The following is a 72,089-nucleotide window of genomic DNA, read 5'->3' as shown; positions in this document are numbered from 1 at the left end:
GTCTTAATCTTAAAGAAGGTCAATGACAAGGAATGTTCAATTAATCAAACAATTGCTCTCACTTCACATGTCAGCAAAGTCTTGCTTAAGATTCTGCAAGATGGGCTTCAACATCATGTGAACTGAGAATTAAGGCAAGACCAGGTTGGTTTTCAAATAGACAGGTGAACCAGAGGCCAAATTGACAACATTTGCTGGATTATGGAGGAAGCAAGGGAGTTACAGGAAAAAAAAATCTACTTCTCCTTCATTGACTACACTAAAGCTTATAATTGTGTGGATCACAACAAAATGTGGGAAGTCCTCAAAGAGATGGGAGTACCAGATCATTTTACTTGTTTCCTGAGGCATTTGTATGTGGGCAAAAAAGCAATAGTTAAAACCGAACATGAAACTGATTGATTTAAGATTGAAAAAGAAGTATGGTACCCTATTTATTTAACTTATATGTGGAGTACATTATGTAAAATGCCAGGATGGATAAATCAAAAGCTAGGATTAAGGTTGCCAGGAGAAATATAAACAATCTCAAATACGGAGATGATACCACTCTGATGGCATAAAGTGTAGAGGAATTAAGAAGCCTCTTGATGAGGGTGAAAGAAGAGAGTGTAAAAGATGGCTCGAATCCCCAATTGATAAATGGTCAAAGGCAGTTTTCAGAGGAAGAAATTAAAGATATCTATAGTCATATAAAATGCTCTAAATCACTATTGATTAGAGAAATGCAAATCAAAACAACTCTTAGGTTCTACATCTCTCCTGTCAGATTGCCTAACATGACAAAACAGGAAAATGATAAATGCTGGAGAAGATGTGGGAAAATAGAAACACTGTTATATTGTTGGTGGAGTTGTGAACTGATCCATCCATTATGGAGAGCAATTTGGAACTATTACCAGAGGGCTATAAAAATGTGCATACCCTTTGACCCAGCAATATCACTTCTAGGGTTGTATCCCAAAGAGATCACACAAGTGGGAAATGGACCAGTATATACAAAAATATTTATAGCAGCTTTTTTTGTGGTGGCAAAGAATTGGAAATCAAGAGAATGCCCATCAATTGGGGAATGGCTAAACAAGTTATGGTATATGAATGTAATGGAATACTATTGTGTTATAAGAAATGAGGAGCAGATGGACTTCACAATAACCTGGAAAGACTTACATGATCTGATGCGGAGTGAGGGGAGCAAAACCAGGAGAACATTATATAAGAATACAGACACATGGTATCTGTGATGACTAACTTTGATAGACTTGGCTCTTCTCAGAGATCCAAGTTTCTAAGGCAGCTCCAAAGATTCATGATGCAAAAAGCTATCTACATGCAGAGAAAGAATTATAGAGTCTGAATGCAGACTGAGGCGAACTCTTTGCTGTCTCTTTTTTTCCCTTTTTTTTTGTTTTGCTTGTTCTTTCTCATGGCTCATTCCATTGCTTGTAATTCTTCTTTACAGCTTGACTACTGGCAAAATAAATTTAATGTGAAAGTATATGTAAAAACCTATATTGGATTACATGCTGCCTTGGGGGGAGGGGGGAGGAGGGAGCTGGGGAGGAGGGGAAGTAAGAGAAGAAAATTAGAGCTCAAAAACTTGTGGAATGGAGTGTTGTAAACTAAAAATAAAAAGGCTGGCTTGAAGCTTAACATAAAAAAATATAAGAGCTTGGCAATGAGTCCGATCACTTCCTGGCAAATAGAGGGAGAAGAAATGGAAGCAGTGTCAGATTCTATATTCTTGGGCTCTAGAATCATTGCAGATAACAACTGCAGCCATGAAAATAAAATACACTTGCTCTTTGGAAGGAAAGCTATAGCAAGTATGAACAAACAGCATGCTAAAAAGCAGAGACATCATCTTGCTGACAAAGATCCACATAGTTAAAGCTATAGGGTTTTTTTTTTTTCCAGTAGCAATGTATGGATGTGAGAGTTGGACTATAAGGAAAGGTAAGCCCTACAGAATAAAGATTTTTAAATTGTGATGCTGGAGACAACCTTTGAGAGTCCACCAGAGAGCAAGGGGCTCACATCAGTCAATACCTGAAGAAATTAATTCAGGCTATTCACTGGAAGGTCAAATACTAAAATTGAAGTGCAAATACTTCAGCCACATAATGAGAAGACAGGACTCATTGGAAAGAACCCTGATGTTGGAAAAGATTGAAGGCAAAAGGAAAATGGAATGGCAGAGGATAAGATTGATAGACAGTATCATGGAAATTACAAACATGAACTTGGACAGGCTGAGAGAGACAGTGGAGGATAAAAGGGCCTATCATATTATGGTCCATGAGGTCATGCAGAGTCAAGAATGACTGAACAACAACAAAAACAAATGCACTGAATTCTTAATTGCTAAATCAGTTAGTCTTTTCTAAATTTCTTTTTTCATTCTCCTTGCCCTTGCTACAACCTTTGAAAATTATGATTGCTCACTTCTCCTATAGACTTTTCATTTTCTTGATTCTTCTTCAACATATCTGACTGCTCCTTCTGAGTCTCCTTGGTTAACACTTCATGCTGGTCATTTGCACTAATTATATACATTTCTCCAGGATTCCATCCTGAGCCCTCTTCATCACAGAGTTGGGAAATACTGAAAACAAGCCTGGATGGTCTCAGGGTAAGGTCTATTGCACTGAATTGGGAGTGGAGCTGAGCAGAGCCCAGCTTGAGCCTCACCTGGACCAACCAGACTGGGAGCCAGGCAGAACAGGCCCTAGCACTCTAAATCAGTGAACTGTGGCAGTCAACAGACTTCTCATCCCTCAAACACCAAAGACAACAGAGAAAGTTAGTGGGAAAAGCTGCTGGGACAGAGTGAAAGGAGTTCCTGATTCAGCCACTGCCCCAGGGGCAGTGGAAGTGATACAGCTATGAGGCTGCTTACAGAGCTACAGCTACAGTTACTTCTGGCCCCAGGCCCACCTGGTGGGAGGAATTAAGTGGCAGATCTGAGAGGGAGTGCAGAGCCAGCTTAGATCTGAGTCACGGTGCAGGTTGGCAGTTTTGAGGGAGGAGTAACACTGGTGTGGCAGAGCTTGCTGTGTAGAAATAGCTCTGAAAACAACAGAACAGCCCCTTAAGCTTGGGACAAAGTACTGTATACTCTAAAAGCAGTCAAACCTGATGCAAAACTCAAGGGCCAAGTAATTGGCTGGGAACACGGCCAGGCAGCAAAAATGTACTCACATTCAGACTCAGACTTTGGAATCTTTCTTTGGTGACGAAGAAGAACAAAACTTACAGCCAGAAGAAATCAACAAAGTCAAAGAGCCTATATCAAAAATCTCCAGGAAAAACATGAACTGGTCTCAGGCCATGGAAGAGCTCAAAAAGGATTTGGAAAAGCAAGTTAGAGAAGTAGAGGAAAAATTTGGAAGAGAAATGAGAATGATTCGAGAAAACCATGAAAAACAAGTCAATGACTTGCTAAAGGAGACCCAAAAAATACTGAAGAAAATAACACTTTAAAAAATAGACTAATTCAAATGGCAAAAGAGCTCCAAAAAGCCAATGAGGAGAAGAAGGCCTTGAAAGGCAGAATTGGCCAAATGGAAAAGGAGGTCCAAAAGACCACTGAAGAAAATACCACCTTAAAAATTAGATTGGAGCACGTGGAAGCTAGTGACTTTATGAGAAATCAAGATATTATAAAACAGAATCAAAGGAATGAAAACATGGAAGATAATGTGAAATATCTCATTGGAAAAAACCACTGACAAGGAAAAGAGTTCCAGGAGAGTTAATTTAAAAATTATTGAACTACCCAAAAGCCATGATAAAAAAGAGCCTAGATATCATCTTTCAAGAATTATCAAGGAAAACTGCCCTAATATTCTAGAGCCAGAGGGTAAAATAGAAATTGAAAGCATCTACCCATTGCCTTCTGAAAAAGATCCCAAAAAAGAAAACTCCTAGGAATATTGTCCCCAAATTCCATTGCTCCCAGATCAAGGAGAAAATACTGCAAGCAGCCAGAAAGAAACAATTTGAGTATTGTGGAAACACAATCAGAATAATACAAGATCTAACAGCTTCTACATTAAGGGATCTAAGGATGTGGAATATGATATCCCAGAGGTCAATAGAGCTAGGATTAAAACCAAGAATCACCTACCCAGAAAAACTGAGTTTCATGCTCCAAGGCAAAATTGGATTTTCAATAAAATAGAGGACTTTCAACTTTCTCAGTGAAAGGACCAGAGCTGAATAGAAAATTTGACTTTCAAACACAAGAAGCAAGAGAAGTATGAAAAGGTAAACAAGAAAGAGAAATCATAAGGGAGTTACTAAAGTTGAACTGTTTTGTTTACATTCCTACATGGAAAGATGATGTGTATAATTCATGAGACCTCAGTATTAGGGTAGTTGGAGGGAATATACATATATAAACAGATGGCACAGGGTAAGCTGAATATGAAGGGATGAAATCTAAAATAAATCAAATTAAGGGATGAGAGAGCAATATATTGAGAGAGGGAGAAAGGGAGAAATTGAATGGGGTAAATTATCTCACATAAAAATGGCAAGAAAAAGCAGTTCTGTAGGAAGGGAAGGGGGGGCAGGTGAGGGGGAATGAGTGAATCTTGCTCTCATCGGATTTGACCTGAGGATGGAATAACATACACACTCAATTGGGTATCTTACCCCACAGGAAAGAAGGAGGAAGGATATAAAAAAGGAGGGATGATAGAAGGGAGGGCAGATAGGGGGAGGAGGTAATCAAAAGCAAATACTTTCAAAAAGGGACAGTGTCAAGGGAGAAAATTGGATAAAGGGGGATAGGATAGCAAAATATAATTAGTCTTTCACAGCATTAGTATTGTGGAAGGGTTTTACATAATGATATGTATGTGGCCTAAGTTGAATTGCTTGCCTTCTTAGGGAGGGTGGGTGGGGAGGGAAGAGGGGAGAGAATTTGGAACTCAAAGTTTTAAAAACAGATGTTCAAAAAAATTTTGCATACAACTAAGAAATAAGATATACAGGCTATAGGGCATAGAAACTTATCTTGCCCTACAAGAAAGTAAGGGAAAAGGGGATGGGAGGGGAGTGAGGTGACAGAAGGGAGGGCTGACTGGGGAATGGGGCAACCAGAATATATGCCATCTTGGAGTGGGGGAAGGGTATAAATCGGGATAAAATTTGTAATTCAAACTCTTGTGAAAATCAATGCTGAAAACTAAAAATATTAAATAAATTAAATAAATAATTTTTTAAAAAGTTATGGAGAAAATATTAATAATGCAGATTAAACCCAAAAGTCTCTGATGCCTTTTTGGGAGAGCTAGTTGTTAAACATTTACCAGTGAACTCCTGATATGGGGTCATTGTGAGCTGACTGTTTTTTCCAGTGATAGAGGACTCAACTAAAACTGTTCTACACAAATATTATCTTAATCCTATTCTAAGTTCACCCAAGAAAATCCACCCAACATGCTGGACACCCTTCCTTTCTTTCTCCTTACATTCCTGGAAGAGATGGGCTGCCCATTACTCACTCTTCCCATGAGATAAATCATTTCATTTTTTAAGTCTTTTTGATGTCATCCTCTACACTGCTTCTCCTTTGAAATAATTTATTTATTAAACCATGTGTCTTCTCATTGCTTTTTGGGTGAGCCCCCACTCCAATTTTTTTAAAGAATATGTTATTCTCAGAATCATGACCATATTCCATCACTGAGTAAACATTAATATTAAATAAGGTCTTTGTTTAAAGGAGAAGGCAATGATTATTAAATGATCATTACAATTTCCCAAAGATGACACCTCACTTTCCTCCTCTTGTTCAGTCTTGGACACAACCTGCTGTTATTTTGCAGTGTCTGCTCAATATGTGTATGTATATGTGTTCATGTGTAGACAAATACTCATGCATATACATTCATATTTGCATATATGCATACATATGGGTAAATAAATACCTGCATATACACATATAGATGCAACATGCATGGAATAAACACACAAACATATATATGCATATGTGTATACATGCAAAAATACATAAAGTCTCGACTTGGAGTCTAGATCTGAGTTCAATTTCTGCCTCAAATATTTACTAGCTATTTGATCATGGGCAAGTCATTTATTCATTTTAAGTCTTAGTTTTATCATCAGTAAATGGCAATGATTGTGAGAGTCAAGTGAGATAGTATTTTAAGGTACTTTGCAAACCTTAAAATAATATCTAAATACTTTTGTTGTTGTTATAATTTAGAGAATGTCTCCAGCACTAAGCCCTTTCCATGTAGCACTTGCCGCTTCACCTAGATTTGATGGGTGGAATTTCTGGGTCTGAGAAAATTCCAAGAAATAATAAGGAGGTTGAGGTATATAATAGAGGGGGGACTAGTCTTATTCAAGCTCCTATGATTGGTTTTCATCTCTGATATTACTGTCATGAAAGTGCTTCAACTAGTGAAGCATCATGGAATATGGAAGCTTCTAGCTCAGCAACACCAACAAGCACATTAAAGCCATAGCTAGGACTAAGGTTTAAGCCACCACAAATTTATGAATTACTCTGAATTTTTAAAAGGTAGCATATTGTTTTTTTTAAATTGTATTTTAGTATCAATTAAATATTTTAAAGTTTAAAAATAAAAATTATTTAAATTTTAAAAATTGTTATATTTTACTTCACCAAACTTGCCTGAACCCCTCAAATGTCACTACTCTTGCCACCATGTCTAAGATTTTGGAGAGGTAAAAGAACAACATTGAGAACAAGAGAAAGTCTATGTGACATAGAAAGGAAAATGAGGGTGCTTCCTTGTGGTTCATTTCACTCAAAAGTTCTGGGGCAACAGAATTAAAGCAGTCAAAATGAACAACAGGAGCACTGGTCCCTCTCCATTTTCCTAACCCACATACTGCTGAAAAAGGAACCCAACATAAAAGCTAGTGACTTGTTGGATTGGTCATTGTGTGCTGTGAACCACAGCCTTTTTATGTGTGTGGTGGGGAATTTTTCAAAATGTTTTGGCTAACACCTCCTACAATAAAGACTCCAAAATAATGAAAATCAAGTTTCCCAAATGTTGTCAGGACTTTAAAAATAGTAACCAGAGCTTTGGATATGTGTGCAAGATGAAGAAATGGACACATCTTAAATGGGACATGTTGGGTTCGTTTTGATACTAGTTTAATCAAATTTGAAATGTTATATAATTGGATGTAATAGTAAATGGTTGCATTATTCTTCTGCACATTATGTGAACCCACACTTTGGCACTGTTTGCTTTTTACAGTCAGTTCTGACTCCTCTCCATCTGACCATAAAATTAATCATATTTTTAGCTTCAGACTGGGGGCAGTAAAATGACAGAATTTTAAGTCATTAAAAATCCACCATGACATCTGAGAACACAGGATAAGCTTCAAGCTCTACCATTCAACAAGGTTCTATAAATGTATTTACTTTCACTAAATGAGGAACGTCTTACTCTGTGAGGCTGAAGACTCCTGAAAATTCCAGGTTTGACTGAGATGAAATAAATACTGGATTGCCTTCTCAAACCCTGGAACACCAAGCAAAATCAAAACACTAATTTCAGTCTCCATGCATATCTAATAATATTAAATTAATTAAAATCAATAAAGAATAGAATGGGAGAAGAATATAAAAGAAAAAAAGACAATAGATGGAAGGAGGGAGACACTTACACTTAAATTTATTCATCTGGCACTCTCCTTAGGAAGTTCAAAATAGAGATGAACCAAATGAGGATCATAAAACCAGAGCTCGGAAGGGAATATGACAATATTATATCCAAAACCCATATTTTACAGATGAGAAAACTGAAATACAAGGAAGTTAAGTGATTTGAACAAAGAAATACAGGTTGTATGAACAAGAGGTGGATTTGAAACTAGATCCTTATTCTCTAGATAAGTATGCCTTATACTCTAATATGGAGTGAAAGGAATCAGGGGCCCGGCTTTATCATCTGGACCTTTAACAACATATCCCAAATCTCTGGAGGTTATTGTTTTCATTTGTAAAATAAAAGGATAGGAATAGAATTAATGATCTCAGAAATCCTTTTCAATTCTAAAAAGACTCTATGATCATATGAATAATTTTTCTACTCTCCTAAAATGAATGGATTTTAGGTAAAGCAACTGAATTCTTCATAAACTGTACCAGCACTGTTTATTGTCTTATCATTTTTCAATTGTTTTCAACTCCTTGGGACCCCTTTGGGGTCTTCTTGGCAAAGATATTGGAGTTGTTTGCCATTTCCTTCTCCAGCTCATTTTGTAGATGAGAAGACTGAGGCAAACAGGGTTAAATGATTTGCCCAAGGTTACTCAGCTAATAAGTGTCTGAAGCTGGATTTAAACTCAGAAAGAGAACTCTTCCTGACTTCAGGCCCAGCTCTCTATGCACTGCACCACCTAGCTCCCCAGCATGACTTAACTGAAATTCTCACCATTGTAGTAACAATGAAAGAACAAAAAATGGAGGGGGTTCACTTTACAGGGAAAATGTTTTATTTTTAATATGGCATTATTCCCTATATATCTTCTACCCTCATTAAGTGCTCCTTTGTATCAAAGAAAAAATAAATTACAAAATTTGTGCATTGGAGGAGACTTTTGCATCCACCTAGTCTGATCAAGAGAAGGAGGAAACCACAATATAATGTATCTATCAAGTGTTCATCCAGCCTCTCCAGGAAGACCTACAAGGAAGAGGAAACCCCCACCTTTAAGAGTAACCCATTCTGCTTTGTTTCCTGACATCCAGCCTAAGTTTGCCTCTTTGCAGGTTCCACTGATGGCTTCTGATTCTAAACACTGAGGTTAAGCAGAACAATTCTAATCCCTTCTCCACATGAGGGTCCATGCAAATACTTGGACCAATGCCCTAATCCCTCCCTTATTTTCTTTTCTCCAGTCTTAATGTAAGCAGCCTCTGAAACTGATTCTCATGTCATCAATTTAAAGCCCTTTACCCTCTTGGCCACCTTTCTCTGGAAGGTCTCTATCTTATTACTATCTTTCCTAAACTGTGGTAAGGATTCTAATTTTCCAGATGATATTTTACAATGGCAGAGTGCAGTGGGATCATTATCTCCATGTCCCTTGAAACTATGCCCTTCCTAATGTAGCCAAAGGTCACATTGGATTTATTGGACACCACAACGTATTTCTGACTTATGTTGAGCTTTCCCTCCACTAAAGCCGCAGTTCCTTTTTAGGATAACTGTTGTCCCTCCATGCCTTCCCTCCCATATCTGCAAAACTAATTTATATTATACCCCATGCAAGACTTCCATTTATCCCTGTTAAATTTCATTTCATTAGATTCAGCTCTGTGCTTTAGCCTGTCGAGAACCTTTTAGATCTTTACTTTATCATCTGGTATCTTAGCTAGTCTTCCCAGCTCTGCGTCACATGTAAATTTGATGACTATATCATATACATCTTTATCCAAGTCAGTGATAGAAAATTTCAACAGCATATGGCCAATGATAGATCCCTTAAGTACTTCACCGGAGACTTCTTGCCATATTTTAAGTTGAACTATTAACAACTACCATTTGGGCTCAAACCATCCAACTAATTCAGAATCTATCTGAACAGTTACAGAATACCAAATGGCACAGCAACTATTGCTGATAGTGCACACAACATTCGGTCCCCATAGTTTTCCACCTTTATACTGAGGGCAGGAGGAATATTCTAACAGCTGTCCCATGACTGTTTAATAATTCTCATTAATCATAGCTTCATTTTTAATTGTTGTTAGCATGAACTAGGTTCACCCACAGAGACAAATAAAATTGTTATTATATATTTAGCAGGCAAATAGAAGATTGAGAAAAGCACTTGTGCTGGTAATTAGAAGTCAATTAAAGTGTCTTCCCATTAATTACTTAAGCCTTTGGAGTCAGGAAAAGTGCTCAGGATAACTTTGACCTGTGGGTATCTGTCAAATCAACTCTATATAAAACAGAGAGAATGAAGGTAAGGATAAAGTTACTTCTAGTAAAAACTACCCTGACTGTTGTACTATAAAGACATATAAAAGTAATTCTATGAAGAGTTGGTAAGATATTGGCAGTTGCACTATTTTCTGGGAAGACTGTTTCTGAAATTTCTCAGCAAAGAAGAAGAAAAATCAAACTAATCTAGCATTTCCTGAGACCTAATTTAACTCTGAACTTTGGTAAATGTATTAAACAGACTCCAGACAGACTAATCGTCATTTGGAGTGAAATGAATAGTGAAATTGTGTTTGTAGAACCATATCACTTACTTTGACTGGTAAACCTTTTTACATAGATCTTATTCCATGGAGTAAGACTACATTTCGATAATCAGCACCACACTTGTGCCAGAGGAGAGGGATGCCTTGAATAGTCTTGAGTTGCCACATAGTCACGTTGTCAACATTTATCTACTACAGTCACAAACTATCCCAGATGGAAGGGATTCCTTGAGATTCTTCTAGTATAGGCCTTCAATTTTACAACTGGGAAAACTGATTTCCAGAGAAGGGCGGTGACTTGTCCATGGTCATACAGAAAGTTAGTGGTGTGGCAGGGACTTGAGCCAATTACTATCATTTTGACCAACACTCATGTGTGGATATCATATGTTTGTAGAGTCCATGAATGCAAAGAACACATTTTAGGGTTCAATATGGCCTCATTTCTTCTGGATTGTATTTCTCCCAGTCTGTGATTTTATTCTTACACTTTATTTTCTTTCATAATATCTGCATTCTGAATAGGAACAATAAGCACTTATGGTTATAGTTGAGGGGAATGGTAGAAACCAGGGTAAGGTTGAAAGGTTGAAAAAAGTGTTGAAAAGAAGGAAGTTGCTATGCTTATAATCATATTTATAATTCTAATTTCTCATTTTTTACTCAAAAGTAAACCAAAATTATCCAACTTCCGTTTTTTCATCTTTGAAAATATACTGGGATTTACCCTGGAACTAATCAATTTCAATGAATCTTTTTAGAGGAAATGGATGCTAAATACTGTCTGTAGCCTTGAAATGACTGTATCGTATCCTAGACCAGGTGGCAGGTGTAAGGCATGAAGAGGTTCACCTACAATCTCCATGTCAGCAAATTAGATAATGATGTTGGCAGCAACTCCTTGGCAACTGATCTTTGAATTTTATAAGTTAAAATTTTAATACATGTATTTGTAGAGGTGCCTTATATGACATTTGACTTTTGTTTTGAAAGCAAAATGCCATGGTATTTTGTAAAGTCCACAGATTTAAAATGAATGCAAAACAAGTGACTTTCTGTTTAAAAAAAAGTCAATTTGACTCCATGAATCTTGAGATTGCTGTAGTGAGATTCTAAAGAATCCTTTCCAGTCCCCTATGGTACCGGGCCTTCAAGAGACAGTGTTTCTCAATGGATAGAGTGTTGGACTTAAAAGGAGGAAACCTGGGATCAAACCTCAATTCTATTTTATTCAAGAAACATTTAGGAGGTGTTTCTTATATGCAAGGTGTTAGGCTAGAGAACTGGTTACAAAGACAAAAATGGAAGAAACCTTTACCTTAAAAAAAATGCACATTCTAGTAGGAGTTGCAAAAATCTATTGGAAATGCATCATCCTCTAGTAGAGAGGTTCCCGAACTTATTTGGCCTACTACCTCCTTTCCAAAAAAATTACTCAGTGTCCCCCTGGAAATCTTTAACCCTTTAACTTTTTTGTTAAAATTTATGTCATATATATATATATATATATATATATATATATATATATACACATATACATATACATATACATATACATATACATATACATATATATATGTAAATGATGCATCTTAAACTTAATAATTTTTTGTAAATTGTAGTTTTTTCCTGCATTGAAATTTTGATGATTCAATAATACATCATGTAACCATATAGTGTCATATTGTAAACAAGTCATTACATGCACATATTCCTGCCGATGCATGTTGGACTTCCTGGCAATGCACAACTTGCTGGCCTGCCAACACTTACTTGCTCAGATCTGTCCATGGACTTGACCACTGATAGGTTATAACTTGCATTTTGTGTATTTCTTTGGAAAATAATGTTATCACTTCGACTTTAACTGTTTTACAACAGATGAAACATGGATGAAGAGTTTTTTCAGAAAAATTCTTATTTTTTCTTCTTTTCTTATGCCTCCACTACCCCTTTGTTATTATTCAATGGTCCCCTCCAATTGCACTTGAGGCTACCACCCCCACCCCAACCCTGATCATTTCAGTACTGAGCAGTGTCACCCAATTTGGGAATTTCTCATCTAGTAGATAGATACAGCACGTAAATGGCTTGTTGACATTGGTACAGTGGAAACAGCCTTGCATTTGGAATTGCCAAAAGGATATAAATCCCAGCTTTGCCATTTATTGTCTGTGTGACTCTGGACATATCACCAAACCCCTATATGAAGATAATATTGATAAAATTTTGAATCTCATTGGATATAGAAGTAGAGAAGGAAGGAAAAAACAAACATATCTAACTTTTAAAAATGTGGTAAGTGGAATGATGGTGCTACCACCAAAAGAAAAGGGGAAGTTTGGAACAAGGATTGATTTTGGAAGAAATAAAATGAATTCTCTTTTGAACATTTGTCAATCTTGCGATGTCTGTGAGGCACACAGGTAGATAAGTCCAGAAGGCAGCTAGTAACCTAGAATTAAAGTTTGACACAAAGTCTCAGATTGGATTTAGAGATGTAGGAGTCATCTGATGGTCATAATGGAACATTTGGATGACAATAAAATGAGAGAAAGAAAGAAAGAGAGAGAGAGAGAGAGAGAGAGAGAGAGAGAGACAGAGAGAGAGAGACAGAGAGAGAGAGAGACAGAGAGAGAGAGAGAGAGAGAGAGAGAGACAGAGAGAGAGAGAGAGACAGAGAGAGAGAGACAGAGAGAGAAGTGGGCACAGGACACAGCTTCATAGCTTTAGAAGATACTTATATTTAGTAAGTAGAAGGAAGAACATGATCCAACAATGCAGTTCTTTTAAATTTTAAAAAAATCTGAATCTAAAAATATCAAATAGAACAGCCACTTCCATGTATAAAGTAGAATTTAAAAAAAAAATTTACATGAAACCACAGATCTTTCTTTTTCACAATTAACTATTCTCTTTAACCATATAACAATTTTAACCTATAGTTTTCAAAGATTTGCAGCTTCTCTTTGTATTTCTGGCCTTCCTTCTCTTCCAAGCATTAAAAATAAGATGACTTTTTCACTTTTTCTCCTACCTTTTCCTTACTTTCCCTTTCCCTCTCACTATCCCTCATTGTAAAAAAGAAAGTAAAAGAAGGAAGGAAAAATAAAACACTAAATAGTGCAGTTCTATGACTTGGCAGATATATGGTAAGGCACATAGATATTAAATGTCTTGTCCAGGGTCATACAACTATTAAGTGTCAGAGGTGGGTAGTAATCTCAAATCTTCCTGACCTTATGCCTTCTGTCCACTATATCATTTCAGTTATTGTTTTATGTTTCCATTTATTTTAATTTTCCAAATATTATCACTACTGTACATTTCTAGGGGAACATTATGGGGCTTCACAATACTTATGCCAGAGATCATAATTTACTTTGCTATGCCAGTCCAAGAGGACCCTATGTCTACACAGCTCCTAGACTTAATTCTTCTTTTCTTTTTTTTAAATTTTCTTTTTTATATTTTTTTTTTTGCGGATGGGAAGGCAGGGCAATTGGGGTCAAGTGACTTGCCCAAGGTCACACAGCTAGTAAGTGTGTCAAGTATCTGAGGCCAGATTTGAACTCAGGTCCTCTTGACTACGGGGCCGGTGCTCTACTCACTGTGCCACCTAGGTGCCCCTTCTTTTCTTCTTAAGGACAGTCCCATTAAGCAAGTAAGTCATTGGGGAGAGAATGTCCTTTCAGGTTTATTCATCAGGAATAAATTTAACCTGGACTCAACAATAATTGAAGATTGGTTTCAGTTATATTAAGATGTGATTAAATCTTTCTTCATCCTTCAACAACTACCAGACAAAATTCCAGGAAAAGATCAGGTAGAAACAGAAAAAGGGAGAAAGTAGTTAGAAAATACCCCAACCTCAGCCTTCATCCCTATGTTTCGTTCCCAACAAAAAGGGGAGAAATGTTTGGGGGAAAGAAGGACTGAAAAGCCAAAAGGTAATTGTAAGAGATACCAAGCCATATGTGATAAGGAGGGATGATTCACCAAAGAAATTTCAGATAAGTCAAGGACTTGAAGGGGTTGGAACGTTTCTGATCTGGTGATTTGACCACCATTGAAGAGAAAACTCATGCCCATTCTTTGGAGCATTCTCCTTAGCAAGACAGACAAGGTAGGTGGGCATTGGTGGAACAAGGGAAGATTCTGCTCCCATTAACTAGACAGATATCATGTAATTTTAATGTCTGAGGCCCACCGTTTTGTAGATAAACATGGAAAAACAAGATTACTCTCTTATAAAATGATTAAGTAACAACAGTCTCAGTGCTTGTCAAAATTGTAAAGTAGGAAACAATTTTTTTCCTTTCCTTTCAGCAACTTTCTACTGCTCCTTACAATGTCTCCCAGTTCTGTTATATTTCTGCACACAACAAAATCACACAGTTCCCTGCTGAGGTATCCCAGAGCCCAGGCTGTCACATATTAACAAATTATACCTTTGCTCTACTCCTTCCATCAAAATCCTATTCCCTTAGTGTTATGTACTTAGCTAACTATCACCAAGGAAATCCTTGAGCAAAGGTAATAATTTATTACAACATAAAGTTAATGACTGATAGCTTAATTGGCTACCCTTCCCAGGACAGGTCTTAATTTTAAAGAGGTGGTTACAGTTTATAGTAAAAGAATGAATCTCTAAGTGTGGACTATAGACTGCATGACAGCTGAGTGGCACCTTTTGGACAGGGAAAGCTTTCCTGGACTTCACAGTTTATTTTATGTAAGATGGCTGCTTAATTTGTATACGTTTGAGGATAATTTACTAGACAAAGAATTTAAAATGCATTCATTGTACTTTCTGAGTGACCTTCAAAATCAGATTTAAATGTGAGTAGCAATTTTGTCATAAATCTATATAATCTGGCTTTAAGTGTTCAAAAGTAACCAAGTCTCCTGTTCAAGAGATTCATTTAAATACTCTTAACTTTTCTGCAGATCATATTGATATTCAAGACGATACCACTTTTCTATTTTCTCAGTTTAACAAAAAGTGCTGAAATTTTAGCCCTTAAAAAATTGAAATGTCATCAATTCTCTTAATTCAGTTGTTGGGTTCATAGACATCCCTATTCAGGTTTCTGTAGCAGTATCGCCATCCAGTGGAGAAGGCCAGCTCCAGCCATCTAAGGTAGTGGCCTGGTGAGATGACCTCCTGCCAACAGCCCTTATCTGGCTCTTCTCATCCCACAGATAAGCTCAGGTGGATCAATCTTTCATCTGCCAGGTAATAACAGTCTATTGTGCAAAATTGATATGTGGGTCGAAGGTTCTCTAATCAAGACATTTGGTATTTCTCAAAGTTTCTGCATGAGAAATTATATTAGATAGGATTTTAGGTCATCTTAAATGGCATATACATGCTTACTGATTTCCAATGATGAATTCCTTTTAAAACTTCTGAGATAAACATGAACAAATATCTCTTTTGATGTGCTGAGAAATCTGCCAACAGCTTCCCCTATACCTAGAGTACTCTCCATTTTCATCCCCAATTCTTGTAATTTCTTGATTGCCTCAAGTTTCAACTCAAGTGCAGCCTCCTACACAAAGATCTTTCCTGATGACCCCCGAGTAGTTTGTATTCCTCCCTGAAATCCATGATGTATTTTCATGTATTTTGCATTTCCTTATCTGTTTATATGTTTTGTTTTGTTTTTGTCCTCCAGTAAAATGTAAGTTCATTAGGAATATGGACTATTTCATTTTTGTCTTCAAATTCTGAGCACCTGGTCCCCTGTGACACAAGAAACTCTCTAAGACTCTAAGTTGCAGAAAAGGTGCTGCTCTGCCTTGATAGAGGCAGTTTCTTCATCCTGGAATTCTGTATGTCAAATGAAATTAGTAGTTGAGCACCTAGCCCTATCACTATCCCACTCAAATTTCTAGTATAGGTTTTTATACATAGTAGGGACTTAAGAGAGGTTTAGTGAACTGAATTGAATTGAATTGGTTTGGATTGATCACACTGACTAATACAGTATTAAAACTGAAAGAGAACTTAAAAATACCTATGCAGTGTTTGGCTCAAAGATCTCATTGCTGGGCAAAGTCCTCCAAGGAGATCAAAGGTCAAAAGAAAGGGTGTTTCTCTATATACCAATATATATATATATATATATATATATATATATATATATATATATATATATATATATATATATATATACATTTATATATATTTTTATATATATATATATATTTATATATATGTATACATATATACACACATATGTAGATTTATATAGATATAGGTGGGTTTTATACATATAGGTTTTCTATGAATAGGTTTTATATATATACATATATGTGTGTCTGTATATGTTACAAACACAAATATTTATACACATACACACTTCACATATGCATACACACATAAATATATGTGTATTTATATATATATATATATATATATATATATATAGATATTATATGATGTCACAAGTATCAGGATGGTTTCAGAGGTGGATCTTATGTTCAAAGGTAAAATTATTGTTGTAGATTTGTTGGAGATTTAGAAATATTATTGTGTGACCTTGGGCACATTATTTCTCTTGAGTCTTAGTTTACTAATCTCTAAAATGAATTCAGTCTATATTTTCCCTAAGTTCCTTAGAGTTCTAAAATTCTAGTAGTGTAGATATAATTTGAGAACAACAAATCAAGCTCTCTATAATGAAGATTCTATGGAAAATTCTCTCATTCTGTTCTTTAAAGTGTATGGAAAAGTTCATTCTATTGAGCATCCTATTGATGTATGTCAAGTTTATTATAAAAATAAAAAGCAAAAACAAATATTTTGAAATTAATACAATATGAACTTCTTTTATGTAGAATCTACTGTACTACATCTGAAATGTAAAGAGATATGGCTGAAAGGGTAGAATAGAAAAGAATCTAATAGAGAGCTGGGGTCAGGAGAAAAGAGGCAGAAAGGGGGGATAGATGGCAAGGCAAACATTGTTGTCTTTATAGTTTTCCTTTGGACATCTCTTATATGACACAGAAAACAACTAACAATTTTTTGATGTCATCTTCACAGGTAAGGACGTAATCCCGAAGTCACTACATGTGTATTTCACACAGTTTGTCAGGTGTATCACTGCTACTTCTATCCAGTTTTGCATATAGTTCTATGTATTTATGAAACATTTTCTTATAAAATAAACAGGTCTGATGTGCATTCATAACATGGTCACAAAGTTCAATAATATCAAGTCATCTTCATCAAAATTTACTAGGTAATGATTCAGTACTGATTCAGTTGGATACATCTCCTGTGCCTCTGCATTGGCCATAGTGGCCTATATGGTCTTGCCTGAGTTTGTGTCTCCTCAGGTACTGAATTTTGAATGTGGGGGACCAGGAATCATGCAAGCTAAATGAGGAAGTCCCTGTTTTATTCACCTTCATTTCCATAAACATTATGTATGGAAAGATTGAAGCTCAAGAATAGTTTTACCTCAAGGTTCTAGGACAGCTCCAAAAGACTCATGATGGGAAAAGCTATCCACATCCAGAGAAAGAATTATGGAGCGTGAGTGCACATTGAAGCAAATTATTTGCTCTCTTTTTTCCGTTCCTTTTTGGTTTTCTTTCTTCTTTCTCATGGTTCATTCCATTGGTTATAATTCTTCTTTACAATTTGACTATTGTGAAAATAAGTTTAATGTGAAGTTATTTGTAGAACCTATATCAGATTACATACCTTCTTGGGGGAGGGGGGAGGAGAGAGGAGGGGAGAAAATTTGGAACTCAAAAACCTATAGAACTGAATGTTGTAAATTAAAAATAAAAAGTAAATTAAAAAAATATAAGGGTCATTTGATGAGGACTTTTGGGGTTCTGTTGTTGGTAGGGTTTCCTTATTAAAATACGAAACCCTTTAAAAAAGAATAGTTTTACTCATTTTAGAGGAAAAAAACACTAATATACTCTACATGGCAGGAAACTCAGTAAATACTGCTCCTCATAGAGGTCTAGACTCACTAGGAGTTTTTAACTTCCTTGTTCTAACCTCAGTTCATTTCCATCTTTGTATAGAAGCAGACAAGTTACCCACGGCCTTTTTACATTCATTCCTTCTCTTGAATATCTCCTTGAAAATTCCTTCTCTTCTTTATTTCAGCCTCCTTGAACCTTTTCCCTCCCCAGTATGTTGCTGTTAAAAAGTAAAGCAAGAGAAACCAGAATTTTTTGTAAGCTATCAGTAGGCACTGGTTTTAGTTAGGTCACCTGCATTTGAAGACAAGAGCTGGCCTATGAAGATTCTGAATCTAGTTCTATTCAGTGGATAACCATTCATGCGATACATGTGAACAGAACAGTAGCAAAAGGACCTTGTCTCAATTTTCAGAGCTTCACTGAGTTCCTGATTCCCAAACACCAGCCTGTCAGGATGCTGATAATATCTAACATTTATGTAGGGTTTCAAGTTCTTCCAAGTAATTTACAGATATTATCTCACATGTTTTTATCATCACAATAATCTTATAAGTTAAGTGCTAGCTATTATTATCCCATTTTAAGGATGAGAAAACTAAGACTGAGAAAGATTAAATGACTAGCTAATGGTCCCCTAAAATGCCTGAATCAGAATTTGAAATCAGTTCTTCCAGACTCCAAGTAAGATATTTTATCCACTGTGCCACCTAGCTGTCCAACATAAAGTTCTTCTTGACACTCCTTCCACACCCCAAGCCTTTGATATAATAGGTGCTGCCTTAGACTCTCACAATGATCAGGCATTCTGGAGAATTTAAGGGACACTGTCCACAGCTTGAATTTTCCATTTCCATTTTCAATTTTCGAATGGCAGTTACATCACTCTAAAATGCTATCTTCACCTCTATTTTTGTGTTTAATTTGTCTCAGAGCCTGCAACATGGTGGCCATCCCTAGGGTTACATCCTTCTGTCAATTCATTCATGTGAAAAGTGTCGTGTACTTGCTGCAGAATAAAGGCTGACATTTATCCTACTGGGGTTGAAGGAAGAAAAATAGGAACTAAATAAGAAATTCTCTTTCCAGTAAGATGAGAGAAGTGTGTTACTAGAGTACATGGCCAGACCCCAGAAATCATTTTAAATCTGAACTACTTGGAGCTTGTATGTGTTACTTCTCAGAATAAGAAATTTGGCCAGGACCAGCACTAGAGTTCTGAAACATCAAAGTTAATTTAGGTAAAATCACTATAGTACTGCCAAGGACCCTGGCAAGCAGAGAGCATCAGATCATATATTGCACTGTTTTTGTGTTTGACCTTCATTCTTGAAGAGGACCATGACATGAAGGAGATGATGACATGACTTGTAGTTGACTTTGAGTGAGGGAGAGCTGTGCAAGATAACCAGCCTCACTTTCTCCTCCGGAGCCATCTGGGTCCAGTGGCCTGATATTCACCAGAATGACTGGAGATGGTCCAGCTAGATCAAAGGGGACCTCAGAAATCATCTGCTCAATACCCTCATTTTTCCAGGTGAGAATACTGCAGCCCAGAGTGCAAAGGGACTTGCCCAGGAGCACAAAACTAGTACAGAGTAGAGCCAATATATGAACTGAGCTCCTCTTTCCAAATTCAGTGTTCTTCTTGACCTATGCTTGAATTCAAATATTGAATCAATAAGCATATAATAAATTCTTAGCTGCTTATTTTCAAATCATCTATTCCTGTTAGCTAAGGCTGACCCACGTGCCTAATTTGTTTAAAGAGCATGAAATCTAAAGACAGAAAATCTAAGGTTCAAAGATTGGCTCTTCTAATTACCACCTTGGTGACCTTGTGCAAGTAACTATCCTTTTCTAGGACTCACTTTCCTGCTTTGTAAAATGGGATTGAGAGAGGACTAGATGGTTTCTTTAGTGTTCCTCCTACCTCTAAATGCTCTATCCTGTGATGAGTTTGTAACTACATATTCAGACACTGTGGATAGGAACTGATACAAAGTGAAAGAAGGAAAACTAGGAAAGTCATTTGCACGATGACTAGAACAATGTAAATGGAAAGAACAATAACCAAAAAAACCCCTTTAATACTTAGTGCTATGAAATTATAAGGACTATGCTTGGTCCCAAAGACTAGGTATGAGGCAGTATCTCCTCTAGTTCTTTGAACAGACGGGATTTTTTTTCAATATGTTGCCTGGTATTTATAATTTTTTTCCTTTTTTATTCTTGATTAAAAAGGCTAACTCTCTGAAGGTGGGGGACACATCTGGAAGAGGGAGTGATATAAAAAGATATTAAGGAAAATTCATTTTAATAGAAGAAATTATGAGGGCCTATGAGGAACAATGCATCCTTGGCCTTGGCTAGATCAAGTAACGCCCTGTGAAACCTTTGAAACACAAAGTAGTAGACCATTGGCATTGTGATGTCCTGTGACTCTGGAAGCAAAGCAGCAGAGATGGAATTTATCTTAGAAGTAGTGTACCAAAATATTCAAGACTGCAAATTAGACTAGCCCAGTACACGAGAAATAGATGAGGATCATCTCCTTAAGATCAGACTTTCCATAACTTAGGCGAATGATCTCTGGGGACTCAGTTACTTCAATTGCAGTGATATGCTGTTAAATGCTTAACAACTGACTCTCCCAAAAAAGCATACATGATACATTTTCTAGTTTAATCTAAATGATGAACATTTTCTGCATCATCTTCTTGAGTCTAAACCATCAAAAAATAATAAATCAAGCCTTGAATTAGAGTGTATGCTAAGTTCCAAGGTGCGAATGCTTATGCTGAAATTTAGCAATCAGCTTTCATGAGCCAGCACAAGCTGGCTTTAGCGTAGGTCTGCACTTCTTACATGGGGGTGGAGTGTTCCAACTAGATGATCTCTATCATCCTTGAAGCTAAAACTTTCTTATCCATATTGAAGGACATGAGGGCCCGCACAATAGATCTTCCCATTTGTTCCATGGCACGAGAAGTTTCTGCAATGGGAGACAAAGCCTTTCATTTCACAGAGATAAGGCTTATGAAGGACATTATCTCACTTTACTAAGAAACCAAGTCTTCATTGGGCTCTTCTGCAGACCAGCCTGTCAGAATATTAAACTAACAATTAATGTTTCAAGGTTTGCAAAGTAATTTATATGTATATTATCTCATTTGATTTGATTCTTACAACAACAATGTAAATTAGGTAGTTAGCCTATCCCCATTTGATAGATGAGTAAACTGAGGCTGAAAGAGGTTAAGTGACTAAGCAGGGAGAATGCCTTGGCTAGAATTTGAATCACTGATATCATTTGTATCATAAGGAAGTGATAGAACAGGAGAGCACTAGCTCAAAACAAAATTTAGATCAAAATTCTATTGGTCTGAACAAATTGAGGCAGTGTGATGCAAAAAGAGCACTGGTTCCAAAGTCTGATCTGAATTCAAATCTTGCCTCTGACAACAAAAACACAATTTGAAAACTGGAAGCAAATTCAGAGGTCATCTAGTCCAATCCTCTCATTTTACAGAGAAGAAAACTGCGAATCATAGAAGGAAAATGATTTGACTGAAGTCTCATTGCTAATAAGTATCAGAGGCAAGAATAATTCCCGGGTCTTCTGTCTCCAAACACTTCCTCCTTCACCATGTTGTTTTCTTTTCACTTACCTGTATTATATCAAGTAAGTCCTTTAATCTCTCTTCCCCTCAGATTTCTTGTCAATGAAATTAGGTCAGAATAGATGGCCTCTGAAGGCCCTTCCAGTTCAAGATCTACAAAACGATACCATGAAGCACAGAAAGATTAAACAACACACAAAATCATGCAGATTTTAAGTTTCTGAGCTAGAATTCAAACCAGCTCTGTAGGAAAACACTTGTGGCAAAAACATAAAATCTACTTGGTCTTCATGGCTCACTGTGAGCTTTGCATGAAAGCACACCATCATGTCAGGGTTTGTGGAGGTCACAACTAGAGAGAAGAGATGGTGAGAGGAGGCAGAGAGAGAATGGTCCACCCATCCCATCTGAACCATCTCCACTCCACATCTGGATACCCCATTCAGGACTATTCACAGAGATCTTCAGGGTATTCCTCAAATTCATGCCACTCAACATGTTTCTCCATGGGAAATCCCTAATGAACATCAATAAAGGCCTGAAGAGAGGAAATAAGACAAAGAAATAAAATCAAAGTTGAAAGAGGAGTATTTATAGGTAATTCTTTCATTGAGGATCAACTTTATTAATCATGCAACTAGAGATCTATCAAATGGCCTTCTATATGAAATGCACTTAGAGACATAAGGGATTACAGGGATCATGTAGTTTAACCCCACATCTGATGCATGAATAACCTGTCCACAATTCTTACCGAAAATGACTAACCATCTTTTCTAACACTTAAGTAACTAAAAGCTCACTTTCTCACACTGCAGTCCCTTCCTCTTTCCTTGTCTTCATGAATCAATTTTCTTGAAATCTCCTCCAAATGGTTCTACAGTTGAAGAATAAAATGGATAGAGGGGGGAAGATACTAGAGGTGGGGAGATTGTGTAGATGAGAGTGAAAAAATCAGGGCTGAGATTACTTCTATATTACTGTGGTTGTTTTAGTGATACCTTTTAAAATATGAATTTATTGTTAGTTTTTGGATTTTTTATATCACCATAGTTTTCCCCAACTGCCTTCCCCTCCCATCTTCCCAGAAAGCTACTCTATGTAAAAATGGGATTTTTTGAAGACAAAAAGGAAGAAAAATCAGAATGATTCTGTTTTATTTGTTTTTTTTTTGTTATCAGTGTCAACTTCCTAGGTGTGAAGCACAATTTGCATTTCTATTATCAGTAATTTGGAATAATTTTTAGGTGTTTGAAAATATTTTTCAATTCTTTTGAGAAAAATAGAATTAAGGACAACTTATACCTTACATGGATCTATACCCACCACTTAGGATTTTCTTGAAGGCCTTCAGTGAAGAAGATCCTATTATCTTCCATGGCAGGCCATTCCATTTTTGTTCTGCTCTGTTAGGAAAATTTTCTTGGCATCAAAATTAAATTTTATTTTTTACTTTGCTACTATTTTCTACCTGTTTCTTCTGATTTTACTCTCTAGCTTTGACAAAAAGAATAACTTAAATCCTCCTCCCACATTACAGTGAATCAAACGCTTAAACTGAGCTCTCATTCCCCCTGATTATACTGTTCTCTTTCATACTCTGTCCTTGTTCCTTTTTTTAAAAGTAAGGACACTGCTTCCCACCCATCCCCTCAGTCCTGTGGTACCTTTATTATTCTCCACATTGTTTTAATGTGGAGAAAATTCTTGACTTTTGCTTATCTATTGTATCTGCCCATCCTTTTAGTAACCAAAAATGTAGTTCTTTTAGATGAGGCAACATGAATTAACCAAGGGTGGATAGGTGCTACCTTACTATAGTTTTAATTATTTGGGTGTCTCATCTTCACTTTAGCCTGTTTTCTGTCATTTCCAGTGCAAAATTCATCTTCTTGGTGAGAAAAACATGAGTGGAATATAAATTAAACAGTTTTACCATTTTTTGACAGTTATCACTGTTCCATCTACCCAGGATAATGGTTCTGTTCCTCCTTGACATTTATTTTACCCATTTTACCTTAAAACATGCTTAAAAATGTTCTGCTCTTCTTAGATTCCCTTTGTTTATTCTGAGCTTTATCACTTAACAAAATTTTCATAGCTTGTTCTAATCTATTATATCAATTCTGTTGCTTGATAACAATTCCTCTCCTATACATATCTTTTAACAAATTTACTAGCTGGTGAATTCCCTGTCCATCCTCATCAGTTTTTTCATACAACTCTTCCTTTTCTTCTCCATTTGGATTATCCCCCACCCTTTTTTTCAGAATTTCATTCTTGAGCACTTCTCAGAATGCTTGTTTTAACATTCTCCCTCCTCTCAATAAGTTCCATTCATGAGATCCTACCTCTCCTTTCCCTAAACCCTTTGAAATCTGCATTCTTAAACTCAAGAATGCAGGTCCTACTCTGCCCTGCTTCCCTCTCATTCTTTATTACAAAGTTTAGGAGGGAGTGAACACTTCTCCAAAAGGTTCTAATCATTTTTACAGTTCAAACTCTTTGGCCACACAGTTTTACTTTTTATATACTTGTATTAATTCTAAATATTTTGTATGTATTACCTTTATCTTAGATATTTGGCCAAGATTTTCCCCTCAAATTGGTAGTTTCACAAGATGGCGGCTAGAAAGCAGGGACTAGCCTAGGGCTCTCCCCCAGGACCCTACAAACACCGATAAAAAATGTCTCTGAACAAATTCTAGAACTGCAGAACCCATGAAATAGCAGAGGGAAGCAGGGCTCCAGCCCAGGACAACTTGGGTGGTCACTCAGTAAGGTCTACCACATGGAGTTGAAGCAGAACGGAGCAGTGCCCAGCATGAGTCATGCCCAGACCATCCAGACCAGCAACCGAGTGGAACAGGCCCTAGCACCCTGAATCAGTGAGCTGTGGCAGTTACCAGAATTCTCAACCCACAAACACCAAAGACAATAGAAAAGGTTAGTGGGAAGAACTGCAGGGACAGAGTGAAAGAAGTTTGCAGTTCATCCACCACCTCAGGGGCAGTGGAGGTGGTACAGCTCTGAGGACAGAATTACAGCTGCAGTTGCTTCAAGCCCGAGGCCCTCCTGGTGGGAGGAATTAAGTGGCAGATCAGAGAAGGAGTGCAGAGCCTGCTTAAGATATGAGTTGCGGTCAGGGTTGGCAGTTTTGGGGGAGGAGGAGCACTGGAGTGGCAGAGCTTTCTGTGTAGAAATACCTCTGAAAACAACAGAGCAGCCCCTCAAGCTTGCAACAAAGTACTCTCTACTCTACAAGCAGTCATACCCCCATGAAAAACTCGAGGGTCCAGTAGATGGCTGGGAACATGACCAGGCAGCAAAAATGGACTCAGATTCAGACTCAGACTTTGGAATCTTTCTTTGGTGACAAAGAAGACCAAAACATACAGCCAGAAGAAGTCAACAAAGTCAAAGAGGCTACAACAAAAGCCTCCAAGAAAAACATGAACTGGTCTCAGGCCATGGAAGAGCTCAAAAAGGAGCTGGAAAAGCAAGTTACAGAAGTAGAGGAAAAATGGGAAAGAGAAATGAGAGTGATGTGAGAAAACCATGAAAAAAAGTCAATGACTGGCTAAAGGAGACCCAAAAGAACACTGAAGAAAATAACACCTTAAAAAATAGACTAACTTAAGTGGCAAAAGAGCTCCAAAAAGGCAATGAGGAGAAGAATGCCTTGAAAGGCAGAGTTAGCCAAATGTAAAAGGAGGTCCAAAAGACCACTGAAGAAAATACTACCTTAAAAATTAGATTGGAGCAAGTGGAAGCTAGTGAATTTATGAGAAATCAAGATATTATAAAACCAAAGGAATGAAAAAAATGGAAGACAATGTGAAATATCTCATTGGAAAAACCACTGACCTGGAAAATACATCCAGGAGAAATAATTTAAAACTTATTGGACCACCTGAAAGCCATGATCAAAATATAGAGCCTAGATATCATCTTTCAAGAAATTATCAAGGATAACTTCCCTGATATTCTAGAGACAGAGGGTAAAATAGAAATCGAAAGAATCCACTGATTGCCTCCTGAAAAAGATCCCACAAAGAAAACTCCTAGGAATATTGTTGCCAAATTCCAGAGCTCCCAGATCAAGGAGAAAATACTGCAAGCAGCCAGAAAGAAACAATTTGAGTATTGTGGAAACACGATCAGGATAATACAAGATCCAGAAGCTTCTACATTAAGGGATTGAAGGGCTTGGAATATAATATTCTGGAGGTCAACGGAGCTAGGATTAAAACCAAGAATCACCTACCCAGCAAAAATGAGTGTCATGCTCCAAGGCAAAATATGGTTTTTCAATAAAATAGAGGACTTTCAAGCTTTCTCAGTGAAAAGACCAGAGTTGAATAGAAAAATTGACTTTCAAACACAAGAATCAAGAGAACTATGAAAAGGTAAACAAGAAAGAGAAATCTACAAGGGACTTACTAAAGTTGAAGTGTTTTGTTTACATTCCTACATGGAAAGATGATGTGTAAAATTCATTAGACCTCAGTATTAAGGCAGCTGAAGGGAATATACATACATATATACATATATATGTATATGTGTGTATATATATATGCATATAGATAGATAGATAGAGGGCACAGGGTGAGTTGAATATGAAGGGATGATATCTAAAAAAATCAAATTAAAGGATGAGAGAGGAATATGCTGAGAGAGGGAGAAAAGGAGAGATAGAATGGGGTAAATTATCTCACATAAAAGTGGCAAGGAAAAGCAGTTCTGTTGGGAGGGAAGAGGGGGCAGGTGAGGAGAGGGAATGAATGAATCTTGCCCTCATCAGATTTGACCTGAGGAGGGAATAACATACACACTCAATTGGGTATCTTACCCCACTGGAAAGAAGGAGGAAGGAGATAAAAAGGGGGGATGATAGAAAGGAGGGCAGATAGGGGGAGGAGGTAATCAAAAGCAAACACTTCTGAAAAGGAACATGGTCAGGGGAGAAAATTGAATAAAGTGGGACAGGATAGGAAGGAGCAAAATAAAGTTAGTCTTACACAACATGAGTATTGTGGAAGGGTTTTACATAATGATACATATGTGGCTTATGTTGAATTGCTTGCCTTTTTAGGGAGGGTGGGTGGGGAAGAAAGAGGGGAGAGAATTTGGAACTCAATGTTTTAAAATCAGATGTTCAAAAAAAGGTTTTTTCATGCAACTAGAAAATAAGATATACAGGCAATAGGGCATAGAAGTTTGTCTTGCCCTACAAGAAAGTAATGGATAAAGGAATGGGGGGGAATGGGGTGACAGAAGGGAGTGCTGACTGGAGAACAGCGCAATCAGAATATATGCCATCTTGAAGTGGGGGGAGGGTAGAAATAGAGAGAAAATTTGTAATTCTAACTCTTGTGAAAATGAATGCTGAAAACTAAAAATATTAAATGAATAAATAATGAATAACCAAAAAATCTGATAGTTTCCTTTCTTAGAAAATAACAAGGTTGTTGATTTTTAGCTGAAAGGAACCTTAAATTCACCCCCACCTCATTTTACGGATAAGAAAATTTAGATTCAGAAAAATTCTATACAAGATCACATAGGTAATTAATGTCAGGGGAACGTTTTGTATCCTCAATGTCTGAATCCAAATCCAGTGTTATTTCCAGGGTCTAATGCTGTGTTGATTTTGTTCATGCAAAGTTTTCATCTTCATATAATAACAATTATCTTGCTTTTATAATCACCACTATTTCTTGTTTCTCTATGGCTAATCTTAAAATGAAATACTATTCCAAGCAAATGTGCAAAAAGCATAGTGGGTTTGATAGAGAGAGAGCTACACCAGTTCTAGGGCAGTCTTTCTCTGGATCATTTGCTGTAGACCTTGCCCCTACATTCTCTCTGCTATTCCCATAGCCATCTCATGTAGAGAAGCTACATTAGGACTTTCTGAATGGACACTTTCTAGGGAGCCAAAGCTTCCACTTTTTACTACACCTAAAACCAGCCTCTTGAAAAAGAATTCCCTTGCAAAATAAGTTGAGAACTTGATGTCTTCAATCCAAACTATCTGAAAGAGGCACGGTACTTCACAAATGCACTTGGTAAAAGGAAGGTACTCTTATTGTTATGATCAGCATTGACATTGTTACTGTAGCATTTCAGTAATTATAATTTTCTGTTGATACTGTCAAAAGAAAGGAATTATAGAGTAAGGTTAGCTTTATTAATATAAACACAGCCTCTGTAAACAGGAGAAAATTTAGATTGTTTTAGCAGAATGCAGTTGAGGATGCTATGTGAACAGACTAGAAAGGTCCCAAATGGATATTTTGGAAAGATAGAAGCAGCACTAAAAATGCTTTATGGCCTTTAGAAACTTAACTAATTTGGAATCAGAGGTTTACTGCTTCACAGATATTTTATGGGATTACAAATTTTTCTCTGAATGTGTGTGCTTTTTTTTTCCTTCACAGCAAAGGTGATTAATGTACCAGCTGCTCCTTATTAATCTTCATTTCCTAAAACAAACCTGGTCCTATGTTTGGAATATGCTATACATCACATGCACAAACCACACATTTTAAACCAAATTAAGTTTTGGTCAGAAACCTATTATAGAAAAGAGCTGTGGGTAAAGACCAGAAGGAAATAAATGTCTGGATTCATAGCTTTGGAGTTCTTAGTTATAATGTGATGACATTAAGGACTTCTGGTAGAGGCTTGAAAGGCTGTTGGCTTCCTCATTCAGTGCACATTTCTTGGCTCATGCTATTTTTACTTCCTTATGGCATGGATGCCTCTTTATATAAAAGTATTCTTGGTGAATTCCAGACAGAGTGAAAGAAGAAATGAAAGGGAAGGGACTTGGGGGAAGGAGAACTCTGCTATTAATTTATTTCACTTGTATAATCCCCATTGATTTACAATGATCAGATTATCTGGACACTGGCCCAATCCTCTTCTTCAGAGACATTGCCTGCACAGAAATTTTGCATAAATTAAATTAGACACTAGAATCTCCCTATGGTTTGCATGATGCCCCGGCTAATCAATATTCCAATTACCAAGGAATCTGGATCCCTTATATATTAGTGTTACGCAAAAGGTGCAAAACATATGTTTACTGTGTTGTGAAAGATATGTTTATCCTGTTGTGAAAGAAAACATAGACAAAAAAAGACCTCAAGAAAGATGAAGAAAGTAAAAAAGTCTGCATACTATATAGTGCTTACCACACACCAGGCACTGTGTTAAGCGTTTTACAACCATTATCTCATTTGCTCCTCACAGCAACCCTGAAAGGTATGTACTATTTCTATTTACATTTTGAAATGAGCAAACTGAGGCATACTGAGGTTAAGTGACTTGTCCAGTAGCAAGTATCTGAGGTCAGATTTGAATTACAATCTTCCTGACTCTAGGCCCAGCACATTGCAGCACCGAGCTAGTATAAAATTATGGCAACCTAGGTACCATGTTTGCCAACGCTTTTGTATACATTGGTGGAAAATTTTACACTCTTTCTCTGTCCTTCTCTCAAATTGCTGTGCTATTTCCAGAGGCACTGTCAGAGAACAGAAGGAAAGGACTAATGGATCTAGTCCTAGGACTAGGATATTAATTTCCCATTTTTAACTGGGAGCCAAGAGTCAAGCTCACAGGAAGATACTGCTTTTGGGATAATAATTAGATTTGTGTTATTTGTCTTGTGATATTGCAATGTTTTCTAATTTAAATAGACTGGTTTTTGCTCCACTATGAAGCTTAAAAATGTTTAAATGGCTGACTAAAGAAGAGTTTAAGTCATTTGGGACTGAATTAAGAATACGGGGTACCCAAGCCTGAGTTATCTCTTAGGAAGTCACAGAAAAGTAGTTTCTACACCTATCTCCTGCAACATCTATTCTGATGACTTCCAGATTTCTTTATACTGTTCAGATCTCCTTCTTGACCTATAATTTCCTGTTACCAACTGTCTCTTGAACCTCACCACCTGAAAGTTATAGGCATCTCAAACTTAACATGCAGAACGGGGCCTCTGAAATGAGCTGCATACCCTGGAATTGCTTGCAACGTCATCAGATTGATGCACATATCACTTCCGTGACAGATGAGGCTTATGTTTTCTCATTACCAATGAGTTTATCCATCATAACAGTTGACAAATTATTTTCTTAGTTTCATTAGGAGAAGGAGAACAATACTTTCATACTCATTGATGACTTGGGACTGTTCTATGACTTCAATTGTTTACCTTTAATACATGATAAAATAATTAGCATAGAGAAAGGATCTCCCCTATTATGTCTCGAGAACCGGTGATTTGTTCTCTGATTCTGTAATGCATCTTTGTCTCACCTAAGCTCTTTTCACCAGGGGTTTGAAAACACATTACTTCATAATGGCTGAATTAAAGAAAGGCCAATGACAGGTAAATGACTTCAGTAAATGGGATGAAGCACTAGGAAGGTTTGAGCCTGCCTAAAGGATGGATGACTCATTACTAGGGTCTTAAACAAGAGCATACTTTACTGTCTTTTTTATTCCGACTTAATGAATAGAAAGGTCTGTGCTAAAAGGTTTCTCTGTACTGGGAACAGCAGCAACTGAACCTCCATATATCTTTGCCTTGCATCAACATCATTTCCTTCTCCACCTCCGTACATGCTGGCTTTGTCAATTAAGTGATCCAGCCAGTTAACTTACATTACTATTTCTCGGTAAGAAACTAAAATTTTCTCCTTTTTCTTTCCCTAGTAAGAAAAATAAAATTTGTAACAAGTTGATTCTGGATTGGAATAGAATAGCATAAATCAAGAGACCAGGACTGGCCTCCAGACTATTTGGCCAGAGCAGTAACATGTGATGTTCCATGTTACATCTGAGCAACCAGCTGCATTTGAGAAGTTGGTACAAAGGGAAATAATAGGTTACGACTAAGAAACACAAGATTCAAAATTATATTGGATTTCAAGGTATTAAGTCAAAATAGAGAGCAAATATGATACAGACCACAAGCAATAGTACTGGGATTGGGGCTGGTAGATTTAGCCTAGGCAATAGGGAAGAGGCAGACATGGGTTAAGCATACAGGAAGAGATCAGAGTCTAAAGTTCAAAGTGTGACCTGGCAATACCACTACTAGGTATCTATATCCCAAAAGAGACAAAAAACAAAAAGAAAAAGGACCTACATGTCCAGAAATATTTATAGCAGCTCTTTTTGAGGGGCAAAGAATTGGAAATTGAGGGGATGTCCATCAATTTGGGAATGGCTGAACAAATTGTGGTATATGATTGTGATGAAATACTGTTGTACTATATGAAATGATGAGCAGGACTCTCTCAGAAAAACCTGGAAACACTGATGCAAAGTGAAACGTACTGGTACAAAGTAACAGCAACATTATAAGATGATCAGCTGTGAATGACTTCGCTTTTCTCTGCAACATGGTGATCAAAGACTACTCTGAAGGACGTAAGATGAAAAAAGTTATCCATCCCCTGAGAGAGAACTGGTGGTGTCTGAATAGAGATTGAAGCATACATTTTGACTTTATTTTTCTTGAGGGTTTTTGTTTTGTTTGTTTTTGTTTTGGTCTACATTTGCTTTCATAACATTACTATTATGGAAATATTTTGCATGACCACATATTTATAACCTATATCAAGTTGCTTGCCTTTCTTAATGGGGGTACGGAGTAGGAAGGGAGGAAGGGAGAGAATTTTGAACTCAAAATTTTAAGAATAAATGTTAAAAATTCTTTTTCCATGTGACTGGGGAAAATAAAATACTAAACAACAATAAGAACAACAAAAATAAAATTCAAAATGGGGAGAAAAAATAAGTAATGATCAGAGTCCATATCAGTGACAACATCCATCTTAGAATGTAGTACAGGTCAGCAGGTCCATATAAAAAGTCATTGCCTATACTCCTTGTTTTAGAACAGTGGTTATCTGCCTTCTGCCTTGATTTTAGTAGCCTTCCTGGTGTTCATAGATAATTTCTGGTGGGTATATTTACCTTTATTTACTAAATAACAACTACTTTTTGGGGAGGTAGGGGTGAAGGAATACAAGGACCTTTGATTTCATTGCTGTAGTGAATTACCTGGGAGACAACTCATTCACCTAGGAGAGTTTTGGATCATTGTTTGGAACACTAAAAGATTAAATGACTGGACCAGAGTCACACTACCAGCATGTGTCAGATCAGAATTTATACCTTCTTCCCTCTAGGGCCAATTCTTTTAAAAAAAATCATTTATTATTTTTTAGTTTTGAGTTGTGAATACCCTCCCTGCTCTCTTTATTCCACCATTTACTGAAAAGGCAAGTAATATGATATCAATTATGCATGTGAACTTATAGAAAACGTATTTCCATATTAGCCATGTTGCAAATAGAAAATCAAGAAGAAGTAAGAAACATAAAGAGAGCAAAAAAAATGTGCTTCAATCTGCACTTATCATCAGATCTCTCTTTGGAAGTGGACAGCATTTTTCATCATGAGTCATCTGTAATTGTCTTTGATCACTATCTTGACCAGAGTAGCTAAGTCTTTCACAGTTGATCATTGTTACAATATTGCCATCACTGGGTACGATGTCCTGCTGGTTCTGCTCAATCCACTTTGCATCATATAAGTCTTTCCAGTTGCTTTTTTTCTGAAAGTATCCCACTCATCCTTTCTCATGCCACAATAGCATTCCACCATGACAATATGTCACAACTTGTTTAGCCATTCTCCAATTGATGGGCATCCCTTCTGTTTCCAGTCTTTTGCCACCATAAAAAAGATGCTTTAAATGCTTTTGTATGTGTAAGTCCTTTCCCTTTTCTTCAATGTCTTTGAAGACAAACCAAACACTGGTATTGCTGGAGCAAAGAGTATCTGCACTTTTATAGCCCTTTGGGCTTAGCTTCAAATTATTCTCTAGAATAATTGGACTGATTCATAATTCAACCAACAATACATTAGTGTATGTATTTTTCCACATCCCCTCCAGTATTTATCATTTTCCTTCTCTGTCATGTTAGACAACCTGATAGGTGGGAGGTGGTACCTCAGAGTTGTTTTAATTTGCATTTCTCTAATCAATAGTGATTTAGAGCATTTTTTTCATGTGACTGTTAATAGCTTTTATTTCTTCTTCTGAAAAACTGCCTGTTCAAATCCTCCGACCATTTATCAATTGGGGAAGAACTTTTATTCTTATGAATATGGCTCATACATGTAATATATGTGGCTTATATATAATGTAATAAATTATACATTTGAGAAATAAGGCCTTTATAGAAAAAAAATCTGTAAATTGCTCCTAATTTCTTGCTTTCTTTCCAATTTTGGCTGCATTGATTTTGTTTGTGCAAAAACCCTTTCAAATTTCATGTAATCAAAATCATCTGTTTTACTTCCTTGGATCCCCTCTCTGTCTTTTGTTTGGCCATAACCTCTTCCCTTATCCAGATATCTGACAAGTAATATTTCCATGCTCCCATAATTTGCTTATGACATAGCCCTCTATGTCTAAATCACGTACCCATTTTAGCTTATCTTGGTACACAATATGAAATGTTGATTCATTCCTTTTTCTTCTAAATCAGTCTGTAGTTTTCACAACAAATTTTTTTTTTTGTCAAATGATGAGTTTTTGCCCCTGAAGCTTGGATCTTTGGTTTTTACCAAAAACTAGCTTATTATAATCATTTACTACTGTGCACTGTGTTCCTAATCTACTCCACTGATCTACTGCTCTATTTCTTAGCCACTGTCAGATTGTTTTCATGACCATAATATCACAGTGTAATATCACTTTGTAATATCACTTGAAATTTGGTACTGTTAGGCCACATTCCTACACATTTTTTAAATTGACTTCCTTGATATTCTTGACCTTTTTTTTCTTCCAAATGATTTTTTCACCTTTTTTTCTACTTCCATAAAATAATTTATTGTTAGTTTGATTAGTATAGCACTGACTAAGTAAATTAATTTCTATATAACTGCCATTTTATTATATTGGCTCAGCCTATCCATGACTAATGAATATTTCTACAATTGCTTTAATCTGTTTCTATTTGTGTTTAAGTGTTTTGTAACTGTGTTCATATAGGCTCTGGGTTTGTCTTGACAGGTAGACACCCAAGTATTTTGTAATGTCTGCAGTTATTTTAAATAGACTTTCCCTTTCTATTTCTTCCTGCTGGGGATTTTCGGTAATATATAGAGATGCTGAAGATTTATGTGAGGTTTTTTTTAATATCTTGCAACTTTGAAAGTTGTTAATTATTTCAAGTAAATGGTTAGTTGATTCTCTAGGATTCTTTAAGTATGTCATCGTATCATGTGTAAACAGTGATAGTTTTGTTTTCTCATTGCCTATTTGTATTCCTTCACTTTATTTTTCTTGTCTTATTTTTATAGCTAACATTTCTAGTACAATATTAAATAATAGTGGTGATAATGGGCATCCTTGTTTCACCTCTGATATTATTGGGATCGCTTCTAGTTTATCCTCATTACATAAAATGTTTGCTCTTGGTTTTAAATAAATACTACTTAACATTTTGAGGAAGGCTCAATTTATCCCTATTTTTTCTGTTTTTTTATAGTAATAGATGTTACTTGTCAAAAGCTTTTTTGCATCTATTATGACAATAATATATTTTGTTTTTTGAATTATTGATATGTTCAATTATCCTTATAGTTTTGTTAATACTAAACCCCTGCATTCCTTGTATAAATTCCAGGTAGCTATTGTGCATGATATTTGTGATATATTGCTGTAATATCTGCACTAGTGTTTTATTTTAAAAAGTTTGGCCTATAGTTTTCTTTCTCTGTTTTTGCTCTCCCTTGTTTAGGTATCAAAATCGTATTTGTGTCATAAGAGAAATTTAATAATACTCCGTCTTTAAATATTTTTTTCATATATTAATACATAGTAATGGGATTAATTATCTCTTAACGTTTGGTAGAATTCACATGTAAATTCATCTGGCCCTGGGGAATTTTTTTTAGGGAGAATTCATGTTCAATATATTTTTCTATGATAGGGTTATTTAAGTATTCTATTCTCTCTTCTGTTAATCTAGGCAGTTTCTATTTTTATAAGCATTTATCTACTTCACTTTGATTATCAGTTTTCCTGGCATATAACTGGGCAAAATAACTCCTAAAAATTTCATCTTCGTTGGTGGTGCATCCACCCTTTACATTTCTTAAACTCATTTCCTTTCCCAATTTTTCCTCTACTGATTTTCCACTCTGATTTTTACAATAATTTAAAAAAAAATCTTCCTGCAATTCTTGTTTGGCTTCTGTGGAATTCACATTTTTATTTTAGGTTTTACTTGTGGATGATTTGTCATTATGAGTTTGTGTCTTGATTTTTCCCTGTCACCATAGTAGTTTTTTATAGTCTGATTCTTTTTGTTGTTTGCTCATTTTCCAGCTTGTTTCTTAACTTTGAACTTTATATTAAAGTTGGGTTCTGTTCCAAGTAGTGGGTAGATAGTGGATTGTCCCAAGATTCAGACTTTTCCACACTGATGTTTTCAGAGTTAATTTTGAGGTTTTGAGAGATTTTAGTGCTTCCATAGGGTATGATCCAAGGAGAGGTTTGGTCACTGTTTACTTACAACCTGAAGCAATACTGCCCTTCCGGGCCCCTGCTCCCTTGTGACCTAAAGCAAAACTCCTCCTCAGGATCTCTGATTCCTTGTGATCCAAAGTGATACTACTCCTCAAGGCCCCTGTTCCTTTGAGACAGCAAACATCCCTCTCCACCCTAAAACTGTGACTCAGAAGTGGATATCGGCCATGGAGTTGCCATACTGTGCCCTGTTGTACTTTCATTGCTAGCACAGAGATCCATAGTAGTCTCTTTCTAACTAGTTGTTTGCTGCTGGAACATGTCTTATCTCGACCTTTTGTTGACTCTACTGCTCCAGAATTCTACTTAAGATATAATTTTAAAGTTTTTTGGAGAGGAATTTTGGGAAATCTTGGTTGCTTTCTCTACTCTGCCATCTTGGCTCCACCTCCAGAAGTCCCCCAAAGGAAATCATTAATTCTTGATTATTTCAGCAGCACTACCTCTCACCTACTACAGAACTAAAAATGAGCTAAATGTGTGTTGCATTCAAGTTTTGCCTTGTAGAATGAAGCAAAGTACTATGGAATATAAGGTTGATAATGGCAATCCAGACAGAAGACTAGTTCTTCTACAAATTCTTCTCAGTTATAATAAATCAAGATGAGGTATTCTCAGTTTAGGTAATTCTACTGTCAACATGACAGAACTTCCATGAAAAGTGAGGCTAAAATGGTTTGATATGAGATTAAAGTGGCACCATAGCTTTGAGCATTTTGATTAAAATGAATGATTTTAGATTTAGGCCAAGTAATGAGTCCTTAATGGTGGAATTTCAGACATTAGCACATATGTATGAGATATTTTGAAGGTAGGCACATTAATGCCCCTGAATTTTACTACATAGTTATATAAATGTAAGATACATCTCTGAAGGCAATTCTGAATTATAAAAGACATTCAAAGCCCTAACTAGCAGTTTTGGTACCTTGAATAAGTAGAAATAGACATACCTGGGACAAATAACATTAAACTTATTCTTATCATTATTGTGACAAAAATAAAAGATATAATTAAAGCAAATTAAGTTGAGCAAGAAGCGGGGTTAATTACCCTAAGAAGTGTTACTACTATAAAGAACTTTTTTTTGATGTTTGCATCCTCTGAATTTTAATGCCCTGGCGCAAAGTCCCCATTGCTTTTACCTAGGTACAGTTATTGATATCCATCTGGAGTTGTCCATTTCATTTCTACTTTTGCTAATTAGAAAAATCTCCTCAACTCCATTCCTGCTATTATCAGAGTGTGGAACTGGACAATGTATCCATTTTCCCATCAGCAGACTTGGTGATTATACAGGAGTGAGTCAACTGAGTTAGCACAGTACACTTAATGAGGGACTTGGACAGCAATAGATTTATGACTGCAGAATTCCTACAAAGTTTAACAGCACACATTACAGTATCACCTTGATTTCATGTGCTGACATAGTAATCTATAATCAGAAGTACAGAGGTAAAAAAGATAATTAATACATAGCAAATTCATCTTTTAAATGTCACAGAAAAACACATCTGAGAAATTCAGAATTATTAGTTGTGTCCCTCACAGACTATTTCTTTCATTTAAGGGCAATTCATCATTAAGAGTGGGTTAAACTCATGGGTAAAAATCTTCCAATAGCTTATTTCATCTCTCTTTAGAGCACATGAACAAAATGCCTATTACTTATTCCATGCAATTCTGAAAGTTCTTGTTCCTATTAAGTATTTTTCTCATATTCCCATGATACTTACCAATCTGATCAATGCGTTGTCATGAATTTCTTCTAGTTTAAACTACTTGCTCCAATTCAAATCAACAACCACTTATTGAGCAACTACTGTTTAACTAGACTCTGGGCTAAGTGCTGAGACACAAGGAAAAACATTAAGAGTTTCTGTCCTCGAATTAAAAAAAAAATCAAGTTGGAATGTACCTTAGATGTCATCTAGGCATTACTTGAGCACTTCTGGAGAGCATGAGCTCACTATTGCACAAGGAAGCTCATTCCAACATTGGGCAATTCTAGCTCTTCAGAGATTCTTAGATTGAACTTCTTTCATAGAAGTAGCTACCACTGATAAAGGTCTTTAAGTTTACAAAGCAATTTCCTCTCAGCAGAACCATAACCTGGGTAGTAATTATTCAAAGTATACTCCCTTTTGGAATTAATCTTGGAGTGGGAGTTGATCAATTACCATAATAAATATGTTTTAGTTTAACAATTTCTTGTTAGCTTAAAAAGAAGTTTGATATTGAATGCTTATTATAAAGTAATATATTCCTGCCATACTTCCTTTAATGTCACAACTAACATTTATCAATTCAGCTTGAGTCAATTAAAATTATGACATCATTTCTGATAGAATCATGCTACATTATGTATAGACCTGCATTTCTGCCTTCTGGGATGAAATTCCTTCTAATTTCATATTGCTCTTAAAACTATAGTTTCACTTTTAAAAACAAAACTGTGGCTTCTTGGCACACTGTCTCTAGATAGAATAGAGAATATAGCACTTGGCCTGGAGTCAGGAAGACCTGAGTTCAAAGCTGACCTCAGACACTTACTAGTTGTATGGCTCTGGGCAATTTAATCTCTTCCTCAGTTTCCTCATCTGTAAAGTAGTGATAATAATAGCACCTACCTTCCAAGGTTATTGTGAGGAACAAAGGAAATAATAATTGTAAAGCACTTAGCACAGTACCTAGTATACAGTGCTATGAAATTTTATCTACAATTATCATTATCATCGTTTTAACCAAAAAGGATTGAAAAAAGCTGAGATGGGCTGAAAATACCCTGGCCCAGGGGGGAGCAGGCCTTATTTCTATCACTGACTCTGCTACAAAGAGCTGTGTGTCTATAGGGAAACATTTCACTTCTCTGAGACTTTCTTTCCTTTTCTGTAAAACAGAATAACTTGGCCAGGACTCCTAAATTCAGAGTTTCTGAAAGGAGTAAGAGCCTTCAGACATCTCCTACTTCAACCTCCCAATGAAGGCATTCCTTTTAGAGCATTATTGATGTGGAATAACCCAAATATGTATATACATATAGACTATATACATGTATATGTCACATAACATAGTCTGTGCAACATAGTCAGAACTAAATAAATGTTTGATGATTGAGAACAATTGGATACAGAGACAGATACAGAGAGGGAGGGAAAGGGAAGAAAGGAGGTGAAGGGAGAGAGAGAAAGAGAGAGAGAGAGAGACAGAGAGAGACAGAGAGAGAGAGAAAGAGTGCATCATCCCTGGTGAAATTTGGCATCATGTGATCATGTGTCAGGCTGTGCTACAAGAAATGTCATGGTACACTGGAAAGAGCACTGGCTCTAGAGTTAGAGATGTGGGTCCAACCTCCATCTGATGTTGATGTGAAGTTAAAGGGACTACCTCGTTCCCCACTCATAGTTTCCCTGAAGGACAGCTACCCCAGTTTCAAATTAATCTATGGGTCTGAAGTCCTAAAATTATAGTTCACAAAAAAATCACTGGTGTGTTTATCTTTCAACAGTCTGCTAATTGGCAGAAGTAGTTGAGGTAAAGTCATTCATTAGAATGGCATTGTAAGAATAGGTCCAGGAAAATATCACCCATAGGCTGAGGTGTACAATACATGCAATATCATTGGGAAATTGGACATATGTAGTGTTTATAAGTAGAGAGATGCCCAGATAGGGAAGACATATGGATTTTAGACATCCAAATCCTGCTAGTTCCTCTGTGTCTTCTCAGAATGTCCCCAAGCTGCTCCTAGACTGGGCACATGGCTATGATGCTTGGCTAACTCAATGTGACTAGTGTCTTAGTAGTATTCTCCTCAATTCCACAGGTTGGGATTGACAGAGCCATGGCCTCAGATTCACCTCTCAGGCTGCTAGCAGTTACATTTCCCATGACCATTTGCCTCTGTTATAAGACACTTTTCTCAGTAGGGTGGGCAGTGGAGGGAGCAAATTGAGGAGGAAAGAGAAAAATCCCATAACCTTCTTGTCTTGACTGCAATCTCCAAGTTCTCCTAAAAGCTGACTCTCTAGGCACTCTCAATGAGCCTTAGTTCTCCTGAAAAAAAAAAGGAGAAAAGGAAAACCAAAAACAAATTTCTTACTGAAGGTATCATTGTTCAGGGGAAAGTCCCCCTTTTCATTTCTCATCATAGAGTCTTTACCATTTATTAATCTAAAAATGGACTACATATCTGAAAGAGATATACTTTTCTATCTTATTGTCTCTGTTACTTCTCCTTTATTTCTCCCTAAAATGGTGCCAGTCCAAGCCTGAAAGCCTTCAAATTACTTCAAGTGGATAAAAGGTCTCAATTGATCTGAGGCTCCGTACTTCCTCCCTATAATTACTAAATGTGTTGTCTTGGGCAAGTCATTTAAGCTTCATAAGCCTTAGTTCCCTTATCTGTAAAATTAGGATATTAAACTAAATGGTATATGAGGTCCTTCCACCTCAGTACAATTCTATGATCTTGAGAGGAGAAAAAGAGACAATACTGGAGTTACAGGGGTGGTTCTTTAATTTCCAAGGTCACTGATAGCTGGGTCCTTGACAATACCCCTATAACCCTTTCCTATATCTGAGTCATGCCTGTATGAGAAGTCAGGTACCTTCACACCAGAGAATAAAGTTAATATAAAAGGAAAAACTTTAAAATAAAATGATGGCTAAGTATACAACTCCCTCTTAGTTCATACCTTTTACTTTTCTGAATCCCTTCTCTTATGATTCAATTTAAGTCAACCAACTTTTGGCAGGTAACTACTAAACACGAGGTGCTGAGTTAAACTCTGGAAATACACAGAGAAAAGGGAATTAGTTCATGTCCTCAAGGAGCCTACATTCTAGCAGAATGATATAACAGGGACACAATTAAATAAAGACTAAATGTATAGTGATTTCAAGATGCAGAATGGGCTACCAAGTGGTGGGCCTTGTGTAAGAGGTGACACTGCCTCTCTGTGGCAGAGGAAGATGTGATTTCTATAAGGTAGAAGTAAGAAGGATGTGAATCTCAGACATGGCTTGCCCAAAAAATTCAGAGGCAAAGAATGTCATACTTTATACATAGAATGCCTAGAGGGATCATTTGATTAAAACAGAGAGTTCATGAAGAGCAATAATACAAAATAAGAAGAGAAAGGAGAGCAGATCTGGTTTTCTTGTTGTTACTGCTAGTGGTGGTAGTTGAAAATATAAATTTGGCAACTGGTTAGAGTATGATTTTAGAGAGAGAAAAACTGAAGGTAATGGCATGGATCAGGAGGCTAGTGCAATAGCTCAGATGAGAAGTGATATGCCTGACCCCAGCCAACTCTTATGTGAGGATATAAAATTTCTTTCAAATTTCCTATTGTTATTTGATATCCTCTCAAACTATTTCAGGGACTAAATCCAACAAAATTTAAAAAGTCTGTGTGAGATAAGGATGGTGCAATGGATTGAGTACTAGGCCTGGAATCAGTAATACCTGAATTCAAATCCAGCTATGGAAAACAACTAACAGTGTGATCCTAGACAACTCACTCCAGCCTGTTTGCTTTAGTTTCTCATCTGTACAATGGGATGATGTATGTTCTCTCATTTTTCCAGCTGCTATAATGGATTAAAATGTCTTCAGGTTTCACTTCTCCTTCCTTTTCCCCTCTCCTCTCTTCTCTTCTTCAACAGTGAGAAAAAGCAATGTTCTCTGGAGTCTAGCATACTTAACATTTCTACTGGAGATGAATGCAGTTGAACATGGATATAGACAATGGACACGATTGTAGAATTAGTTCCTGAATGCCAAACGGAGTCAGAGGAAAATGGTCAGCTCTGGAGTCTCTATAGTGAGAAATAAGGAAGTCTGTGGCAAGGAACTGAGAAAGCTGAGGCATAAAGTAAGACAGTGAGGAATAAAAGTAGAGAACACCAAAGCCTAGGAGTAAGGAGGACTCTGCACAATGAGGATAATAATAGCATGTATTTTGCAGGGTTATTGTGAGAATTAAGTGAGATAATAATTACAAAGTGCTTAGCAAAGTGCCTTGTACATAGTAGGCACTATTTAAAGGCTAGTTACTACTACCACCACCACTCCTCCTCCTCCCCCTCCTCCTCCTCCTCCTTCCCATCCCCCTCATCCTTCTCCTACTACTTAAAATAATAATAATGATATTTTCTCATTCCCCAGAATGCTCCTGATGGCCATGCAATCAATCTGAGGGTAAGAATAAAAGATTTAGGTAAAGCTGGAGAGGCTATCAACTTCCATCTTAGAATCTCTTTTCAAAATCTCTGTTTTTGTATACCTGCAGGCAATACTGTTATTGGTCTTTGAAAACTGGAAGTCTCATCGGTGTCTGACAGAACTCACTGACCTTCAGAAGCATCAGGAGCTCAGAAAAGCTCCTGGGTCTCAAGTACCTTGGTACGAATTTGGCTTCTTAAGATGCCCTCTTCTTTGAAAGAGAGCATTGTCTTTCTTTGCAAGCAAAAATGGGATTTTTTATAGCAGGGCAAGTGTTTGTGTGTGTGTGTGTGTGTGTGTGTGTGTGTGTGTGTGTGTGTGGTTTAACCTTTTACACCCAATTTGTGTATCCATTTTAAGCTTATATGGGTGTAAGTTCTTACTCTAAGCATCATTACTACCAACCAGGGCTACTATTTTTGATTTATTGTTTCTTGTTTATCTAGTCTGCTTCATCGATCTACTTTAAAAAAACTGTATCTATTAGGTCTGATTACTTCAGCTTTATAATAACATTTGAGATCTGGTCCCTATGGACCCTTCATTTGGACTTTTTCTCAATATTTCACTTGATATTCTAGGCCAAAGACTCTAGTGAATTATAATGGACACAAAATTCCCCCCAAATAGCTAAGTCTCTAAAAAAGTCTCTTTCCAAAGATTAAAGTGACATTAACCTACCCTAAAAAGGTCATAGAATTCATAAAATATTTTAAGGAGGAAAATGGGGCAAGATATTTATTCTTAGAAACTGAGACAACTACTTTTAAAATTTTCCATATTAATATCAGCTCCTAGGGATTATCCTGATTTATGAGGTTAGAAATTGTTAAACTTTATTATCTCCAATGCAAACAAATATTATTAGGAACAAGTGAATTAAATATTAAAGGCATTTTATGCATCTATTTACATATCCCCAGAAAGGATTTATTCATGTTGTATAATTTGGATTCATGCTTCATCGAGTACTAAAAAGCCTCACACTGCAAGCCTTCCACAATCTGACAATTCTGACAGCTTAACTCTAACGATGTGCATGAAAAAAGACATCCACAAAGACACAAGGTGTGGTACCAAACAAGAAAAAAAATAATAAATAACACAAGTGCAGTACTTTCCAGTAGATGCACATTCACAGCAATCATTTCCATCATCCTTTCTCTAAGCTGACATCTTTATTTTGAAAAATTTCATCTATTACCCAGACATTCATGTCAGTGCTAGCCAGTACCAGCTGCAAATGGTCTGGCTGTGCCATATCTACCCTTGGTTGCTCTTTAAATTTGCTGCCAGACTTTTAAATTCTTGGGTGATTTCTTCAAAGAAGTTATCTATGGATTTGCTTCTTTTAATGAAAAAGGCTACATAAAAACAAGGTTGATACCTTCCATGGGGTGGGGCAGGGGGAGGCCATGTGAAATTGTCGAAGTCAGTTAACCATCAGAGAATCATTTTTTTTTATTCCGAAGAAACCAGAGTTCGTTTATTAAAGATAGATAGATAGATGGATGGATGGATGGTGGTAGGTATTTCAATACAATTGGTTTCATTTTTAATTCTCTAGATTTTATGAAATTAAAAATATTATTCTTAGAAGGGGCTCATAGGCTTCACCAGATTTTCTAAGGGGTCTGTGACACAACAAAGCCTAAAAGCCTCTAATCTAGTCAAACATGTTTGTTGTACAAATAAGATATATAAATATCAGAGACTGGATGATTTGCCTTTGGTCATATTGGTTAGAATTTTGGAAGGGTCACTGTGGGCTCAGTTACATATATTTACCGCTCCTTAAGGCTTAATGAGATTTAGTTGCAGGAATCATAGTGATATCAAGATGAATCCAAGTTGCTGATATTTATTGAGTTTGGGAAGTCATAGAGGGTGAATTTGAGATATTAGAAGTTGTTCAATGTGAGTATGTGGAGTTTTACAATTGTATGGAATATGGACAGTGAAAGAGACTTTGGTACGATGTGTGGGTGGGGATGTTTTCCAGTGCTATCTGTGATTTAGGGTGCATGTCTGACAGCAGAAAAATTGTAAGCTAACTTTCAAGTCTCTGTGGTTGTGCTCAGATGCAGACATCTGAGAAATAGAGGAAAATTTGTGCTCTGGATACTTGTCATAGTTAGGACATACATGAGTGATCTAAGGTGTAGAGCTCTGGCCCAGGGAGTCCAGAATTGGGGATTAAGTCTCTCTCTGTGGAATTTCAGAGTCAAATTCCACATGCAGGTACGCTCTGCCTGTATGGTTTCCAAAATGATTGAGAGTTCTGGTTCTGAAAATAATCCCTGTGGTGGCACTGGGGACTCTGATGATAAAGCCTTGACAGATCTGACATACCATTTGGCCTGGGTCTAAGTCTCCAATGAATGGTAAGGGAAAAGGGAAATCCCAGGGAATAGCTGCAGACTCAGAATTTGCTTAAAGGCATCTTTGCATTGATCCATATAGCTCTACTATAAACTGAGAGACCTGGACTTTAAAGTAGGTCTCCTGCTTTCCAGGACCCAATACCACACTGTTTCTCTTTGCCTTGCAATATAATGTATACTTGCTATTGCTGGTGACACCTAAGTTAATTCAGTGCACATTTCTAATTGTCATTTTGCTAAGTGAGTTGAAACCTCTGAAGGTGAAAATTCACTTTGTAACTTGACATGTTGTTCAAACATGTGGAGGTTGGATTGCATCAATTATAGAGAAGAAACAGCAAAAGAAAAGGCTGTTATCATATCAGTGGGAAGCTCTCTGATGATTAAAGCTAATCGATGCTCCAATACATATGGAGGACAGATGAATATTTGAAGTGTAAGATCTTTCTTAAAAGTAGTATTTAGTGAGTGGCTCAAAGGGAGAACCTGCATTTTCAAAGAGGGGTTTATGACAGTCCAATTTGCCATTGGACAAGAAGATTGATGGTCGTAGAGCACGAGAACAGCATTCGGTGATGGTAGAGAAATTGGCATATTGATAATTGTTCCGATTCTTCACCAGTTTATCTTTTGAATTCTCAAAAATATTTGGGAGAGATTGGTAGTGTGAGTCTTTGACGTCTTTTAATTTATGAAGTTTCTAATGTATTATTCTGACCACTTGATTGTATCTTTCTAGTAATTCAGTGGGTGACACTTTTTGCAACCTACCATGCTATATTACACATTTTCCACCATTTCTTTATATAATCTGTAGCAATCAATAAGTCCAATTTCCTTAGGTACGACCTTGTAATTTCATGTGGCAGTGACATAAACCACGACTAATCAATCAACCAATATTTATTGAACACCTACTATGTGCTGGGTAGTGTACTAAGCACCAGGGATACAAAAAGAAGCACTTGACAGTCCCTGACTTCAAGGAGTTCACAACTGAAAGGAAGTGGGAGAACAACATGCAAAGAAATACATACAAGCTTTATATGAGATAAATAGGAAATGATTAATAGGAGAAGCCCTGGAATTAAGAGAGTTTGGGGAATGCTTTCTGTAGAAAATGAAATTTTAGTTGGGAAATAAAGAAGCCAGGGAGGTCAGTAGTCAGAGTGGAGGAGAGAGAGAGCATTCTAAGCATGGGGCACAGCAATAGAAAATGTTTGCACTCAGGAAGTGGAATGTCTTGTTCATGGAACAGATGGGTGGACAATATCACTGGATGAAAAATATTTGTCTATGAGTAGGAAGATGTAATGAGACTGTCAGGGTGGGGCAGCTAGGTGGCACAGTGACTAGAGCACCAGCCCTGGAGTCAGGAGGACCTGAGTTCAAATCTGGTCTCAGACACTTGATGCACACTTACTACCTGTGTGACCTTGGGCAAGTCACTTAACCCCAATTTCCCTGCCTTCCCCCCTCCAAACAAAAAAGGAAAGAAAAAAAAGACAGGAAAAGTTCCAGGCTATGAAGGACTTTGAATCTCAAACAGAGCATTTTGTATTTACTCCCTAGGCAATAAGAAGCCACTGGAGTTCATTGAGTGGGAGGAAGAGGGAGGGACATGATCAAATTTGTACCTTAGGAAAACCATTTTAGTGATTAAATGGAGGATGGATTGGAGTGGGGTGAGACTTGAAACAGGCAGACCTGCCAGCAGACTATTGCAGTAATCAGGCATGAGGTGATGAAGCCCTGAACTAAAGTGGTGACAGTGTCAGAGGAAAGAAGGGAGAATGCTTAAGAAATGTTGCAAAAATCAAATTGACAGGCCTTGAAAAAGTTGGATATGGGAGGGGTTACTAGACAGTGAGGAATCCAAGATGACTCCTCGGTTACAATCCTGAGGAAATGGGAGGGTGATGTTTCCCTTTACAGTAATAGGGCACGTAGAAAGACAGCAGGTTTAGGGGGAAAGCTTTTGTTCTGGACACGTTGAGGATACTGTTTCTACCGGACATCCAGTTGGAGATTTCTGAAAGGCAGGTGGAGCTGTGGCACTGGAGGTCACCAAAGACTCTGGGACAGGAGAGCTGATCTGAGAATTATCAAAAAGGAGGTAGCAGCTGATGAGACCACCAAGTGAAGTAATACAGAAGGAAAAGAGAAAGGCCAGGACAGAACCCTGAGGGACACCTCTAATTTTCTCCATTTCCATAAATGAATTATTGTTATTATCATTATTACTAGCATTGTTTTATATTTTCAATGAAAGTCCTGATGGAAAGAGTCCTGGGACAAGTTTTGATCCTACTATGATTCTTTTAGTTGTTAACATTTATTAACTACCTGCTATGTATTAGGCACTATGCTAAGTACTGGGAATACTTTATGGTTTATGTAGTATTGCAGAAGTAATCAAAATACCTGATTATGGGTTTTTAATTTAATAAAAGTATCAGATTATAAGTCTTTACATTATAGTATTACATAGCTTATTATGCATAATGTAATATTATTTTACAATAGGTCAAATTATTATTGCTACCATTATTAATCTCAGGGTTTCCATGCTCTCAAAGCACTTTTTTCAATTGAGCATTTGGTAAGGTAGATGCTACTAATCTTAAAATTCCCATTTTGTAGATGATAAAACTGAGGCTCATTTGAAACTTGTTAATTTGAAACTTGTTCATAGTTATAGAGGCAATAAAGATCAGAGGTACAAGTTGAACCCAGGTCTTCCTGACTCTAAGTCCATTAACTCTATCTGTAGAAAATATATATGAAACCACTCAGGGAACGTAAAAGCAAAAGAAGTCAGTGACAAAATTAAACAGGATTGTTTTTTCAAAGAATCTTCCCTTTAACATTCAAGAGAGACAGGGGGCAGCTGCTAAAGTAGTTTCTAGGAAGCCAACTTGATGTCCTAATGACTCATTTCTTAGTGCACATGAGTTTATGAAAACCTTCCTTACAAATAAAACTTTTGGCATGTGATACTTAGAGAAGACTCTAAGAGAAAGATAGACCTGTCACTATGGTAACAGAAGTACTCAAGACACATATTTTCTGCTTTAAGAATATGAAAAGGCTCAAAACATTGCTGAGGGAAAAAAGTTCTTTTTTCATTCATCCCACTGCAATGGAATGAGTGGTGATGGAAAGTAGTAGTGTTTAATATATTTTATGTTGCTTGAAATAATTAAGAATTGTGGAATTGTGCTAATCTTAGTGATCACACTGCACAACTTATTCCTATTCTCCTGTGACCATGATGGTCACAAAGTATTCAGGAAAAAGATGTAAAGTGTCAGCAAGCCACTTGAGAGAACAATCCTTGTGAAAGAAGGTCCTCTTCCAGGCACAGAAGGGAGATAATCATAGTGATGGCCTCATTCCCTCTAAGATCTTCATCTCCACCTAAGATGATGGCTGGATAGATGGGAATCTAAACCAACCAGAGAAGACCAACAAAGACTACCACCTATATCACCAAGAGCAAGTCACCTACTTGACCTAGACCTCAATTTCTTCATCTACAAAATAAGGAGGTTAAACTAGCTGAGCTCTGAAGTGCCTTCTAGTTCTAAGCTTTTAATACATTGATCCTATGAAAACCTGAGGAAGCCTTCACCACTATAATACATGTATAAGGAAGTGCCCTTGAGAAAGTATATTCATTTCACCTTTTTTGAACTCTACACTAAAAGTCTTTACCAGGGTCATTTTTAAATGCATTTTCATTTTAACATTAATTTTTGAAAATGTGATTAATTTATTTTATTCTGAACTTAGGAAATAAAATAATCATTTCCATTACATAATAGAGTAGAAAAAGATGATGTACATAAAATTCAAATCTATTATACAGAAATTAAGATTTCTATTAAATATAAAATAAAGTTAACATATAACTTTCTGCTTTTCTTTTTATTTCTTCTCTTCTCTTTTAAAGAAAGCTACAAATATGTGTGTATATATGTGTATGTTATATTTACATATACATATATGTATATATATGCACATAGATTTGCAATATCATTCTGTACATACTTCTATTCATCAGCTCTTTCTCTGGGTGCAGATAGTATCTTCCTTCATAGGCTCTTTCTAGTTAATTTGGGTATTCATAGTAGTCAAAATTACTCAGTCACTGAAAGTTGTTCTTAAAATAATATTGCTGTTACTGGATACAACATTCCCTTGGTTCTCTCAGTCTTCATTATTTCATGCAAATATATCCATATTTTTTTCTAAGGTTGTCAAGCTCATCAGTTCTTATAGCACAGTAGTATTTCATCATGATTATATACTCTTACTTGTTCAGCAATTTCACAATTGACAGGCATCCCTGCAATAAATTTTGAGTTCCAAATTTTCTCCTTTCCAGCCCTTCCCCTACCCATTGAGATGGCAAGCAATATGATATCATATAATACATATGAAATCATACAAAGAATATTTGCATATTAGCCATGTTGCTTAAAAAAAAACAAGAAAAATAAAGTGAAAAAAGTACTTCAATTTGCACTCAGATTCCATCAATTCTCTCTCTCTGGAAGTGGATAGCTTTTTTCATCATGAGTGTTTTGGAATTGTCTTAGATCATTGTATTGATCAGAGTAGCTAAGTCTTTCATAGTTGATCATCATTGTATTGATTGACCAATCAGTCTCAGGGGTAGAAATCATCAGAATCTTTGGGGAAAATGACAATGCTACATTGGATTTTTCTTTCTATAGAAGAGAGGAAACCTGGGAAAGCTAAGCATAATTATACATGCATCCCATTTGGTGGAAAGCAGATTTCAAAGAATTAAAAGAAAAGATAAGCAAGTTCCCAGATCCTCAAATCCTATAGGGGAAGTTATCCCAGGAAGAATGGGAAGATCTCAAGAAATAAGTTGGGAACACAAGAGAAAAATTTTTAAAATTCTAATGAATCAGTGAATGAATATTTATTAAGTGCTTACTATTTGCTAGCACTGTACTAAATGCTAAGTGAAGAAAAAAGAAAGAAAGAAAGAAAGAAAGAAAGAAAGAAAGAAAGAAAGAAAGAAAGAAAGGTATGAAGGAAGGAAGGAAGAAAAAAGGTTCCTGCTCTCAAAAAGGCCACATTTTTCTAATGGGGGATAAAATATATGAATAATTATGTACCTACAAAATATATTCCTGGTAGATGGAAGGTAATACAGAAGGTATGAATAGGAAAAGAGAATTATTTAAATTCACTGATGTTAATCCACATGAATGCATGTATCAACTTTGATTTTCTAAGACATGAGAGAACATGGAAAAAGGCACTGTATAAGTAGATGGGGTGGGTTGTCATATGCATCACTGGAGGTCATATCTATTTCAATATCCTCATAGTTCTATTTTGGTATTTGAATAAGTATGGAATAACTGAGCTATAACTTGCCATATTTGAAGCCAAATCGAATGTCATAACCAGGCTTGAGACAAGTGACATGTTTGGTTCTGGAGGTTGCATTTAAGAAATGACAATGATAATTTAAAGGGTATCTAGAGAGGAACAATCAAGATCAATAAGGGTCTCAAGATCACTTCATATGAAAATCTGTTTGAAGGATGTGGAAATTGTGAGCCAAGAGAGGAAAAGACTTGGGGTGAGAGGCTGGTGAGTGATAGTTGTCTACAATTATTTTAAGATTGTCACTTGAAAAGGGTATTGCATATTTGTAATGTATTATATATTTGATATGAGAAGGCAGTGTTAGAAGAAACGAGTGGATCCTGGAAGTATTCAAAATAATTTGAATTTAATGCAAGAAAAAAATCTTCTTAACTATCAAAACTGTCTCAAAATGAAAAGGGCTACTTTATGATGGAAGAGACTCACCATTGCTAGAGATTTTCTAGCAGAAGTTGGATGACTATTTGATGAGAATTTCTCAGTCAGGTGTATGTAAGACAAAGTCCCTCTCAAACTGCACACCTGTAAGAATGCAGGAGGAAGCATGTTCAGATCATAGATGACCTGTCCCACCATCTCTTCCCTTGGATTATGTGTAAATATTTCACTTCAATGTTGCATCCTCTCTGGTCTTTGCTTTCCTTCTCCATAAAATGCAAGAATCACTATTGATCATTTAGGTCCCTCTCCACTCTGACAATCTCTGTTGGTATGACCTCATTGAATGCTTGTTTTGAAAGAATGTGAAGGAGAAGAAATAAGTTCTTCAGGAATTCTCTGGTTATAACCATATGATCTAGTTCACTGATTCTCATTTCAATTTTAAAAGCAGTTAACAGGAAAGTGCCATCCATTTTTGCTTCTGCGGGATTAATAATCTCTGTATTACATGAAACATTGGATTGTTAAATGAAGTATAATAGGAATGTGATATCACAGCCAAGGGAAAGATGCCCATCTTTATCATTGCCACCCCATTGACTTGAAATCATTTATTTCTCTTTGTCAGTATATTACCATCTCAGAATGTGTGCATCCTATCACACAAAGCAATACACTTAAACGCAAAGAAAATACATCTTCAGTATAAGGTAAGAAGGTAGAGTAGAAAAAGCAAAGGACTGAATAATAGGTAATAATAATAGCTGGCATTTGTATAATACTTTAAAGTTTACTAAGCACTTTCTAAATGTTACCATAGTTTATCCTCACAACAACCCTGGGAAGACATTTTCCTCATTTTAAAGATAAGGAAACTGAGGCAGGCAGTGATTAATTGATGGATCAAGCAGGTAATAATGTGAGGCTGAACTTGAACTCAGGTTTTCCTTACTCCAGATGCCAGCATTCTAGCCATCGTGAAATCTACCTGTTAAAGCTGGAGGATCTAGGTTTGAAGGGTGACTCCACAGGCTGATTGTTGTCCTTCATACTCAAAGACAGGACTATGTCATGCTCAAGGTACCAAGTGTTCAACTGTGGGTTGATCAGGGATTTTCACCAGGATCCACTGAATCATCCGGCAATCACCCCAGATTGTTTCGTTTGTAAGTATCCATAATGATTGATTAAACTCCTATAATTAGTCTGGAGACTCTTGGCCTCTTCCTTTGGTATCAAACTCACCCCATAGTTATGGGTGAGGGATAGTATTCCCCAGCCAGGGTGATTCCAAACCTTACATAGTCTAACACCTCTTCTCTCTCACACTTTCCTTCAGAGCCCTTCCCCCACCCCCAACAGTTCTGGCAACGCATGTGTCAACCTCGACTAAGTATACATTCCTGGAAAGTATACTGCCAACGTAAGTGAACTTATCCAAAGCATACAAAAATTTCTTCATTTGCTATAACCAATAAAAATCACTTGCCAACTCTCCCTCCACTTTAGTCTTGGCTTGTAGTCTTTTCAAACTAAATAATTTACCATTGGTGCAGTAGCTTACTTTGATTCTATTTTCATCTCCATTAAAGGTGTCCAACATCACTGAAAACATCATGCTAAATAGCATGGGAGCAAGCACAGTCTTGCTTCACTCCATTGGTGACTGGGAAAGCATGAAAACATCATCCATTATCCAGAACCTCTGCAATCATGCCATCATGAAATGGACATACAATACTGATGAACTTCTCTGGACATCCAAATTTTGCCAGATCTTCCACAAGCCCTCATGACTGACAGTATCAAAGGCCTTGGTTGTGTTAATGAATATTGTAGACAGAGTTTTGTTTTCTTCCTGTCATTTTTTCTGGAGTTGTCAGGCAGCAAACACTGTATTGACCTTTGGCACTTTCTGAAGTCATGCTGGCTCTTGGGAAGATGACAATCCTCCAGGTGAAAGATCAACCTATTAAGGAGGACTCTGGCAAGAATTGTGCTCACAGCAACTAAGAGACAGAGAGAGACTGTGGAGTCCTATTTGGGGAAAAGCCATAATACACAGCAAGAAGTGAAAAGCCATTGAGAGCCAAAAGAAGTGAAAGGTGGAAGCCTGGATATAGTTACCTGTTAAAAAAATCATAACATAGATACTGACTCATAACTCAGACACTGAGTTATAACTTGGATACTATGACCAGTACATTACTAGTACATGACCAGTACCCACCCTTGAGTGCCTGAGTATTGTCGCAGGACAACCTATTTATTTTTCCTTTATAAAGATGGACAATTGAGGCATCCTTGAAATCCTGGGGGATAATTTATTCTTGCCATATAACCTGAAAGATTTCAGTCAGCTTTTATATAAGTAATGGACTCCCTGCCTCATAAATCTCAGCTGGAATAGAAAAAGCACCAGGAGCTTTGCCAGATGAGAGGAGCCTAATGGTATCAAAAACTTTCCTTCACTTGGAAGTTTGGCAAGAGAGGGATTGTCTTCAACCTGAGGTATATTGTCAATGGCTTCAGCATTGGTTGATGGCTGCCTGTTGCTTCGTTAGCACTCAGTAATTGAATGCACCAAAGTTCTTTTGACCAAAAATAAACACTTTAGATTATTACTATCAGAATAAAATAGTATTTGATTGGCTTTCTTATTGAGCCAAGAATCTTGAAACTCTCTAAGCTTCATGTGAACTTTACATTTGATGGAGTTAAATAATTTCTTCTTAGAGACAGTAAACACTATATAGTTCTTATTTGTCATTTGGTAACTTCTGAATTTTCCCATCATTTTCATGAAACAAACCTGATGATCGTGAGTGTTCAAGCCCAGGTGAGTAAATACAGTGCAGTACAGCAGATCTCTGAAAGCTGTCCACTCCTTTTCTGCTCCACTGTTGCCAAATATGCATTAGCTCAGCTTTCACTCCAAGTTAGCCATGAAATGTTCCTGCTTGGAGAACTTCTAATCTGTTGCCATTAAGTCTTCTGGTAATCATCTTGCCTTGGTGCACTCTTATTGAATATGAATGTTTATCTTGGAGAGGATAAGTCTATGATCTGTCCAGCGCTCTGTCCACACATCACCTTCTTCACTCTCACATTCTGGCTGTCTCTTCTCCTTACAATGACATAATTTATTAAATGACAATGTTTGCTGGAAGGGTGCATCCATGAAGTTTTATTGCACTTAGGTAAATGGAAGAGAGTTTTGGTGACGAGAAGGTGATGAGACGCACAATTCTTCAGTAGTAAGTGAACATTGCTATTGCTATTTCTGACTCTATTCCTCCCAAGGACTCCCTGCAATATCTGATAGTCTGTGCCTAGTTTGGCATTAAAGTTACCCAGAATTGCAAGCTTGTCTTCTTTCATCCCATGCTCACCTCCTGGCATGAGAGTAGAAAAAAGCCATCTGCTTCCCCTAAAATCATCCTGGTCTGCTTACTGTGGTAGGTAGAGAGTCTGCCCTGCAGTCCAAACACACACAAAAAAATTACACAAAAACTTTTGCGAAGATGACTCCATTCACTATTGGTACATGAAATGTGTTCACATTTATGGATAAGATGAAATCCAGTAGACCTGAAAGATGAACAGCCTTGGTTGTGAGATACTCAGCAGGTATTACATCCAAATAACAACTCTGAGGGAAACAAGGCCAGCAAATGAAGCGCAGCTTACTGCAATCAGAGTTGGATTAACATTTTTCTGGGGAGGTCACCAGCAGGAAGAGCACTGTGAAGCTGGTGTAGTTTTGCAATTAAATATAATCTAACCAACAAGTTTGTATACCTCCCAAAAGAAGTAAATGATAGGATCATGGCAACAGGATTGCCACTTGCAGGAAAGTGCCACACCACCACCATCAGTGTGTAAGCTTCCACAATGGCAAGCCCTGAAAAATTCAAAGACAAATATTACGAAGAGCTAGATAAGTAAATGGAATGAAAGTTCTTGAGGAAAAGTGGAAGATAAATGGAACGTATGGAAGAAAGAAGTGGAAAGGGAATTTTAGGGGTTTAAAACTTTTCCCAAGGAACAAACTCCCTAAAAATTATGATGACCAAATAGAAGCCAATGACTTCATAAGGAAACAAGAAATGTTAAAACAAAGTCAAAAGGCTAAAACAGAAGAAAATATAAGGTACCTCATAGCAAAAATATAGCTGACTTGGAAAATATGTGTAAGAGAAAAAAAAATTAAGAATCATTGGACTATCTGACCCCATGACCAAAACAAGTGCTAAACATCATATGTGTGTGTGTGTGCATAGAAATATAGATACATATATTTCAAAAAATCTTTAAAGAAAATAGCCTAGATTTTTTAAAAAAAATATGGGTTTAAGTAGAAACAGAAAGATTCTTCTCCTGAAAGAAACACCAAAATAAAAACTCACAAGAATATCTTAGCCCAAATCCACAGCTTCTAGGTCAAAGAAAAATTACTGCGAATCATCAGAAAGAAGGAACCCGAGTACTGATGAGACACAGTCAAGATCACATAAGAATGTGAGTTTTGAAGATCCTGTGCTTTTTAGCAGCCAAAATTATAAAGGAATGGAGAGCTTGATATATGATGTTTCAGAAGGCAAAGGATATGGGGTTACTGCTGAGAATAACTTACCCAGCAAAACTGATATAATACTACAGGAGCCAAAATGGATCTTTAATGAAATAGAAGACTTCCAAACATTCCTGATGAAAAGACCAAAGCTATAAAGAAACACTGAAGTTCAAGTACAGGAGTGAAGGGAAGCATAAAATGGTAAACATGAATGAAAATGATAAAGGATAAATAACCTGCTTACATTCAAATATAGGGAGATGATACTTGTGTTCCCTCTCAACTCTATCATCATCTCAGGGACTCCAATTAGACAGGGCCTGGGAGTGGTTCTGTTATGTCTTCACAATCTTAAGAAAAGAATGGAAAAAGAGGGGCAGAGAAATACACTGTGAAAGGGGAAGGGAGGGGAAGGCTCAGGAAAATTATCTCACATAAGCAGGATCCACAAGAAGATAGCTATACAAACAAGGAGGAGGGAGTTAGTGGAGAAGAAATTCACACCTGAACCTCACTCTCATCTGAAGTGGTAAAAAAGAAAAAAAAATACATACACACAGAGTTGGGCAAAGCAATACATTTTACTCAACAGGGAAATAGGAAGGAAAGGGGAGAAGAGGGAGGGAGAATTAAAGGAAGGGTAGATTAAAGGCAATTAGGTAAAGCAGTAGATAGAGTGCCAGGCCTGGATTCAGGAAGACTCATCTTTCTGACTTCAGACGTGACCTCAGACACTAGCTGCGTGACCCTGAGCAAGTCACTTCACCCTCTGTGCCTCGGTTTCCTCATCTGTAAAACGAGCTGGAGAAGGAAATGGCAAACCACTCCAGTATCTTTGCCAAGAAAACCCCAAATGGGGTCATAGTCAGACACGACTGAAACAACTGAGTGACAGAAGGTTAAGGGGTGGATTCCTCCTAAGTGAAATAAACTCAAAGGATATACAAACATATTTATAGCTCTTTTTGATGTGTACAGAGATGGTAATCTGGGGAGTGCCTGTAAATTGGGAAATGGATGAACATGTTATGATGCATAAATGTGATGGAAAACTATTGAACGGAAATTTTATTAGCATAATGACCAACCAGGATTCCAGACAACCAATGAAGAGATATGCTATCAAAGTGAAAGACTTTGAATACAAAAGAAAACAGATTATTTTTGGATGACCAATGTGGAAATTAGTTATAATTGACTATATTTTCAACCAGAACCAGAACATGTGTTCTGATTGCAAGACCAGTGCACAATGTAGAGTCTATTCGACAAGCTCTAAGAACAATATTAGAAAGGTTTGGACACAATGATTCATTCATTCATTCATTCATTCATTCATTCATTCATTCCTATTAGACACTCACTTTTTCTTATCACTTTCAGACTTTTCTCATCTCTTGTCACAAGTCACCTTTCTGCCTTATCCACAGAATGGAGTTAGGCCAAAGACTTCATGTGAAGAGAGTAGTGGTGAGGCAAGCAAAGTGATAATGCTTCAGGTCCCCCTACTTTCCCAACAAACTCAATTTAGTTTCTGGACTTAGAATTACTGACTATAACTGTAGGTTGCACCATTCAAACCTATACCTCATTGTACCAGTACCCTAGGCTAGAGGTGACTCATTCTTTTTTCTGTATCTCCAAGGAAAGGCAATTAACAAATTATGCCTCCTGGACAAGGAGGTGCTGTCAATTCTGCTTCCTTCTGCCCCTCTGTTAATGTCTGAGTGTGCTCTTTGAGTCAGGAATCATTTGGCTCATGAATAATGCTGTCATAAGTGATTCCATGCCCCAGTGAAGCCATTCAAAGGTAATACTAGTGAGTTCTTGAGAATGTATTTAGAATCCTGCTATGGTGGTACAAATCCCCAATTTCTGCTATTGGATAGACTGACACTAGTAGAGCTCTTGAACTTGGGAGTTTTGAGCTGCAGCAGGACTAAATTCGATTGGATATCTATCCTATGCTGGGCACTGATACGGTGAGTCTCCAGGAGTCAGGTACCGCTAGACTGCCTAGGAAAGGATGAACTGGCCCAGTTTGGTGGTATCAGGATAGGAAAGGGAAAGAAACATGCATTTATTATGTGCTTACTATTTGCCAGCCATAATGTTAAGTGCTTTACAAATATTACCTTATTTAATTCTCACAACAACCCTGAGAGGTAAGAGCTATTGTTATCCTCATTTTACACTCAAGTACCTTGAGACAGACAGAGATTAAGTGACTTGATCAGAGCCACATGGCTACTGAGTGTCTGATGCCAAATCTGAACTCAGGCCTACCACCCTACTCATTGTGCTATCTAGGTCAGAAAGGGAGCAGGTGAAATTTTCCATGCCGAATAATCTTAAGATTGGCCCATGAGTGGCCAATAATCTTAAAGCCTGGAAAAGACAGGGAAAAGAAAAGAAGGAAGGAAGGAAGGAAGGACGGACGGAAGGAAGGAAGGAAGGAAGGAAGGAAGGAAGGAAGGAAGGACGGACGGAAGGAAGGAAAGAAGGAAGGAAGGAAGGAAAAGAAAAAAATATTTATAGTCTTAATGCTAACAATAGGTGATGGGCAATGTGAAGGGTGAATGGGGGTTGTCTGCATGTTCAAATTGCAATTGCGAAAACCTCCCTCCTCCTGATTAACCTGGCAACTAGTCATTTTGTCCTGGTATTAACTTTATAATTCATGATTTACATTTCTGGTCCACAAGTCTCCAGCCCAAGACAAGATTTAGACACACTGTATCAAATTTCATTTTTGCAACTGTGTATTATCCTGTTCCACCTCTTCGATTAGGCACTCCTTTACGAATTGATTTAGGGGCAATCACTGATTCCAAAGTTGGGGGGGCACATGGATGATATATGGCTTTGTTGCGTTCATTGTTTGCCACAGTGATTTGTCCATCCAGACATGCAAATTATATTCTAGCTTCTCTTGGCAGAAGGCCATAATGGCCCTACAGTGTTTAGCTTCTCCATACAAGCTTTAACAGAAATGATTCACGATTTACTGGGGAACTTAGCCAGGGGGACAGTCAGTCACTTTCTTTATAAACAATTTAGATAATAAGTAGTCACCAAATGCAAGTAATAACTGCTGAATATTTTTCAGCTACTCACAGTGTCTCTGTTAAAGGAATAGACTTGACTTTTAAATATAGTGCATCTGAGGCTAAGAATATAAGGTATCAACAAATTGTCACTGTTTCGCGGAAATAATGGGAAGCTGACATCCAGTCTCCTGAAATCAGCCAAGATGTGACGAACTCAGGCACCTGCTGATTTGCAGCATCAGAGGCAGCCTGGAAGAGCACAGTTATCTCCTCTCATTAGTTCTGCTCCTTTGGGTTGAGTCATTTTTCTCCAAGAGGCAAATATCATACATGGGAGGGGTGATTTCTAATCTCACAGATGTTATTTAAAAATGTGCTTAGAGATAATGGAATCAAACTGCCTCATTTTATCCAAAGACAAGCCAGGACTTCAGGGACTTAATTCGCTTACCCAAGGTCACACAGTTAAGTAAAAGGGTGGAAAATCAGAATTAGAATCCAGGTTGTCTGATTACAAATACATCCTCTTTTTTTCTGTACACCCCACTTCCACAGCTGCTAACATTAAAACCCTGATAGCCAATGCATAAATTTTGCACTGTGCCATGGGTCACCATAGTGAAACCTAGAATGTATCTCCAACTACCCAGAACTCGAATGACACATCTATTGCCACCTTCAGATGCTAAGTAGCTTTGTGATCTTGGCAAATCATTTAATGTATCTGCCTCAGTTTCCTCATCTTTACAATAGGATAATAAAAGGACCTCCCTCCCAGTCTTGTGAGGGGGAAAAAAGACACAACATTTGGAAAGCATTTTTCACACCCGCAAGCACTACATAGATGCAAGTTATCATTATCATCATCATAATCATCATTTCAAATGACAATTATTCCATTGTAAAACATATTTTCAATAAATTGAACAAGCCATAAATGAGCCCCCTAAGGAAAAATCCCTAGGACCAGATGTATTTACAAGTGAATTCTACCAAACATTTAAGGAACAATTAATCCTAATACTATAAAAGCAATTTGAGAAAAAAGTAGATAAAGAGTCCTACCAAATTTTTTATAGCATAAATATGATTTTTATACGTAAGCCATAGAAAGTTAAAACAAAGAAAATAATCATATCTAATTTCCTTAATGAATATCAATGCAAAAAAGAAATAAAATACTAGCAATACTAACAAATACTATCACAAAGATCATACACTATGACCAGGTGGGACTTATACCAGGAACCCACATATTAGGAAAACTATTAGCATAATTGACCTTATCAAAAACAGAAACAACAAAAATCATATGATTATATCAATAGATGCAAAAAAAAAGATTTTTGACAAAATGCAATACCCATTCCTATTAAAAAGCACTAGAAAGGTTAGGAATAAATGGAACCTTTCTTAAAATTTTAAGTAGTAGGCTGGAGGCCAAGATGGCGGCTGGTAAGCACGGACTAGAGTGAGCTCTGTACCCGAGTCCCTCCAAAAACCTATAAAAATGGCTCTGAACCAATTCTAGAACAGCAGAACCCACAGAACAGCAGAGGGAAGCAGGGCTCCAGCCCAGGACAGCCCGGATGGTCTCTGGGTGAGCTCTATTCCACACGGAGCTGGGAGCTGGGAGCTGGGAGCTGGGAACGGAGTGGAGCAGAGCCCAGCCTGAGCGACTTGGAGGATCCAGACCGGAAGCCGGGCGGAGGGGGCCCTAGCGCCCTGAATATGTGAGCTGCGGCAGTTACCAGACCCCTCGACCCACAAACACCAAAGACTGCGGAGAAGGTTAGTGGGAAAAGCTGCGGGAGTGGAAGGAGTTCGCGGTTCGGCTTCCAGCCCCAGGGGCAGTGGAGGTGGGGCAGCTACAGCTGTTGTTACTTCCGGCTCCAGGCCCACCTGGTGGGAGGAATTAAGTGGCGGATCACAGCAGGGGTGCACAGCCTGCCGAAGATCTGAGCCCAGTCTGGACTGGGGGTTCTTGGGGAAGGAGGAGTGCGGCTCTGACAGAGCTGGCACCTCCCCCCCAAACGTAGAACATAGAAATCTGTAATCTACAAGCAGTCATACCCCACTGAAAAACTCAAGAGTCAAGTTAGTTGGTTGGGAATATGGCCAGGCAGCGAAAACGCGCCCAGATTCAGTCTCAGACTTTGGATTCTTTCTTTGGTGACAAAGAAGACCAAAACATACAGCCTAAAGAAGACAACAAAGTCATAGAGCCTACAACAAAAGCCTCCAAGAAAAACATGAACTGGCCCCAGGCCATAGAAGAACTCAAAAAGGATTTGGAAAAGCAAGTTAGAGAAGTAGAGGAAAAATTGGGAAGAGAAATAAGAAGGATGCGAGAAAACCATGAAAAACAAGTCAATGACTTGCTAAAGGAGACCCAAAAAAATACTGAAAAATACACTGAAGAAAACAACACCTTAAAAAATAGACTAACTCAAATGGCAAAAGAGCTCCAAAAGCCAATGAGGAGAAGAATGCCTTGAAAGGCAGAATTAACCAAATGGAAAAGGAGGTCCAAAAGACCACTGAAGAAAATACTACTTTAAAAATTAGATTGGAGCAAGTGGAAGCTAGTGACTTTATGAGAAATCAGGATATTATAAAACAGAACCAGAGGAATGAAAAAATGGAAGACAATGTGAAATATCTCCTTGGAAAAACCACTGACCTGGAAAATAGATCCAGGAGAGATAATTTAAAAATTATTGGACTACCTGAAAGCCATGATCAAAAAAAGAGCCTAGATACCATCTTTCAGGAAATTATCAAGAAGAACTGCCCTGATATTCTAGAGCCGCAGGGCAAAATAGAAATTGAAAGAATCCATCGATCGCCTCCTCAAATAGATCGCAAAAAGAAATCTCCTAGGAATATTGTTGCCAAATTCCAGAGCTCCCAGATCAAGGAGAAAATATTGCAAGCAGCCAGAAAGAAACAATTTGAGTATTGTGGAAACCCAATCAGAATAACCCAAGATCTGGCAGCTTCTACATTAAGAGATCGAAGGACTTGGAATGTGATATTCCGGAGGTCAATGGAGCTAGGATTAAAACCTAGAATCACCTACCCAGCAAAACTGAGTATCATGTTCCAAGGCAAAATATGGATTTTCAATAAAATAGAGGACTTTCAAGCTTTCTCAGTGAAAAGACCAGAACTGAATAGAAAATTTGACTTTCAAACACAAGAATCAAGAGAAGCATGAAAAGGTAATCAAGAAACAGAAATTGCAAGGGACTTACTAAAGTTGAACTGTTTTGTTTACATTCCTACATGGAAAGATGATGAGTATGATTCATGAGACCTCAGTATTAGGGTAGTTGAAGGGAATATGCATATATATATATGCATATATATATATATGTTTATGTATATATATAAGTGAATGTGTATGTATGTATGTATCTATGTGTGCATGTATGTGTATGTATGTGCATATATATATATGTAAAAGAGAGAGAGCAGACACAGGGTGAGTTGAGGATGAAGGGAAGATAGCTAAAAGAAATAAAATGAAATTAAGGGATGAGAGAGTAACATACTGAGAGAGGGAGATAGGGAGAGATAGAATGGGGTGGATTATCTCGCATAAAGGTGGCAAGAGGAAGCAGTTCTATGGGAGGAGGGGAGAGGGCAGGTGAGGGGGGAATGAGTGAACCTTGCTCTCATCATATTTGGCCTGAGGGGGAATACCATACATACTCAGTTGGGTATCTTACCCCACAGGAAAGAAGAGGGAGGAAGATAAAAAAAAAAAAAGGCGGGGGGATGATGGAGTGGAGGGCAGATGGGGGTGGAGGTAATCAAAACAAACACTTTGGAAAGGGGACAGGGTCAAGGGAGAAAATTCAATAAAGCGGGATGGGTTGGGAAGGAGCAAAATGTAGTTAGCCTTTCACAACATGAGTATTGTGGAAGGGTTATACATAATAATACATGTGTGGCCTAGGTTGAATTGCTCAACTTCTTAGGGAGGGTGGGTGGGAAGGGAAGAGGGAAGGGAATTTGGAACTCAAAGTTTTAAAATCAGATGTTCAAAAACAAAAAAAGTTTTTGTATGCAACTAAAAAATAAGATACACAGGCAATGGGGCATAGAAATTTATCTTGCCCTACAAGAAAGGAAGGGAAAAGGGGATGAGAGGGGAGGGGGGTGATAGAGGGGAGGGCTGACTGGGGAACAGGGCAACCAGAATATAAGCCATCTTGGAGTGGGGGGGGAGGGCAGAAATGGGGAGAAAATTTGTAATTCAAACTGTTGTGAAAATCAATGTTGAAAACCAAATATGTTAAATAAATAAATTGCATTAAAAAAAAAATTTAAGTAGTATTTACCTAAAACCAAGAGCAAGCATTATCTGTAATGGGGATAAACTTGAAGCCTTACCAATAAAATCAAAGGTGAAGCAAGGATGTCCATTATCATGACTCAATATTGTGTTAGAAATGCTAGCTATAACAATAAGACAAGAAAAAGACATTGAAGGAATACAAATAGGCAATGAGGAAACAAAACTATCACTCTTGGCCGATGATATGATGGTGTAATTAGAGAAACCATTAAAAAACTAATTGAAACAATGAACAACTTTAACGAAGTTGCAGGATATAAAATAAACCCACACAAATTATGAGTATTTCAATATGGTATGAACAAAACCAGCGGAAAGATATAGAAAGAGAAATTCCATTTAAAATTACTGCAGCCAATATAAAAATACTTGGGAGTCCACCTGCCAAGACAAATCCGGAACTAGTAGGAGCACAATTAAAAATACTTTTCACACAAATAAAAACATCTGAATAATTGGAGAAATATTAATTTCTCATGGAAAGATGAAGTCAATATAATGAAAATAACAATTCTACCTAAATTAATTTACTTATCCATTGTCATACCAATAAAACTACCAAAGAATTAATTTATAAAACTAGAAAAATAATGAGAAAATCTGGAAAAACAAAAGATAAAGGATGTCAATGGAATCAATGAAAAAAATTGAAGGAAGGGGGCCTTGCAGCAACAGATTTCAAATTATATCTCAAAGAGATGATCATGAAAACAATTTGATAATGATTAAGAAAGAAAAAGGTGAATCAGTGGAATACATTAGGTACACAATACACAGTAGTAAGTGACCATAGTAAGCTAATGTTTGGTAAACCCATAGAAAAATCCAAGTTTTGAAATCAAGAATGTACCACTTGACAAAAACTTTAGGAAAAACTAGAAGAGAGTTTCGGGAAAAAATATTAGGCATAGACCAGCATCTGACACTGGATACCAAGATAAGGTGAAAATGGATAAGTGATTGATACATGAAGGATATCATGTCAATTAGGGGAGCATAGGGGAAAAGTTTTCCTGTTAGATCTATAGATAAGTGAAGATTTTGTGACCAAAGAAAATATAGAGAGGATTGTGGGTAGTAAAGCTGATAACTTAGATTACATAAAAATTAAAAGTTTTTGTACAAACAAAATTAATGCAGCCAAAATTAGAAAGAAAGCAAGAAACTGGAGGAGGGGGATTTTACATTGTTTTTCTTATAAAGGTCTCATTTTTCAAATACAGAGGGAATTGTGTTGAATTTATTTTTTAGAAGTGAGTCTATGAAATTGATAGTCAAAGGATATGATAAGGTAGTTTTTAGAAGTAATCAAAGCTATCAATAGTTATATTAAAAAGCTCTAAATCTCTATTGATTAAAGAAATGCAAATTAACAAATACCACCTCACACCAATCAGATTGGCTGACATGACAGAAAAGAAAATAATGCATTGTTGGTGGAGTTGTGAACTGGTTCAACCATTCTGGAGAACATTTTGGAACTATATCCAAAGGTCCATAAACTTGTGCATACTCTTTCTTGTGCATTACCATTTCTTGGCCTATATCTCAAAGAGATCAAATAAAAGGGGGAAAAGATTTATTTGGGCAAAAATATGTATAGCAGTTCTTTTTGTGGTTGTAAACAGTCAGAAATTGTGGGAATGCTCATCAATTGGGGTATGTCTGAATAAGTTGGATGATTGTGAAGGAACACTATCGAGCTATAAGAAATTTTAAGCACGACAGGTTCAGAAAAACTTGAGAAGTCTTATATGAGCTGATATAAAGTGAAGTGAGCCTAACCAGGAGCCCATTGTACACTATAATGACAATATTATAATGATGATCAACTGTGAAAGACAGCTATTCTGATCCGTAAAACAACCCAAGACAGTTCCAAAGGACCCATGATTAAAAAATGTTTTCTACCTCCAGAGAGAGAACTTATGAACTCTGAGTACAGATTAAAGCATACTTTTTCACTTTCTTCATTGTGTGTGTGTGTGTGTGTGTGTGTGTTTTCTTTTGGAACATGACTAATATGGAAATATTGCATGATTTTGCATGTTGCTTGCCTTCTCAAGAGGTAGGACAGGAGCAGCAGGAAGGGAGAGAATTTGGAATTCAATTTTTAAAATAAATGAATATTAACAAATTTTAAAAATGTAATTAGAAAATAGTTACAAAATAAATAATTATTTTTAAAAAAAATTAGGACACATTTCCATTACTTCTTCCTGCTCCTCATTTTCCACTAACAATTGTAACATGAGCACTGTTCAAAATTATTTTTTTCCTTCTCAAACATCAATAATAAGTTTGTCATTGCATGAATCAAAATAAAAAAATTCTGTCAGCAAATAGTATCTTCAATATAAAGAGGAGAAATGGATAAAGTGGTTTGGGGATTTAGTTGTATTTTCATTTGCAAAATGAAAGAAACAGCTATATTACTAGGGCTTTATAGTGGCACAAAATTGAGTTCCCTCTGCTTATCTGGTGCCTCCCCTTTCATGTTTGTTTCATTAGGTTTTTGCTAGAAATGTTTTGAACCTGGATTAGAGTTAAACATGGAACACTAAAAGAGAATAGGTTGGGAAAAAGTGAAATAAAGGTAGAATAAAAACTATTTTTTCTAATACAGTGGTTTTCCAAAATATGTACATATACTGTGGAGAGAAGTATCAGATACTCAAATGGATTTAGAGGAAAAAAAATAAATACATTTTTTTTTCTTTTTAGCTAAAGATATAAGAAAATAAGCTTTTGTGTTGGTAAGCAAAATGGGCTCTTAGCACTTAGTTCAACCAAGTGACCTTGAAGAGTTTGGCTTTTGTTTCCTTTGAGTAATTCAGTATATTTCATTGAGTCTTACTAGGTGCTAAGCCCGAGGCCCAAGCCCATATTAGGTGTAAAACCTATGTGGGTGTGGATTGATAACTAAGGTGGGGCCCAAGGTGGGGCTAACTAAGGGGAGGGCCTAGTTTACACATGAGTTCGAGTGATGTGTTTGGGACATCAGAGGCTTTTAGAACACGTGGGTTCAAGTCTCCTCTTTGTGATGATTCTAGGTCATGTGGGTGAGTCGCATGTGTGACTCACCCTTGACCATGAAAAAGATATAAAACCAGGGATTGGCTTTCTTTTTTTTGGAGCTCTTACCCACAGCAGTGGTTGCACAAGTCACTCTGGGCCATCCCTCATTATGAGCTCCCGGACTGAACCTAGATGTTGGTAACTATGAATCTGTATTTGGTCTGTCTGTCGATGTTTGTAATTTGTTTAGGGCTCTCACTCATGGTGGTGCTGGTGCGGAGACTCCGGGCAGCTGTAGCTAAGAGCCCTCCAGCTTGTAACCCAGATGCTGGGACTTTGTTAAACTCTGATAACTATGTATTGGGATTTGAATCAGACAAGGTCTGTCTGTCCACGTTTGCACTTTGTTTGTATTTTGCTCTGAAGTTCAGGGTGCTGGTCTTTTCCCCTGATCTAAGTGAATGATATTTGTATGCTGAATTAAAGTGAGCAGGTCAACCCCTTAACGTTGCTTTCCTTACTAAAGCAGATCAAAAGAACCTGTGCTTTTGCAGTGTGTTGGCAGCTTTCTGGGTGCTGGTTGTTGGTGGATCTTACCCCTCCACAGAAGCTGCTAACTGGATTGTTGAAACAGCTTTACTAATATTTAATATACGGGTTGACACAGGCCCCTTAACTTAGGCTATATGAGCAGTAGTCTGCGCCATGTGGGGGATACAATATGTATTGAGGGAAGAGTGGGAGTTCCCTAGTTGATTGGCAGTGATGCTCTCAGGCATATACGAAATTTTAGCACATTGTGATGTTTTGCAGTTCATGTGTATCGGGTCAGATGAATGTATAGATTATAACATCTACATTTAACTAAACTAACTCAGTTAATGGTTGAGTAGCTTAAAAGGATTACTTCAAAGAAATTGTGATTAAAAATAATGCTAATAATGTATGCACAGACAGTAAAAATGACCCTGCTGTTACTCTAAGTAACATTTTCAATTCCCATGGAATCTAACGTGTATGTCTTTAATTGTTCATTTGTTATCCCCCACCTCCCACCCTTCTTAAAGTTATGAGATCCTTGAAGGCAGAGATGCTTTTTGTCTCTCTTTATATCCCAAGTGTTTACCACAGTACCTGACACAGAGTAACTGCTCAATAAGTTTTTTTTTTAATTTCTGATTAGTTTATAAGAATAAATCTTTTAAATCATGGAAGAAGAAAATTTACCAGATAATCTATTTTTTTTTTATTTTTTTTACATCATATACTTTTTCCAGGTCTATCCCTCCCATTCCACCATTCTGGCAAGCTGTCCCTTCAAACAAACATTTTTAAAAACTAAAAGGAAAATATAAGGGGAAAAGTAGCAAAACTCATTAACACATCAAAAAAGTGATGTTATATGTAATGTTCCATACCTGTGGATCCCCACTTCAACAAAGAAACAAGATGAAATATCTTTTCATATTTCTTCTTTGAGCTACGCTTGTACTTTGTAATTTTGCAACATTCAGCTTCAATTGTTTTGTCGTTGTTGTTCTTTCTACCTACATCATCCTTCTTAGCTCTACTTCCTTTACTTTGCACCAGTTAATGTTCATTTTCCCATGGTTCTCTGTATTCATCACATTTGTTGTTTCTTACTCCACAGTAATAGTCCATTACATTTGCATACCATAGTTTGTTTAGCTATTCCTCAATTAATGGACATCTAGTTTCTTTTCATCCCACTCTTTGTTACCTTAAAACTTGCTGACATTAATTCTTTGGTGTGTGTGAGGTCTTGCTTTTCTATTAATTGACCTTTGAGTAACACGCTAAGTGAGTACATGAAAAGGCCTGAGCCTAAAACAGCCAGGGTCTCCCATTACATCCTGGGTCATCTCCAGTCATCGTGATGAATGTCAGGTCATTGGATCCAGATGGCTCTGGAGGAGAAAGTAAGGCTGGTGACCTTGCACAGCCCTCCCTCACTCAAATCAAAGTCAACTGCAAGTCATGTCATCATTTCCCTGATGTCATGGTCCTCTTCAAAAATGAAGGACAAACACAGCAACAATAAGCCCAGCAGTAAAATCTCCAGATCAAAGGATATGGATATTTTGATAACAATATGTTCTTAATTCTAAATTGCTTTTCGGAATGATTGATTCCATTCACAGCACTTGCACTAGTACATTCATGAGTGTGACTATGTTTACATAATCCTTTCAACATAGACTGCTTCCTTATTTTGTTTTATTTTCCAATTTGCTAGATGTGCAGTGAATTCTCAGAAACCTTTAATTTTGCATCTTTTTTCTTAATTGCAATTTGGATAATATTTTTCCAAAAAAATTCCTTTCACAATTGGTGAGTGGGAGTTAAGTACAGTAAACCATTAACCTTTTCCATTTGGATGATATATATATGGAGAGAGAGAATGTATGTGTGTGTATTATGTTAGCCTTTAAATGAAGTATCAAAATAAGCTGATTTACAACCAAACCTTCAAATTGTTGTATGACAGTGTTAAATTTCTTCAAAAAAATAAATATATCCAATCACATTGTCTTTACCAAAAATGTTATATTAATGACAAAACTATATTTATGAGCACAAAAAGGATTTGTGCTTTTATAAAATAAAATATAAAATTATTTGTAAATTATAAATTTCATCTCAACCATATACTTTCTCAATTTCATTTTATATATTATAGTGCACATGATATATTAGCATACTAGCATATATATTTGTAAATTACATGTGTACATATGCATATGCATATCCATAAATAATGCTCATTTTTATTGATTGGGTACAAAATCAGAAAAAGTTCATACAAAACCAATATATGTATAAAATTAAAATTACCGATATCACCAATAATTATGTACATCATCGACCACCCACACCTATAAATTTTGTCCAACTCATATCTATGTTTTCCCACAAGTTCACCACAGGGGTCCATTGAACATTCTCTATTTTCTCCTATTTAGCCTTTTTTTCTACTTTTGTATTAGTATTTTTTAGCTTATTGGTGATCTGATTATACAGACAGTTACACAGGGAATATGTCATTTCTTCTTCTGTGTTTAAGTAGAATCAGCTTCATTTTCATAAAGGGGAGGGGTTATGCTATTCGGTGCCCCCAATGTCCAATACTTCCCAATTATTTTTTCAAAGATTTTCAGATAATGTAGGTGTGAGCAGTCTGCCTAATAAAGGAGACTTTTGCTTCTTTTATTTCTTATACCTGAGCCAGTTCTATTTTTCCTTTTGTTTTCAGCTTTGCCCATCTTTGCTATAGTTACATAGTAACAGTTGTAATAATAATGATGATGAAAAATAATAAAAGTGATAAAAAGTAATGATAAAATTATACCTACAATTTATGTAGCACTTAAGGGTTTTCAGAGCACTTTACATATTATCTCTTTATCTTCCCAAAATTGTGTGAGGTCAATGCAAATGGATCAAAGTATGTGCTGATTTTCTTTGGGTATTTCGTTGAATTATTCACAATCTCTCTACTCCTTCATCTTTGCAACAGATTTGGTGCACAATCCAAAATTGCTTTCAAAGTTTTCTTTTTACAAGGACTTATCATTACAACTGCAGATAAAAAAAATGTTCCATGAAATGATGCTTTGTGTTGCCTTTAGACATGCTATAAAGTCAAGTTCTCCCACTCCTTTATCTGCCTCTTCAAGCATATTCGGTAAGATTTCCTTTCATTTAGTCACAACTCTCTTCTGCCTTTATTTATGGTGAGAATGCCAACTTTAATGTGATTTAGAGAATACCAAGATTAATACGATTCAAGTCCCTTCTGGACTCCAGTAGTGCATTCATCCTTTGGTCAATAGAGTCAAAGCTCACATTTAGAGTACCAACAATGAAATTGATGCTTATACACAGTCTAAACACTGTGGAATGCTTATTTAGCACCCTCTGCTCCCCTTGTGTTTTTCTGCCTCTGTCACTGAAGAAGCAAGGGAAGGGTCTCGTAGGACTAAGGACCTCTTTGTGTTCAACACTGTTATAGCCTTTCGGAATCAAGAGTCATCTCCATCATATCAAGAGGCATAAAAGGAGGGGGGCAGCTAGATGGCACAGTAAGTAGGGAGCTGGCCTTGGAATCAGGAAGACCTGAGTTCAAATGTGGCCTCAGACACTTGACACACTTACTAGCTGTGTGACCTTGGGCAAGTCACTTAACCCCAATGGCTATGCCTTCCCCCCTAACAAAAAGAGGCATGAAAGGAGGACTCTGTGAAGGAGGACTAATGGATAGAAAAACAAAAAAAAGATTCATTATAATTATGATTTGCAAATCTTCTAACAGTTTGACTGTGTGTGGGACTGAAACTGGGAGGGATTCTTAAACACTCAGAAAAGGAAGCCAGTGAAAGGATCCGAGAGAGAGAGAGAGAGAGAGAGAGAGAGAGAGAGAGAGAGAGAGGGAGAAAGAGACAGAGAGAGAGGGAGAGAGAGAGGGAGGGAGAGAGAGAGGGAGAGATAGAGAGGGAGGAGAGAGAGAGAGAGAGAGAGAGAGAGAGAGAGAGAGAGAGAGAAAGGACCTCAATGTCAAGCATAAACCTTAATTATACCTTCTAGATTATCTTGGAATCTGGATCATGAACTGTTATTGGCTGAAGAAAGAGGATCTAATCAAGAGATGATTGGAGTGAGGTAGGAATGCAAGGCCACGTCACACCTGCCAACATCTTATATCCCTGTCATTTAAGGGAATCTATGCACTGGGGTACCTAGATAATGTTGCAGTTTTATCCTTTGGGGGGCTGTCATTCAAATCACCAGTTATGTGTTAGAGGCTTTGTGAATAGAGCATAAGGCTTGGAGTCAGGAAGATAGTATTGGTGACTTTGCCACTCACTATCTGTGTAACTCTTAATTCACAACTTCCTTATGCCTTAGAAAACTCTCTACAACTTGGCTATGTCAGAGAGTCACAAATACAAACAATGAAAAAAAAATCTTTCCTCTCAAGAAGCTTACATTCTGTTGAGAGAGATAATTTTTACACACATGTATACATAGGATAAATATATACAGACTAATCACAAGGCAATTAGGGAGGTAGGAAACTAACAATTGGGAGAATCAGGGCAGAGCTTCTTACCGTTTCAAGAAGACATACCTCTGTCTGATCAGTCCCCTGGAGAGGTCTATCATGTCATTCAGAATCTACTACAATTTTAATAGCAAATCTATGCTCTGGAAAAGAACTGAAGTAATGCTTCTTTCATTGAAGAGGAGTGGGGTTACAGGTATGGACTATAGCAGCCACTGTGGTAGCTGCTTTGCTTAACTTTTTTTCTTTATTATAAGAGAGGGCTCGCTGAAGTGGGGTGGGGAGGGAGATGGGGAGTCACAGGAGAGAAGTATCAGTGGAAATTACTATGACTGAAAATCAAAAAGCATATTTTCTTTTAAAATCACCACACTCATTCCTTCCTCTGGGGAACCCTCTTTGACTGAGTCAAATTTCACTCAGGTCACTTTTTTATTCTGCATCTCTTCAATACCTTCTGAAGAATCATGACAAAAGAAGATACCTCAAGAGATCACCTTGTCTATGCTCTAACATCCAATGGGAAAATGATAAACCCATGAAGCAGAGATGCTTTGAATTATATTAGATTTTATTATCTCTTACTTGCTGAAATCTTTCAGTTGTGTTCTATGCCTGGGGAGCTTCTAATCTGGTTAGGGATTTGAAACACACAAGCATGGAATGAATCATGAATATTGGCTTGCAACAATCTCTTCCCATAGTGTCCCTTATGAGCTTTGTACACAGTAGGTACTCAGTAAATTCTTCCAAACTATCACACTTCATTCCTGATCAGAGAAAAGGTCCAAATGAATCTCCTGCAGCTCATATAACCAATCACCTGAGAAGATTCAGTAATCACTAAAGTCAGTGACTATACTTTTTGTGTCTTCAATGAAGAAATATTTTCTTCTTCCTGACCATTAATCCCTCCCTTCCATCTTGTCATACTCTACAACTCACCCCTTTTGCCACTCTTTGCCTTGCACACTACATGTTAATTGTCACCTCAAGTGCCAATGCTTTCTTTCTAAAACCTTATTTAGGCACCATTTCCATCTCAACCTCTGACTCTTCTTTACCACCTTCCAATAAGAATTTTCCTTCCCTAAATGAAAGGTAACAGTGATGAGGGTAGTAGGTCATGCATTACCTTTTGCCAATGCATAAGCAAGCTCACCTGGAGCACACACAGCCCTCATAACATTGGTAGCATGCCCAGTCTCTAAATTATAATATCCAATTTGAGTAGGGTGACACCCCAGCATCAGTCTGACCCCTTTCCAAGGCTCTAAGGTGCTGACATCCAAGTTGAGCAAGCAGCTGGTAAGTGCATCTGTTCAGCAATTAGAGACCTTCCTTTCTCTTCAAGGAAAGATGCCAAACCTTTAGCTGAAACGTGGGACTGATGAAATGTTAATTGGAACTATGTCAGTCTCAGCTCAAGGGCTCACGTTATGAGCTGCATGGCTCCCCTTGAACATACATCAAGAAGGGGTGGCTGGAGTTGATGGCTGTATTAGGATTCCAATGACAGGCCTGTACAGCATGTGTACTGACCCTATTTGTAGGCACTCTCCAGATTCTCAAGAGGCAGAGAAAATGGGCCCTGCAGGTAATAAGTGTAGGACATGGGGAAGTGTGAATCTATATCTACTTTTTTGCCTTGTAGCAGATGTGTGAAGTCAGTATTATTATGCTTTCTGCCAGATAAGTTTGTACTCGAGTACTATTAGCTAGCTCTGTCAAGCACAAAGCATAGAAAGGCATATATTTTCTTGATTGTGGCCTCACCTAGACCTGAGGTAGTGAAATTGGAGCCTGACTTTTAAGTATTCTGCTATAAAATATATTTCTAATAGGGCTGTAATTAGACAATGCAAGAGAAAGCATAGGATCCAGAGCCATAAGGAGACAAAATTGGCCCTGGGGCAAATTTAGTCATAGGGTTTGAGTGGGCAAAGTGGTACAGAAGGTAGTTTCATCAGAGTTGTGCTGTGGTTGCAGCAGCCCAGCTGTGGGAGATTTATTTGACAGATCAGGAAATGGGTGCCACAACAATAGGACCTGGACATAGAGACCAGGGGCAATCATGGTCCATGCCACCAAACAACTAATAGGCAAAGTATGGGGATAATAGT

Source organism: Trichosurus vulpecula, chromosome 9 (genome assembly GCF_011100635.1).
Source record: "Trichosurus vulpecula isolate mTriVul1 chromosome 9, mTriVul1.pri, whole genome shotgun sequence".
Taxonomy (NCBI): domain Eukaryota; kingdom Metazoa; phylum Chordata; class Mammalia; order Diprotodontia; family Phalangeridae; genus Trichosurus; species Trichosurus vulpecula.
Note: the sequence above shows the minus strand (reverse complement) of the source record.